The following is a 72,089-nucleotide window of genomic DNA, read 5'->3' as shown; positions in this document are numbered from 1 at the left end:
ATTTTGAAATTTCGAAATGAATTTAGTGAGTGGTTTAGTGTTTTTTTTTATTGGAAGCATTTATGTAACTTTCTAAGACCCCGTTTACACTTCTAAAAAAGATCGATCTTTCTTGAGATCGATCTAAAAAAGATCGATCCTTCGTCTAATGTTAACGGGAAAGATCGATCTTCAATCGGACTTAAAAAGTCCACCTCCAGAGGTGGTTTTAAAAAGATCGATCTTTCTTCAAGTGTAAACCCTAAGATCGATCTCGATCGATCTTTATTCAAGTGAATGATATATTTAGATATGAAAATAAATATGCGCATGTTCGGCGGCAAAAACACACGTGTTTAAAAACGATGGATGGGAAAAGATTCCGCCGTTTTTGCATCATTCTTCTGAATCGATAAATTCTAGTTCTTTGCTGTAAATCCTCATCTTCAAAGGCATTGACAGTTTGTTTTTAAGTGATAGTCTTCTCGCATTTCTTTGTTTAATGACTTGTGACGTGTGTACCAAAAAGATAATTGATAACTGCATACGAAATTCCAATGATCCAACTATTTTCTCCATAATTTTGCAGTGTGTGATAGTCCGCACGAAATGCACTCTTTATTATTCAATTCTATTTTTACGATTATTTGTTTACGAAATGTAAAGTAATCAGGTCAGACCGGTTCTGTTTATGTTGCAGTGTAAACGCACGAGATCGATCTTGCTTGTGCAAATGTAAACGTGAACTGGTCTTTTTAAGATCGATTTAAATAAAGATCAGTTCAATTTCATACAAGTGTAATATTTTAAAGAAGACGTGTTTCATGTAGTATGTGTTTCGTGACACAAATTCAATGTTGAATCAAATGCTTATTATAAATATTATACTTGTTTCCTTCAAATATAATCAATACTGAATGGTAATAACTGAGGATAATCAATAACAACTTTTATAGCCGACCATAGGGTATGGGTTTTTTTTTCTCATTGTTGAAGGCCGTACGGTTGCCTATTATTGCTTACATCCACTTCATTTGAACTTTGATGGATAGTTGTCTCTTTGGCAATCATACCACATCTCCTTATTTTTATTTTGTTTGTATCCATATTATTTTAAGATAAAACATGATGTTGTTAATTCTTTTTTGCTTGTTTTGCTTATTTTCATTTTAATTTTTCGTTAAATCATTTTGACTTTTCTTTTTCGTCTTGTTTTATGTTTGATTTGTTTTTTTTTTTGTTTTTTTTTTTTGGAAAAGTGGGGGGGGGGGGGGGGGTATAGTTTATTTTTACAAAACCTGGACCATTCTAATTTTTAAAATAGAAAATGTTTACGTCGCTTGTATTGCATATTTTGTTTAAATTCAATTATAATAATATATTATTAATCGAATATTTTTAAGGATTTGTGATTCGTTTAAACTTGATCACATGTACATTTGTATTTGCTCAGTTTGCACGCCAATACTGTTGTGTTTAGCTTTTCGTAGGTCGAAAACAGCATATTGCACAAGGCATACAGCATGTTACTAAAAATAGATTCTAGAAATCCCTAATTTTACATTGTTCATGCAATAGTTGTTGATTAATAATATAACAATTGTAGCCTTTGGTTGAGGTCAATACGAGGTTATATCGACCCAGAGAAGCATATCGACCTCGGACTTCGTCCTCAGTCAATATGCTTCTCTTAGGTCGATATAACCTCGTATCGACCTCATACAAAGGCTATAATTGTATAATATTTTTTCTTTAAAGGAAAGTATTAATTGGTTGAGTAAATAGATTATTTATACTTAACTCTTACTATTGCATTACAATTTTTATTAAGTTATGTGAATTCAAGTGTACAGAATATCCTGCACAGAAACTCAAACTCTTTTTTATAAACAAAGGGAATTAACCCTTATCAGGTATCTATAATGACAATATTTCATGAAGTTAGTTTTCGAGCGAATCTTTGTCGTATTTGTGCAAGTAAATATGTATTCGAATTTATAATCTGATTAATTGACAACAATGGATCGTGAATAACGCAACCATTACGTTCGAGTGTAATTTTTTTTAGCAGAAATTGAAAGTTTAACTGACTGCATGATGATGTGAACAGTGAATAAATCTAACGTTACGGCGCTATTTTGGTTTTTTTAATGCTGGACCTTCCCTCCTTTGACGCACTGGCGCCTCGTCAATTCGTAACACATTTACATAAACTGGACATTTTTGTAAAGATTATATGTTGTAGATTGCGGGGAGCGATGGATCCTTGAAAAATATGTGAACATGGGGTATCTTTTCGGGTGAAAACTCAAAATTTTGTTGATTTTCTTCAAAATTAGACACCTTATTGAGGAAATTGGATTAGGATACCTACAAAATTTTACTGTTCTCAACTTCAGAATGATGCATGCAAAATTTTGATGTCTGTTTACGTTTCTATAAATAGCGCTAGGTCCCGATAGGATATCAAATTGTTGCATATGATAGCGAAAAATAAACGTTGTTGATAATATTACCGATTTTCACATTGTTATGAAATATAGATACAAAAGGGTAAAGTCTATAACTTTAAGCCTAGTTTGAAGAGCTAAAATTCAAGTATCCTGTGAACTTTATTTTTAACTGACATCGAATGAAAATTTTTTTTTTTTAAATTTTTACCAACGTCGATAACACCAATTATGCATTACGGCAGATATGAGTTTATTGACGTGACGTTCCCACAGAGTCCCTACCAAATTCAGACCTGTATCAAGCTTGAATATTGTGTTCATTTTTTCCCCATCAACTTCAGGGTTGGACCTCTGCGGGCGTATCCAGCTGCGCTCAGCGAAGCAGTTTATTGGTATTGTAATTAAAATGAGGTTAAGACATGTAAGAAAAGGGCTTAAAAAATGAGGAATTGTGTTTTTATAGGCACTTAGTATCTAGATTTATAATACTAAAATATAAACGAAGTCGAATTTGTGAGCCGGCATGACATAAAAATGATGATTCAAAGAACTCCACTTTATATATTACTTATATATATAGGTCAATGGTGTTGATTAAAAATTACACCATTCCAGGCCAAATTATTTTCCACATAATTATTACTACCAATTATTAACAAGTTCTGGGTTGACGGGTTCAAAAAGAAAGATTTTGAAAGCATAGAAAACTGTGCACCTAATGATCAGCATGACATTATAAGATGACAAAATGAGTCCAAATGACTGAATATTAGCAACTATAGATCACTTTACATGTATGAACAGCTTTCAACAATGAGCAAAACCAATACAGCATCTAACAAGCTATAAAAAGTCCTGGAATGACAGATGTAAAACAATTCCAAAGAGAAAACTTAGGGCCTGATTTACATAAAAGACAATAAGCGTAAAAAACAACCATGATAAATAGCAAAAAAACAACAACCATTATTTCTCCAATCCAGTTTTTCACACGATATTTATGTATATATATGTAAGTTTGGTAAAAAATTAGTTATTAAATTGATGTTATAATTTTTTCTTGATTGGTAAGCCAATACTTGATGTATGTTTTACAAAAAATATATGGTGTTTTTTTTTAATTACAGCAACTGTATTCCAAGAGTCTGATGGCTGATAGTGTATTACAGGATTTTATCATTCAAGCAACATCTTAGAAGGATAAGTGCAAATGTATATTTAGGAAGCCTTGGGTACAGATAGCAGTTACAGCCATTACATGCAGGAGAGAACTCTTAAACATCACTAACAGACATGTAGTCATGATAGGGGAGTGATGTATTCAAGAAATCTAAAACACATTGAATTAAATATTATGTATATTTTTCAACCACAAGTACGTCATTGTACTTTCAGAATATAATACAATTCAAATTCAAATTATTGTGTAAAAATGACAATTATAGTCTAAAAATGGATAATGCATGTTTTAAACTGAATTTTATATAAATATTTGAAATTACAAGAATTTTTAGCTTGTTGTGCAGCCAACCTTTGGGATCTTCTAATGGTAAATGCTAGTTGTTTGCCAGAATTTGTTTTGAAAAAGGAAAGAAACAGTTGTAAATAATAGCAAGGCATTCAATATGGTATATCAAATATATTTCACAGAACTTTCTATTTCATTTTATTAATACAATGAGATATGAGGTATATATCAATCAGACAGCTACACAACAACAAAAACACATGAAAGATGCAAACATACAGTCCTCAACAATAAACAGGTGTCTAAACAATGTCATGATCTACTTAATTAACCAGAGTCTATACCAATCAAAGAGCTGACATCAACACCAAATTCTTTAAATAGATTTTTTTATTAGGATTAGACTTTAGACAACCACTGAAAAGGTTCCTGGCTTGAAACAGGCACATGAATACGTTGCAGGGGGAACTACTTTTTTCTTCAAAACTTTCAAAGGAAAAATTGACATCTTTTGCAAGTAAGACAATTTCCATAATGTGATTCGATTGTCCCATGACTGAAACCCACAAAATGACTTATACATACATATTAAAAATGAAATATACATCAGTGCATACATATTCTATAAATGAATCACCAATCCTTACATCAATTTAAAAAAAAATATTGCGACTTGAACATAACCAACAAAACTCTAGGAGTGAACTTAAGTTGACCTGGATATTTGCTTGCCTTTTTTGTTTTATTACATCTTATCTCTTGCATTGGAGATATTGCGAATTGGGAGTTCATAGATAAATATTTATTGTATTGTTTAGGATCAAGAAAGTAAAATACAAAGGAAGTATGAACACCTAGTCAAGACCAAGAAGAATATTTATACATATCAAAATAGAATGTGTACTAGATTAGCATTAACTTATCTAAAATATCCTCAAATACTGTGAATTTGTGTCATTGATGCTCAATTTACCTTCATTTCATTTTAGAAAAATTAATATGAAAGCTCAATTCACGTTAGTTTCACATGAAAAATTTAACATGAATTTCATGGTGGAGCTCAATTACATTAATTGCACGTGAGTTTCATGTATAAGCTTGTTTGAGGTGAATCTCACATGAAATTAACCTGAACAAAATTTGCCTGTGTGTATATATATGGAATACACATGTATAATGCATTTAATTCACATGAGAACTAAGATACATGTCAACAATCATGGTAATTGGACAAATAGGAGGACATTTTGAAAAATATTTAATACGGGCACCATGCCTTTTACATGCAGAAATCACGCATGTATCACAGGTGTATTTCCTTACACATGTAATTCACATGTGAAACGCATGATCACATGTGTGTAACATGCGTATCACATGTGTTTTTCACACATGTGTCACATGCGTGGCATGAAACGTCTCTTTCACATGCGTGTGACACACATGTGAAACGCATGTGTCACGCATGTTCACATGTGTGGCATTTTTGCCAGTGTACAATCATAAAGTACAGTTGAATGAATAATGGGAGTATAGCAAATCGATGTAGATTATTCGGATCCTTATTGTAAGCTATAGTGATTATACGTACTAGTTAGAATCTGACATAATAGGAACCTACAATCATGTAACTTGTTGCAATGATGTATTTCAATTTAAACAATATTTTATTAAAAATCTAGTGAAATGATTGGCACCATGTTAAGCCTATATAATCCCTATCAGTAAGAATGTGTTTATGTGGAGAAAGTTACAAACCTTGACATACATGTAGATAGTGATAATCTTTTAAGGTTGATTCAACTTATTCAAAGACACAAACCATGTATTATATATTGTAACTACAAAAGGAGCTGCTGCACTCATTTATCCTATTTAACAAAATATGGTAATAATTAACTCAATTATACAAAAAACATCAAGGAACACAAGGGGTGCCGAAGTCAAACTGAACACCTGCTCAGATACTATAAATATGCACCCCTGTGATATCAATTTAATCAAATTTGAGCTTTGATAACCATGATAACTGACTGCGCTTAGAAATAATAATCTTTTATGGGGATTGACAAGAGCATGGTAAAAGTTTTGTGTATATCGACAAAAATATTCAACTTCGTAAGAGTAACGTGTACTGTGACAATTTGCGTACCCTACTTTTCAGGTTTTCTTTTTTTTTTTTCACTATCGTATCAAGAAGCCATTCAATTTGCTTTTTGACAGTTTTAATTTATATGATTCAATTGAGGTGAGTTAATATTGCCGAGGCTCAAATTTATTGACAATGCGTTTAAAGCAAACTTTTTATGGACACATGTTATATCAACGTTTACCAGTGTCAGCAGTATAACACATTGGATTCATTGTCTGTCATTGTGAACAGACTTTATGAAATGGAGAACGAAAAGGTCATATTTGATATATGTCATATAACAGAAACTCATCGACACAAAACAATATCTAAAGTTCCAATATCGGTCTTTGATAATAGAGCAGTATAACTAAATCTAACTTTTCAAATATCGTTTTGTTTGCCGGGTTTTCTAAGGTGATACATGTCTTGACTATTTACAACTCAGAAGATACTTCTATTTGACACCTTATTTATTATTCATTAATAAAGAAAACTAGATTTCTTATCAGCAAATTATATTTTTAAATACTAATCAATATGAGCATAAAGACATTTCTAATAAATTATTTTGAAGTAGACTTTCTTAACTTAAAAGGGTAATCTAACTGGTGTTAAACTCATGTCGAGTTTGACAACCGTGAATGTAGTGGTAATTTCAATACAACTTATCTGTTCTAACTATCTGTACGCACAGAACGTTTTTTTGCGTTAATATTAAGATTCTACAGTTTCATGTGTTACAATATACACCTTATCGCTATTCCCGCTTGACCCGAGAATCTGTCCCGCTCGAACTTTTGACGTCATACAACAATCACTTTTCCATTGTGGCGTCAGACATTTTCTATTATGACGTCAACATTTTACGGGAACTTGTGTGATGTCCAGTAATGGCGGACAAATAGCGATAAGGTGTATTCCTGCTCTTCAATGTTTTTTAAAATTCAAATGCTGAAAATATTTTAACCTTATGAGTTGTCTATCGCGAATAGAGAAATATGGCATGTAGAAGTTTGTGATATCTGTTTATGTAATGTTTAAAAACTTCATATTTCGTTGTCCAAAGTTAAGAAAGGATTGTGTTCTTCCTATATGATTACATCAGACATTGCCATCATGTTTGTTACATTGCAATAATGGAATCACAGGAAAGCACGAATCATCCATGTCGAATTTGAATTTTTGCTAGAAAATGGCACCCTTATGTTTTAATCGTTCAACAGGTTTGGCAACGCTGCTCTAATGATTCCCTTATTTTTATTCCGAAAAAGGACCAATTATAACAAACAAATGAATGAATCGCATGCAGTCAATAAAAGAGCGAAGCCATGTGCGTTTGAAGGGTAATAACTATCTGCTATACATTCATCACCAACCGTGAATCCACACTCATTCAAATAGTCACAATCAGGAAACAATCAATATCAGGAAACAATAACAATCAGGAACCGATTACAATCAATAAAATTACACATTAAACGAATATACTGGTTTTAAAATATATCAGACTGCGAACAAATGCGTCACATCGTATCGATAACCAATGTGTTTGAAGGTTACATTTGTAGTTTCGATTTCCATCGTTCTTCCTCATAACTCTGATTCAAACTCATAAGTCGAAAATAAACTGACAACGCCATGGTTAAAAAACACAAAGACCAACAGACAAACAATATTACACAAAACACAAGATAGAAAACTGAATACTAAGCAACACGAACCTCATCAAAAACGAGTCGATCTCAGGTGTTCCGGAAAGGGAAGCAGATCATTTTTTTAAATCCTCTTTGCAAAGTCAGTGTATTGTGACAATAAAATATAAACCGAGATAGGTAAACGCCAAACGATAAAGCAGGGGCTATGATTTTGCTGGTAGGTTAAACATAACCACACTGTCCTTTCTATTGTATCAGAAATCAAAGAAAATGTAAGAGATTTACTGAAATGACAAGAAAAAAACAACTTAAAGTTAAGACAAAAACAGTGCAAACCAATACCAATACACAAGTATATTTACAATATCAAGCGAAACATTAATATTTGTATAGTATGGAAGTGAATGGTGTTCTTTCTTAAAGCATGGTAATGATCCATCGTTTTCATATAAGGTCTTTATTCCTTCAAATGAGGCTAAACATTCGTTGCTAAGTTTCGTTTTAAATGTTTTTCCTTCCTAAAATGTCGTCCAATACATGTATAGTTACAATCTACAGATGTTTGTGATACATGTAAATGAGTGAAACATCATTGTGTCGATAAGATCATGCCAATTTTAGCAATACCAATGAAAGCTATAAAAATTTGTGTGGTTCGATTTCAATGATATCAATAATGATTTAAAATGTCGTTTGTTTGTATTGTTAGTGAAGCCCATCCACAAAAAATCTAAATATTTACAAGAACATATGGGAGCGGTAGTTTTAAAGTGAATTTCTACTTATTGTATTTTTTTCAAACTTTTATCGATTTCCTTAAAAAAAAATACATTTGTATTATACAGTATTTATTCTTTTTGTCTGCAAAATTTCATCAAAATTGGTAAAAAAGTAAAAAAGTTATGAGGTGATGAAGTTGCAGATGCAGAGAATCCCGGTTATCGATCGATAAGCATCTCTTCGATTACGGTTTAATTAGAGATTAATCTATATTAATCCTAAGCGGGTGTTTACGCTTTTGTTTTAAAACAATATTTTTCATTGGCGCTGTGCGGCGAGCCTTTTGCATTTCGACCAAAGAAAACGGGTTTCACGGGAAGAATGCGGTATCCGGATTGTTTGGGATGTCGCACCAGAAAATTCGATCCTGGGGTTCAAAGCTGGTAAGTTTTTTGTGATTTGCCGACTTACAACAGACAGCACATCTTAGTGCGTTCACATATGAAAGTAATTATTATTCCCGAAGAACATGATGTATAACATTACAAGATTGGACAAAAATTGAAGTTGCACGAGTCCATTTAGTCGCAAGGGGGTCAGTGAATTTTCCGAAAATGGAAACCGGAAGTTGACAATCGCAATGAAAATTTATATTCGACATTGCATATTCCCTTTATTTTGATACAAGGTTACATAGATTAGCCACAAGTACCCTCATGAGTTACAACTTCAATCAATAAATGTTTGTTCTTTGAAATTCATAAATGTTTGAAATCATGGAGATAAAAGGGGGAGGTTCAGGTTTACTTGAAATTGACAGTGGCTGAATAAACAAACAATGTTCTATCTTAACCTAGTAAACATTTAACTATTGCAGACATCAGAAAACAGCATCCTTGTTGATACATTGAAAGGTATGTAAATCAAAATAAAAGTTCAAATATTTGTTTAATAACAGTTTTTAGCTCACCTGGCCCTTTGGGTAAACATGGTAAAAAGAGCTATCAATTTGTACAATATTATTAATGAGTGTTCCACATTATGTATGTATGTGCCTGTCCCAAGTCAGGAGCCTTTAATTCAGTGGTTGTCGTTTGTTGCTGTGTTACATATATGTTTTTCCTTCATTTATTTGTACATGTATTAATTAGGCCGTTAGTTTTCTCGTTTGAATTGTTTTACATTTGTCATTTCGGGGCCTTTTATAGCTGACTATGAGGCATAATGCGGTATGGGCTTTGCTCATTGTTAAAGGCCGTACGGTGACCTATGATTGGCAATTACACCATACAATGTATCTTCTTTTTTTATATTAAACTGGATACATATACAGTCACATAATGAATATGAATTGTACTTTTTGAATTTTTATTAAACAACCACAAAATTATTTAAATTGTCTATTACAGTGAAGGCAAAAGCTGGGAAAGATAAACTTCACGATCATGCAGTTGAACACCTACCTGGTGGAGAGTATGCACAGCCAACCCAAGATATGCTTATGGCAGCACGAACTGTTGCTGAAGCAACAAATGACCGAATCGAGAGTATGCTTGGAATGTTGGACAGGTATGGTTTTTAAATTTTGAGTTAAACATCTACAACACAATATCACACACCTATACCCCCCCTCCAAAAAAAAAATTTGACCCCCAAAAAATTACCCTCATTTCAAGTAAAAGAGCCCTAAATTTTCATAAAAAAAAAAGCAAAAAAAAACGCAAAAACACCAAAATTTTCTTACTCCCAAAAAATTTTTTTTTTACTTTGGAAAAAAACGTTATTAAAAACACCCAAAAAACAACAAAAAAATTCCAAAAAAAAAATAAATAAAAAAACCGGGAGAACAGGCGAAGAAAGAATTCTGTGGGATTTAAGAGAAAAAAAAAATTAAGTGTTTTTCCTTAAAAAATGGAAACAAACGAGCGGAGCGAGATACACTCCGAATTACCAAAATATCCACATTGTGTTATTATATGTGGACAAACAGGATGTGGAAAAACAGAGTTTGTTCTTGATTTATTAGAAGGAGAATATAGTGGAGTTTTCAAATATATAGTCATACTTTGTCCAACAATTCAATGGAACAAAGCATACAAAAATCGTGAATGGATTGGTGATGTTAGAAAACCAAAAACAAAAAATCTAATAATTGTTAATCCTATTGTCAAAGAAGAAGAGAAGCTACAAGAACTACTAAGAATGTTCTTTAAAAAATATGCTGGTCATCCAACATTATATATCATTGATGACTGCAGTGCAACAAAAGAACTAACAAAGAAAAAAGATATGCTGTCCGAGCTTGCATTTTCAGGAAGACATGCGGAACAATCAGTGTGGGTCATTTCACAGAGATACAACTCTGTTTTAAAAGATTTAAGAGAACAAACAAAATGGTTATGCATGTTCTACACAAAAGATAGAGATAGTTTTGATAATTGCCTAAGAGAAAATGATGTTATTCCTACTTTGGAAGAAAGACAAAGAATAAAGGAAGAACTTAAAAAAAAGAAACATCGTAAATTAATATTAAAGACAGATCAACCTACTGATTATTGGTTACTTGATTAATTTTTTTAGCAATTCTCAAGTAATGCTTAAGTAATGCTTAAGTAATGCTTAAGTAATTCTTAAGTAATTTAACCAAAATTTTTAACCAAAATAAGCAAAATAATGCTTAAGTAATGCTTAAGTAATTCTTAAGTAATTTAACCAAAATAAGTAATTCTTAAGTAATTTAACCAAAATAAGCAATAAAAAAAAGCAATGCTGTTGGAAATACTAACAATTGCAACAAACACTGCAGTCTTATCATTGGTTGGATATGTTGTATTTAATTTTTTTAAAGTTAAAAATAAATTATATCCGTTTTTTGAAACGTATAAAATGAATGCTGAAGAATTATTAAGCGAGCAAATTGTGGAAAACATAAATATTGATGATGAAGCGAGCGAAGTGAACGGTTCCCTTCAAGAAAAAAAACGCGAAAGATTATCATCCGTTGTTGCTGGTGGGAGTAGTAAACAATATCTGGGTAAAGAATTACAACTGTCAGATATTGATAAAATGACAACAGAGCAAATAAACAAACTATACTGTAAATATGAAGCAAGATTGGGAGCTAGTATGACCAAGACATTAGGAAACTCTTTTATAAATTTATATGTCATGGGTGTATCAAAGTTTTTCAAAGTTGTTAATCCACCAATTTTAATACAAGACTTAGAGGAAGATCCTTTTATCAATAATGCTTTAACTAATACATGTTGTGAACTGTACTATAGATATGGAATGTATCTTGCTCCTTTTACTGCAATATTAACAACAGCAAGACATATTGAACCATTCGCTTCGCTCGATTTCCGAAAAAAAGATGAAAATAATGACATAAAAAATGATGAATGAAAATCCTGAACAAAAAGAAGTATTTAAAAAACCCAAACCAAAAGACCCAAAAAGAGTAGCTGCTGGTAAGAAAGGTGCAGAAGTAAGAATAAGAAATGCAGAATTGAGAAAAAAAGAAGTGGAAAAATTAAAAAAAGAAAATTCAAAAATCAAACAAATAACAAAAGATTCTGATACAGAAACAGATTATGAATCAAACGAACATATCCCTTCTGTCAAAAAACACTCCAGTTCCCTAGTTGATTACAAATTTGTACTTTTTCCTATAAGTATTGTTGGATTGGGATTGTTTTTTTACAACCAAAGTAAGAAACCAGAAAGAATGATTAAAGAAATAACAAAACCAGAAAAACAAAAGAAAGAAATTGATCCTTTTGAATTTAATTAAATTTAGTACATTAAAATGACAACTCAAAAAGACGGAAAACAAATAGCAAATATGTTATATCATGCTGGAGTGGAAACATTGTTAACAGTTGGATATGCAGAAATAGGTAAAAAGGTATTAAGGAGGCCAGCACCAAAAGTGGATTTTAATATGAATGATGTTGTAATGTTATCCATTGATATATTACTTGCGATAGCAACAAAAGATATGTTGATTAAGCAAGGTATTATACCTGCTGATATCATGAAGTAATTTTTGTTTTTATAAAATGGCAAGTGCTTTAACAATGATGCTTGGTGGGGCAATAACAAATGCTTTTGCATTTTCGGGGAGTAATTATTTATTTTCACATATGGGTAGTAATGCAAATGAAGAGAAAATTAGACATGATAAAGCTATAGAAAAATTAGAAAAAGCACAAGCAGATTGGAATAAAAGAAGAATACAAAGATTAGATTTTATCAATGAACAATTACAAAAGGAACATCATGCGGTTCAGACTTTTGATGATGTTGACCAGGCAATGAAACTATACTATCGTGTCACGAATAAAAAATTAACTTCATTATCACCTAAACCTACATTAAGTGATTTTTATACTCCATCAGAAGACCAGAAAAATAGAGAGATTGCATTTGTTGTTGGTGGTATGACATTAACTGGTTTTATTGTTTGGAAATTAAAATAAAAAATATATACAATTTACGTTTGTATGAAAAATTGGAAAAATAAGAAAAAATTGATAAAAATTAGAGTCCCTAATTTCTGTACTTTTCCTGGTAAAAACAGCAAAATTGCAGAAAAAAGTATGTACTATTCCTGTACTTTTTCTGTTTTTAGGGGTATAGAGAAATAAAATAAAATAAAAAATTAAATTTCAGGACATGGTTTTTCAAAAACATATTCATAAACTTTATCTGGTCTAATAAAAGCATCCCAACCAGGAGGAAACTTAGATAACTTTTTACCATCAAACTTTTCCATTACTTCCATTTGTTTTGGAGTCAAAGGACATTCTCCATCATCTCTTAAACAACATATCTGATAATCTGATAACATTATTCTTCCTAATATAACTTTAGCGTCAGGATCATCTTTCTCAGTATAAGCTTCAATCATTTTTTAGTCTTTTATTTTTTAAAATAAAAATTTAAATTATATATTTTTTAATATCCATAAGGAAAACTTCTAATTAAATTTTCATTTTCACAATATACCATTCTTTTATCAAACATATAATTATAAGCTTTAACTTGTTTAACTGTTTTAAGTTGATGATCTTTTCCTATTTTTATATTATTATATTGAACAGTTTCATATTTTTCATTTTCATCAGTAACTATTTTTATTTTTTTATCTAATGTAATCTTTTTTTCTACTTCAGCATTTAATCTTAAACCTTTACAACAGCTAACTAGTTTTTCTGTATCTAGTTTCATAGAATAATCTTTTGGACCAGCAGATATAAATTGTTTTATATGATTAGCGTTATGTTTTGAAACAATTTCATCTGTTAAATCTCCTAATTTATTTCCCATCATACTTTCTATTTTTTTACAAGCTTCAGAACCATCATCATTATAAATACAAGAATCTGTATCCATGTATAAAACTCTTTCTTGAAGAATATCCAATAGTTCGTATAATTTTAATCTAGCATGTGCTGTTGTAAACAAAGCTATGTAAACATTTACACTTGGATTAGGTTTAGAGTATTCTTCTTTATTTTTATATTCTGTTAAAACAATATCTTCATCTAATATCATAGTACTTATATCTTTATATTTTTCATTAAATACTATTTTAGTTATATGTTCTAAAGTAAAACAATATTCTTTTTGTGTAAAATTATCTCTCATACCAAAATGTCCCCATAAATTATTTAAACATATTTTAGCTATAAATCTTAATCCTGAATTGTACTTAACTTTGTCAATATCTAGATCATAAGCAGTATTATCTATAATGTATTGTATTTTTGTTTTACATTCTTTATCGTTTTTACAATCATTTTTACAATATTTAGGATCACATTTACATCCTGAAGCTTCTTGTTTATATTTCATAAACGTATCTACATAAAGTTTAAATATATCTGTAGATGTTTTTTCAAAATGTTCTAGTTCATATATTTTTTGTAATTCATAACCTTTTTCTATTGCTTTATCTATTTCTATTGTAGACCATGTACCTACTATAACTCTTTCCTCATCAGAATGTATACATTTTTCATTTTTAATATTTTTACATTCTTTACATCTTTTTATTTCATGTATTTTATCATGTTTATTTAAAGTAGGATCATCTATGTGTTTACATTTAAAAGATATTTTATTCATACATGTTCTACATAATCCAAAAAGTAATTTATGTGTATTATCACTAGTTAATTGTTTATAAGGTAAAACAGGGTGATACAATCCTTTAGGTGGTAATATTTTACATTTCATTATTCCGAAATAATTATTTTTTATATAATCATCTACAGATATTTCTGTAGATGTAATAGGATGCCCTATAGGATATTTACAATATTTATTTACTGATGGATACAGAGAACAAAAATCTACATATCTACCTTTTAAATCAGAAAGATTATTGTATAATTGAATAGTTTCTGTTCTTCCTCCATAAAATGCATCTCTTTTATCAATAGGTTTTAAATGTGGATCAACTTCAGGATATTTTTGTTGATCAAACTCACATTCCCATATTGTATGAATTTTTACATTTGGTTTTAGATAATTTTCAATAGTTTTAAGTCTTTCTTTAGTTTGGTTATATAACTCTTTCATAGTTTTTTTATTTCTATCTTTTTTACATATTTCTTCAGGACTATAACATTTTGTACATCCATGCCAATAACATCCAAAAAATTCATAAACATTACGCATTTTATTTTCTCTATCATAATAATAACCATCGACTTTATAACATTTATTATTAATGAATAATTTCTTTTCACCTCCCCTTTTAGCATGTTGAATCATTATATTATATTCTAAAGAAATATACTCTAACCATTGTATTGATTTTTGTGAATGTACTTCTTTAATTGTCATCTTTTTGTGAATTCCAATTGTTTCATTTGTCAACATTAATGTTTTAAATATTTTTGTACAACATTGAGCAATTGTAATATATTGAAATGGATCGATACAATTATTGGTTATATTTAAAAATAATTTTCTATATAAGGTACAACCTTTGGCAAGAATTAAAACATCCAATAGACAATAATAAAATATTTCTTTATAGAATTTAAATTCTTTTTCTTTAACTTTATTATACCATTCATCAAATAATTCTTTATTTTTAATTGTCATAGTATTATAACCAAAATATTCTTTATTAGGATAAATTCCCTCATATTTTTGATTCTCTGTTGTATTAAAATAATGTGGAAAATAACCTTTGTTACCCACAAATCCAAATGTTTTTGGGAAAGCAGCTAATCCACATAATGTAAAATTTATAGAATCTATGAATCTTAAATTTATTCCTTTAATAAATATAGCTGTTAATTTTAGTCCAGAAGAAATTATGTTATGTTCAATTTTATTTTTTACAATGTATCCTAAAATCGGTTGCATATCATAACCTTTTCCATAATGTGAAATAAAAGTGTAGTCTTTAAATTTATCTCTTATGAAATATTTACAAAAGTTGTCTATTACAGAATTTGTTTCATATTTAATTTTTTCTACATCACTAAAACAATCATCTATGTCTAATTCTAACAAGTTTAAATTATCAATATTGAAATCACATTTAAATACTTTTACATAGTTATTTTTAAAACAATAAATATTTTCTAAATCGTAAGCTATACAAAAATTCATTATATGTATTCCTGTTTCTTGATTTGCTTCAAAATCAAAATATATATATTTATTATTTTTTACTTGTTTTGGTACTGATGGTTTCATATAACATAAGTGTTCTTCATTACATTCCGTGTATTTTTCATAACATATTAAACATATTTTTCACCACATTTGTGATTTTTACCTGTATATGTTTTGTTACATTTATCACAAATATGTTGTTTTCTGATAGTTGTTACTGTATTATCTTTGCATGTATGTTGTTCAGTATAACCAATTAAACATACTTTACAAAACCTACGTTTAGCTAAAAATCCTGTTATATTTGTTATAGTGTCAAAGTGTTCATCATGATAATATAAATATATTTGTTCATTATATTTTTCATTACCACCATATACAATATATTCTGTACTATTTGATGTAAAAACAATTATCCTAATATTAAAATAATTTTCAAAAGCTTTTAAATCTTCCAAATCATTTCCTTCTTCTTTTATTTCTACTCCTGATTGTTCATGAAAATCTTCAGCAACTCTTTTTTGTAATGGTCTACCCTCTTTAATGTGTTTTAATTGTGAATCTGTAAAATCTTTTAATAACTTATTTGAAGCCAAAAAAGTTACAATTGCCCTTGATAAACATATTGTATCATCATTTTTTATTTTGATAATACTTCTTTTATTTATGACATCTAATATTTTTAAAGCTTTACCTTTTCCTCTTTTATTGGGTATAATAGTAACTTCAAAAATAACTTCTTCTAAATTTAATTCTTCAGCACTATTTAATAATCTTTCCATTTGATCCACGAATAACTTTTTAACTGTATTATATGTTCTTATAGGCCAGCTTTTATGTTTAGTAATTATGATTTCATGAATAGGTACTATTTTAATTCTTCCATTAGGGTAATCTTTTATGGAATAGTCTACCATGTGGTCAAAAGCATTTGTAAATGTTTCTTGTTTTTCATCCTTTAGACTAATTTTATAATTAAATACATAAATACTTGCTTTATGTTTATATTCTTTTGTCAAAACAAGTTTATATGAATCTTCTCGCTTGGATAAAATTTTATCCTTTTTTGCCTCCATTTTTTAAGAAAACATTTTAGTTACTTAAAAATGTCTAAAACAAATCTAACAAATAAATTAGCAGATGAATTACATCATAGAGTTATAAAATCTTTTCCTAAAAGACGTGTTTATGTTAATTCAATAGATCAAACATGGGCAGTTGATTTGATAGATATACAACAATATTCAAAACAAAATAAACACTATAAATATTTATTAGCAGTTATAGATGTTTTTAGTAAATATGGTTGGTTGATTCCATTGAAAAATAAAACAGGAGTAGCAGTGAGTGAAGCATTTAAAACATTATTTAAAGAAAGAAAACCAATGTATATTTGGTCGGATAAAGGATCTGAATTTTATAATCGACAAGTAAAAGAATTGTTAAAAGATAATAACATAAAGTTATATTCAACTGAGAATGAGGAAAAGAGCAGCGTGGTGGAACGCTGGATAGGTACAATGAAACAACATATGTTTAAATACTTTACTGCTAATGAAACTTTTAAATATTATGATATATTGAATAAATTAGTTAAAAATTATAATAATACAGTACATTCTTCAATTAAAATGACACCTGTTAAAGCAAGTAAATTAGAAAATGAATTAACCGTGTATAAAAATTTATATCCAGAAAAGAAAGAGAAAATTAAAAAACCTAAATTCAAAGTAGGTGTTAGAGTAAGAATAACAAAAAAGAAAGGTAAATTTGAAAAGGGTTATACTACTCGTTGGACCAAAGAAATATTTGTAATTGAAAAAGTTTTAAATACAAACCCTGTTACTTATAGAATAATTGATTTAAAAGGCGAAGATATTAAAGGTGGATTTTATGAACAAGAATTACAGATGACTAAGTTTTAAATCTCTAGGTACCTGTACGATTTAGTTTATTTAAAAGTCATATCCTATTGAATTAAACACTTACTTTAGAAACACTTTTATAAAACCTATATAACAAAAGAAATTTAAATGCCTCAATTGCTTAATATGTTATCAAGGCTATAAAATATCAAGTTTCTTTCAATTTTAATGAGTTATCCATTTTAAATAATAATGATCCCAAGGATCAAATGATACAGCAATGATTATTTCAATAAAATACAACACTTCACATCAATACTTTAATATTTACTAACTTATTATCACAAAGAATAACAATACACCCCATTGAGCATTTTATCACATTAATAAGAGAAGATGAGAACTAGTATTGAATTAAATGATAATTGATAATTCTCTCCATTTTATTATCTTTACTCAAATAATCAATACTATGACTGAATTTTTAAATTGTAAGTGATACAATGATAGATGGAATGTAAAAATATCAACAGTTCTGTAATTGGATTATTGATTTAACTCCTTAGTTGCAGTAAACACTTACTTAGTTACACTTTTACAAAAGTAAACAACTCCTTAGTTGCAGTAAACACTTACTTAGTTTCAATAAATACTTACTTAGATACAGTAAACAACTCCTTAGTTGCAGTAAACATTTACTTAGTTGCAGTAAACACTTACTTAGTTTCAATAAACAACTCCTTAGTTGCAGTAAACACTTACTTAGTTGCAGTAAACACTATCTTAACTACCTAATTGTGACATGTTCATATTCAAAATGGAATCTGAATTGAGAAGATGTAATTTAGTTAAAGTGTCGGATGAATTAGAAAAATTAGAAACGTTGTTAGCAAAACATAATAATACGATAAATTTACAAGATACAGAAATAAACAGTACAAAAAAGGAAATTGAATTGTTGACCGATAGAATAAACAAAGCTAAAGAAGATTTTGGTGATAAAAACAAAAGACGGATTTGGTTGAGATTAACAAGACAAAAAGTTAGTGCAAAGACTAAACTCAAAAAATTGACAACGAAAAGAACATACGAGAATGAAGAAAAAACTACATTGGAAATAAAAATAAGTGAATTGATTACCGAAAGGAATAAGATTGCAGAACTTGTTCGTCAAGACAGCAATTACTAGTAATTAACTTCTTTAAATCTTCCATCTTCAAAATTAATTTGTGCATCTTGTATAACAAACAGATAAACATTTATTAATTTATTTGCTCCTGCTGTTTTAGTTATTTGGATAGTAATACCTTCAGAAGCATTTTCAATTCTTCTACCTGAACCGTGTAATGAGTTGTCATCTGTTGAACGTAAATCTAACCATAATGCATAATTAGTTGTAAGATATTTTTCTAATGTTGTATAGGATAAATTTAAATCCTTTAAAACTTCTTCTGTTGTTTTATTTCTTTTTGAATTTAAAGCAAAGAATTTATTTATTTCATCCCATTGTTGATATGCTTTCATTCCTTGACTGTATAGTTGATTTGGAACACCTTCTATTGTCATTTCTACTTTTGTTATGTTAGGATTATAATAAGTTTCGGTACTTGTTCTTTCAGGATCTTCGAACAACATTAGAATTCCTTTCATACTTCTAGCTGGAACATTTAAATTTATATTCCACAATGTATCAGATTTGTTTTTGGTTATTTTTCTATGTCTTAGTATTCTATCGTACAAAATAACCATCTTACCATTAACTTGTTGTCTTATCTGTCTTGCTAATTCTGCATCAGTAACCATATCAAATTCTAAACAAATGTTTTTGATTGTATAACTTGCAGATGTATCTGTTGATTTAATAACATTGCTATAATTATTAAATGTAAGTTCATATTCAAGTCTATCACCAAGACCTGCTTGATAAAAAGGCATATGAGTTTCTAATAGTTCAAAATCAAGTGGGATACAAAATCTTGCACCATATGCAGTTGCAATTGCTTCATCACCTATGTCTGATGCTTTATTATCTGCACCAACTCTGTGTTTTAACATGTTTGTTTCACCAATTCCTTGGTATGCCATATTTAAACGTTCAGATGTAGATTTCCATAAATCAACATAACAATGATAAATATCACTATCATCAATTGACATAATTTCATTTCCACTTATACGAATTGTTGTTTTTTTAACTATTGTTCTTCCTATGTTTTGATATATAGTTGCATTGTCGTCTGTAGATGTGAGTTCTATTTCAAATGCCAATCTGGTTGTTCCAGGAACAATAACATCATTATTGCTTAGATTGGGGAATCTCACTAATAGCTGTTGATTTTGATCAATAGTTGAAGGATTATTTGTTATTGATACACTTTGACGAATACCTTTCACACCACGGGGTTCTCTTATTTTTCTGTAAGGATTTAATTTGTTTCCGTATGCCGACATTTTTAAGGATTAAATTTGTTATAAAAATAATTCAATTATCACTGATACTAAAGTATTGATACATGTATAATTATTAGTCATACTAATAAAACTTATTAAATCTCCAGCCTTAACTTCAAAAGGTGTATAAAAGTTATTAAAACCGTGTGTGACACCATTATCCAAACTCATTTTGTAAATAGTTGACTTATCATTAACAATCATCTTAATGGCTATAATATCTTCGCTTGTTCTTAAACTTACTAAACTAATACCCAATATTTGTCCTGGAAAGTTCATTACATAATAACCACCACCAACACCAAAATTAAACTTTTTATTTCCATGTATTGGACCATCAATTCCAGCATATATACTTATTATTTTTCTGTCTGGTTTATTTTTAATATTATCAACTATATTTTCAACATTTAAAACTCTGATGCTTAGGGCAGCGACACTCCGATGTAAATTTTTATCCTTAGTATCCATTGTTTGAAGCTCACTCTTCATATTTAATATTTCTTTTTCTACGTTTTTTTTTTTGACACCAAGTATGCTCATTTTATTAAATAAATTATATAACTTCTAAAACACAATTAATTGGTAAATGATTAATTATCTTGTTATTATTTTCATCTCTTATTTCTAATTTCAATTCTGTTATAACATCATTTACTAAACACTTATATTCCGGATGCTCAAATCTCGCTGTTATAACTTCACCAAACTCTTTATTTTCAACTGGAATAACAGCTAATAATTTACTTGGCTTACCATCAAGATAATTATGAGAAGTGCTAACTTGTTCCAAATGGATATATAATGATTAATGGATAGCAAAATCCACAAATTTGTTTCCATAATGTAATTCATTAGGTTCGAATTTACGTTTATTATTAAACCCTAACATATTTCCCAAACCCTTACTTATCCTTAACTCAGTAGAAGTGTTTAATGAAGCGATACCATTTGCTTCATTTACGGATAATACAATATTTTCTTTTTGAAATTCATCCACTATTTGTTGAAAACTATAATAACCATTCATAATCCTTTGCTGTTCTTCTCCGGTTTTTGTTATAAACCCATGATAAACATTATACCAACCTATGCTGTATCTTATAAATTTCAAACCAATACGTTTATTTCCATTTCTGTTATTTATGTATTGTTCTAAGTTTATTGTATTATCAATATTTGAAATAGTATGAAACATTTTTAATATAAAAAAATGATAACAAAAGAATTTAAATATAATCCTAATGTTTCATATAATCCAGGTATTAAATATTCTGAAAAAGATCATCAATTAAAAACAAATCTTGTAAATCAAACGATATTTGTAAATCAAAAAGAGAACTTTAAAACAGCTTTTCCTGATTTATTTCAAAACTATCAAAACCCATCAATACACACTAACGAACCATGGAATGCCTGGATTCATTCTTCATTTGATTGGTGGCAATGTCAGTTAAATTTTGCAGTTTGGTGTGCAAGTACAGGATGTGGTGTTTCTTATAATGATCATATACAAAATACTTCAAATCTTACAAAGTCTTTTTATATGTTTCATTTATATTATTGTATTGTCAGAATTTTAAAAGAACTTAAATCACCTTTACCAACAGATTCTTCTTTCTGTTATTACAAGAACCCATATGACAAAGCTGCATATCAGAAATTATGTGATGAATTTAATATTTCTCCAAATACAAATTGGAGACAAAAACTAGAATCATCATGTCAAGGATTAGGAAGTTTTGAGCAATATTATAAACCAAGTGGAGAATATAGACAAAGAAATAAAATTAAAGGACCTTTCTTTAGTACTCATGATACTATTAAGCATGAAAAAGATATAAGTATGGCTTGGACAACATTTATTTTAGATAACTCTAATGGGTTTACACAAGCAGGTATTGAACGTATTAATGAAAGTATTAAAATTTATGTATGGGCTTTGTTAGGTGCACAATCTCAAACAAAAACAAAAATTTTAAAAGTAGGAACAGGATTTGATGCACAAAAACAATTCTTAGCAAATGTACAAGATGTAATAAATAGTCCTATCGATTTACCCACCCAGATATCGAATTATGAAAATGTTTTAAAATATGCAAGAAGTAAAGTTGATTATGCTTATGGACTTGGTTTATATATGTCTCCCAGTGATATGGTTTTACAAATTGGAAGTATTGTTGGTTATAATAATAAAATTATAATTGCAACAGAAAATCAAACACTTGGGTTAAATGATGATTTAAATAATAAAAATTTTGATCATGTTGATTTTAAACCAAAAGAACCTGTAAAACCACAAGAACCTATAAAACCTGAAAAGCCTAAAGAACCAAAAATAGATCCAATAAAAAAAATTGAACATGAAGATCATGAAGATAATAAACAAGCAATAATATTTGTAAGTATTGTAATAGGATTTACAGCACTTTATTTTTTCAAATAATCTCTAGCAGCAGTAAACAATAAACTAACAACTAAAATAAGCAATGCCCATAAGTTGTTTGCAAACCAATTTACTACGTCTTTTGTTGCAGACAATAACCAAGAAACAATAGAACCTATAATACCTGGTAATGCAGCTGCTAATTTTCCTGCAAGAAAAGATAATAATTTTCCAAGATTTTTTAATTGTTTTTTTATCCAGTCTTGTACACCACCACCTTTTGATGGAGGAGAAGGAGAAGGAGAAGGAGAAGTAGTTCCACCAGTAAATGCTTCAACAATAACACCAATAATAATTCCAAAAGCAGTTAAAACACTTACTATTGTTATTCCTTGTTCTCTGAATAATGTTCTTATTCTTTCACCTAATGTTTTGTCTTCGTTTAACATTTTATGTATTGTTTGTTTAAATCTGTTTACTTGACTACGTAGTTTTTCTTTATTAATATTAATTACTTCTAGTCTTGCACTTCTCTCAGATTCCAATTCTCTTATTCGACTACTTATTCTATCTATTTGAAATTTATTATTGTCTTCTTTAGCTTGTTCTAATTTGGCATTTTCTTTTGCTAAGTCTTTATTTGTTTCATTCAGTTTTGCTAAATTATTTGCAATCTCATCTTCCGCTGTTGTAAATGCTTTTATTATACCATCCATCTCTCTTTTTGTCATTTTTGTTTGTGTTTCTTCATTTATTAAAGATGTTCCTTGTTCAATAAATGAAGTTTCTATTTCTTTCACATATGTTTCTGCATTACTTGCTGTTTCTAATAATTCTTGTCCTTCTTCTTGTGTAGATATTTCTTGTAATGGAATTTCTATATTATCGAGTTCATTTAACATTCTCTGAAACCCTGCTCTACCTTCTCTTAAATTATCAGATATTTTATAATCATCTACACCTAAAACATCCCTGACAAAATTAACACCGTATTCTCTTTGAAGAGTGCTAAATTTATAAAACTTTAATACTCCTTTTTGGTAATATGTTAATGCAATATCATTACCTTTTTCATCTTTTACATATAAGATTTGTCTTCCCTTATGATTTTCCCCAACAAAAAAAACCTCTTCATTACGTATAGTTTCACCATTTTTTTTATAAAATTGTTTAATCATTTTTTTTGTAGTTTCTTTTTTACGAATTTTAACATCATTTTCTGATAAATCTCTTGATATTTCAAATTCCTTATTTATATTATTTTGAAACTCTTCATCATCTTGAAAAGACGTTTCTTCTTCTTCATAATCATCATCATAATCATTATTTTTAAACTCAGGATTATCAAACTCATAACCTCCTTCAGCCATTTTATTCATCTAAAATATTAGATAATAAACAATAAAAAGAACCTGTTAAAAACAACTTAAGATAAAAATAATTAAATTTTTTATTTAACATTATTTTTACATTTTTTACTAATTTTTCTTTTGTTTCTTCATCCATTTATTTAATTAAAAATTGATTCATAGTTTGGTGGATTTCCGTTATCAACTAAAATTATTTTATTAAAGAAAATCAAAGATTTTCAATTTTTTTTTTAATTCGTTTTTTACTCTATTTTCTGTTTCCTCAATTAGTTTTTTTCTTTCATCATCTGGTAAACTTTTTAAAATTACTTTTTTTTAATTTTTTTTCATCTCATTAAATTTTTCTAATTCATCTAAAATAAGTTTAAATTCATCTACACTTATCTGTCCGTCAGTTAAAGATTTTGATATTAAATCTTTTATGCTGTTTAACTTGCATTCTGCCATTGTTTTAATTTCATAATGTTTTTTTGATTTTGTTGTCAACTTTCTTCTAATTAATTTAACTAGACCTCCTAAACTTCCACATACAACAGCTGCAATTTGTATGGGAAGTAAGATAGGAAAAGCTATTCCTATACCAGCTAAAACAACAGATGTCGAAATTAAACTTGTATCAACACCATCAGTAACATTAACTCCGCGTTTATATTTTTTGTATAGTGATTTACGTTTATCTCTCTCATTTATTAATGTTTTTTCTATTTCTGTTATTTTTTGTAGTCTATAATTTTGTCCATCTTCTATAGGTAATTCTGGATATAAATCAGGAGCTGTAGGTTGTTTCATTTTTTAAAGTAAAAATTGATTTTTTTTTTTTTTTCTCTTAAATCCCACAGAATTCTTTCTTCGCCTGTTCTCCCGGTTTTTTTATTTATTTTTTTTTTGGAATTTTTTTGTTGTTTTTTGGGTGTTTTTAATAACGTTTTTTTCCAAAGTAAAAAAAAAATTTTTTGGGAGTAAGAAAATTTTGGTGTTTTTGCGTTTTTTTTTGCTTTTTTTTTTATGAAAATTTAGGGCTCTTTTACTTGAAATGAGGGTAATTTTTTGGGGGTCAAATTTTTTTTTTTTTGGAGGGGGGGTATAGGTGTGTGATATTGTGTTCTACATGACATAAATATTTGAAAAGTGAAAAAAAAAATAGAAAAAAACCAAGTCCTTCCACTTGAAACAATTTTTTTTCATATATTTTTTTCTCAACTACATATGTTAGCCTCTATATATTTGGTATTCACATGAGATTCTTATGCTAGACAAAATCGAAAGTCCAGGGACATACAGACACCTACAACACGAAACAACAAAATTATAACACACAAAAAACTAAACTAAAATAATAAATGAGCGACCCGGACTCCATTTAAACCGGGAGTATGGAACGATGAGCTGGTAGGGTAAGCTTTCTCTGCTTTTCATAAAACATCCGCTGAGTCATGTGATTTCGTGTCAAGTAGTAAACAAAATTCAGCCATTTCTATCTTAACTGATTTTATACGATAATATGTGAAATTTGATTGTCAAGAACACACTGTTCAGAAATGTTTATTTTTCAAAGGCAAATGAAACTAGCTACATCTTCAAACCCAGCAAATGTTAACAGTCTTATATCTGCAAAGCAAGATAAACCTGTACAGTGATTAAAGACTTCAAAGCTCTCTATTCAGAATGTTTGCGAAATAGCAATGACAAAAGCATCACAAAAACGTAAAAAAGAAGGAACACGAACAGAACAAATCAAAAAGCGATTTCTTGAAAATAAAGAAGAGAGAGAACAAAAAATAGCTATACGAAGGAAGATAAGACCAGAACACAAGCGTAGAATTGATGAAAGTCTGAAAGAAGATAAGCTTCACCTGTGCTGTAGAAAAAAATCTGTTAACAACATGAACAAGACACAACTGTTAAAGCAGGTTAAATTATGGAGAGCTTTAGCCGAGGTTCAGCATGTGAATTCTAATGATGGTTTGAAAAATTTCAATAAACTAAGTCCAACGGAACAGGTTCTTCATCTCAAAACAATTATTATAGCTAACAAACAATTGATAATACAGGAATGGGAATCCTCTGATGAAGAAACTTTGTCAAATGTAAAAGGAGCTCAAAAACGACTCTTTCACGAAAATGATGAGTGAAGTTCTTCAGATGAAGAAACATTGGATATGGCATGTGCTCTAGTTCATTTGTAACTGTTTTATTGTAATAGCTTAACTTTTTCGTTCTCCCACTTAAAGTTTGTTATATTTATGTGTGCCAAAGAACCAATTGCAAATAATTGGGTTTTTTTTTGTTTATTTATTCCAGTGCCAATCTATTTTATGCGTAAATCAGTCTGTTAAGTATGCTCCGTCCAAGCACTTTTATTTTTACATAAATGCAGATGTATTGAAATTTATTTTTTTGTATTCATGAAATTGAACAAATGAATGCTGAATATTAGATTTTAATGAATAACTTTGCAATGTTTATTTTTTAGCAAAGTTATTGTTATCAGTGGTTATCATTTTATCATTGATTTTTTAAATGTAAAATCTAGTCTATAGTACATGTACGTGTAGTGGTAGTTATGTTTTGATGTCAATGACATTGTGCATTTTACATTTTGATATTTATATTCATGATGTTTGTTATTTGTGCTTTTATTATACCCCGCCACACATAGTGGCGTTATATTTTGTGATACCCTCCGAACGAAAATTGCAGTTTTGTGTCCGTCTGTCTGTCCGTGCATCCGTCCCCCAGTGGTTTTCAGAAAATAACTTTAGAAAGGATGAATGATTTATTTTGAAACTTTGTACATATGTTAAGTACAATAAATAGCAAATAAAGTTCAATTTTAAGCTAGATCCAAAAAATATTTTTCAAGTTGTGCCATATTTTTACTTTTTACCACCCCCCTTTTTTCAACCAAAACATGGCAGGGTATCACTAAATGTTTCATTTATGCCATATTTTTTAAAGTTAAATTAGTAATAATTGTTTATATGTAACTCAGGTTTAAAAGAAATATATATTTACATAATTTGTATTGTGAAAAGAAAACTTTAACAAATATTTTTTAATTTGATGAATATTGATGGAATGAATTATCTCCCCTTTTTAAGAAGTTTTCATTTATTTATTTATTTATTGAAAAGGAATTTATGAGATATAAAATAATACAAACTATCATATCAATGCTTTCATTTAAAAAAATGATTAATAGAATTGCAATCGAATCAATATATAAATATTTTTCGAAATGTTTTGTTCAGTCTGTAATTAATTCAAGGTAAAGATATTTCAAACTCTTTGCAATTTTTTTCTTAACTTTATGTTAAATTGTAGCTTTTACTTCAAATAATAAGTAGAAATAATTATCGTTAATATTTAATTTTGTTTCCCTTAATTTAGAGTTGTAGAATTTCAGAAAAAAATAAAATGCAAAAGTTGCTATTGTTTCTATACAAATTTTGTAATTTTTATTACCACCCTTTGCTATTATAAAAAAATTTATTTTGCTAATTTAGATAAGATACAATTATCGAAATGATTTTTATTGTAAGATTCTGTTATTTTGGTGATAAATATGACATAATTTTAACAATAATGTCTTAGATTTTATTGAAAAAAAAAATTGATATGGACACATGAACTTAGTTTTTTTTTAATACTTTGATATTTGTTTTTCTCACATATTTAGAATCATGTATCTTCCTTCTTTTAATTCACACAAGCATAATTTATTTTGTTTCATCACTTTGCTTATATTTGTATAGAAAACTGTAACTTGGTGTATGATTGCTGTTTTACTTTCTTGTTGAATAAAGTTTTAAAATGGACATTTATCACTTTTTGTCTAATTGAAAATAGACGAAAATCGCCTCCGGAGCTAATTTCAAACATTCATATCTTTAAAGTATAAAAGATATCACCATGAAACTTTGCAGAGTTGTTCTGTGCATGCTTGCAAAATTTGAGCTGTTAGTTATAATAAATAAAAATGTGGTAAGGTTATGAAGTATGTCATCAAGCTGTTCTCAACAAAAGCGCTTGGGCCTCACTAGTATTGTGCACATGTGTGGCCTAAAAGATGTAACAATTAGAAGACGTTTTATAGTCAGGAATATGGCAGTTGTTATCTACTAAGTCGTTTCTATGAATTGCATTATTGTTTGTTTTTAGTTGCACTTGTGTGTTCTGTTATTTTGTTGTTTTCCTCTTATAGTTGATGGTTTTAGTTTGTAACCCGGATTTATTTTCTCTCATTCGATTTATGACTTTTGAACAGAGGTATACTACTTTTGCCTTTATATATCAAGGTTGTCTAGTTTGTATGTTTTAACGAACTTTTATTCTATTTGATTACAATAAAATGACAGTAATTTTAACATGACGTCCTTCAAACGCTTTGAGTACACACCCATGGTAAAATATGAATATATTGTTTGGGCTGTTCCGATCGTACTCCCACGTCATATGCTTTTTTATGAATGAACTACCCGACGTCATAGAACTATGACGTCAGAATATAAGCATTTTACGGGAAAATACACGCTTGTGAAACCGAAAATCATCAGAAACAAGAAAACGTAAACAAACGATGCTAAAATGTGTTATATGAGCCAATTTTTGTATACTTATAAGACATAGAAGTACAATTGTCATTAATATTCATCCAAACCTATCTAAATATTTTATTGTAAATAGTTTAACTATGTCACTTATTCAGTTTGCTCCGTTCTTTTACGTCAATTTAATAGTGCGTTTATTTATGGGAACGGCAAATAATGCCCTCACCTAGAGCGCTTCGATCCAAAGCAATTGCCGTATTTGTCCTATTAGAATCGAACTAATTCATGGGGCTTGAGTATATCGAGATTTTACCAAGGGTTACCGCGCTATCGCTCAGGGTAAAATATTTGTCATAAAGGGCCAACCCGTGGTAAAATCACGATACATTCAGGCCCCCATGAATAATTTCTTAATTAAACTACACCTTTTAGAAGTTGGTATTGTCAAGATTTACAGAAAAGATTCGTTCATTTATAAATGTGATACTAGATTATCAGTTTATAGATTATTCAGTGTGTGCAAAATTACTCTTTACGATTTCTTTAGGTTGTTTTACATATTATTGCTCTTAGACATATTATTTTATTATATTTATTCTGCTAATATATATATATAGACACCTATTGATGTTTCATTTATACATAATAGTATGCAATACATGTAACAGTCGCATTTTTATCTGATTGTTATCTTTTTACCTAATGTTCCGCTATTCCAATACACTGCATAAAGATTTAGATCGGAAAACGTAATTAGGAAAATGACAGTCCAAAGCAAAAGTGGTACTTGCCATACATTCTCCGTACTATATTGTTATAACATTTATAACGAGACATCATGTAAAGAATACACATACAGAGCATTACTGATTTAATCAGACCATATTATTTAAGGATTGAAATTTTTGGGTGTAACTTTGAGGCACTTAGGAGTAAGAGCGAAGACTTGTCAGAATATTGTGTTCGGGTAAGGTCTTTCTGTGGATCGTTACTTTGAAATCTAGCTGGTTGAAGATCTTGATCAGTTTGTCTGTCAAGTAAAAAGCCAGGTTACATTCACCAATTGTCGTCTTTATTGTGCATTTAACTTGCCACTGGACGTTAAGAAGCCTACTATCATCATCATATATTATCAACATAATTGCATTCCACGTTGAATGTAACTAAAATTCTGTTGACGATGGATTCTTGAAAAAATTTTGAAATTCGACAGTTAAAAGAAGAGATTGACGTCAAATAAATTGGTAAAAAGTTGTCATTTGTAGATACTTTTCTTTCTACTAAAGCTCAAAGTTCCACAATTGTATCTGCATAAAAAAATAAGAAGATGTGGTTATATTTGCAAATGAGACAACATTTCACAAGAATCCGAATGACGGATCGGATGTGATTTTGAAAAACTCATCAGAGATAATGGGATAAATGATATCAGTTAATTAAATTCAAACTAAATATTATTTTATATACATATGCATATTCCTGGCTCTTTCGATAACAGTATCATGATGTGCACAAGGTCGTGTATTTCTCTGACTCGTAATGACGCCTTTACACTAAATCCATTGGATCTTGGTGTGTACTGATTGATATTTCGGTCTTAGATATATGATTGTTTTTCATTTGTTGTTATTGGATTTAAACTACATGTAATTGTCAAAAAAATAGTTATTGAATTACCAGGCTTATAATTTGATACACCAGACGAGCGTTTCGTCTACATCAGACTCATCAGTGACGCTCAGATCAAAATAGTAAGAAAGCTATACCAGTATATATAAATTTGTAGAGCATTGAGGACCCAAAATTCCAAAAGGTAAGTGCAATTACTCTCAGATCTGTTCACGGTATGTTGACGGGATGAATTCGCATCTGCAGTTCATAAACAAAAATAATTCACATCAAGACAGATGGTCGTTTAACAATTTATGAAATCGGCTTGCACATTTATTTTCTTCACCTCAAATTATCGTTTTATCGTTATATGTTTCTTTTATAAATATCAAATGACATATAGATTCCTACACTGCAACAAGTGAATTACGATATTTCTCCACTCGAGACAGTTAAATTGTATTATTTAAAGCGCGAGGCTTGCCGAGCTTTTTAAATGATTAAAATTTAACTGTCGAGATTTCCATTATTATGATTTCCATAGGGTTTTATGAATTTACCTTCACTAGAAATGGACCAAACTTAAATAAAATCATTACTGACTAAAAAAATAAAGATATTAAGTAATACTTACACTTCTGCAGAAATATCAAACAATGATTGAGTGTATTTGTCAAAATTGTTATCATTCAAACATGTTTGAAATACCGAAAATCTAATTTTTTTAATTGTTTTTTGATGCTACTCCATCCCTGTTCTCCTAATGTTAAATATTGCAACAAGGACAAATGACCGGTCCATTAAAACTTAATAAAATTTAATATAAAGTTATTTTTGTTAAACAAACATTTGTTAGTTATTAAATTAAACGTCACCCGTCGTGTTATCTTTCTACGTAGGTACTTCCTTCCATGATGCATTATCATAATCAATATTTTAACTAATTCCTCTAATAATTTGTTCGTTGAAGTTTACCATCATTCGTTTTTGAATACCGACAAGTACCTGATAAGTCGATTAATAAGTAGGTGTTTTTCAATAGAGTACCAACTCCGATCCGAAGTTCATTCACCAGAATCGTCAGATTTATACTGTTTTATTTTTAACTTTTGATTTAAAATTTGTCCTCAATACTGGGTGTGGTTTAGGTTTTTGACATAGTTTGAAAGTAATTATAAGTCTTGCTTTTAATCATATACTTTATATAAATATGACCAACATACAATGTTGTATTTATACCAGTTATTAGAATATTATAAAAGGTAAACTATACACATCTTGAATCGTAAATCATATTACGTAAGGGAACATGCACAACTGTTTACTAATCCATGATCGAATAAGATCTAATTACTTCAGATCTCACCAGAGACATAATTATTTGTATCAATTTGATCTTCTCTCAGATCAATTGAATTGTCAAAAAGGTTGTATAAACTATACACAAGGAAATAAGGATTTTATGTATATTTTCTCGATTGCGTTTATGTAAATATAACTTAAATGTGAAAACCCCTTTGGTTATTTATAGAATTATTGGAATTTCCACTATTACTAAAGGTTACAATGTACTAGATAAAATTAAATGTATAAGATCGTATTTTTCTAATTTAATTCAAAATTGTATTTCTCACATAGCTAAAAGGTTAAGTTCTAACTATTTAAAAATAACTTTAATGATTTTATGAGTTCAATAAAAAATAATCAACATTATCGTATAAAAACATTTTTTTGTGGTTTTCCAATAAAACATAAGACACTGTGTACATATTGTAATATTTACAAGTTGAAGACTCCAATAATACAGCCTTCCGGATTAATCATGGAATTTATTTGGACCACTCACTATTCCTATAAAAAAATAAGGCATGTACTATTATATTATTCATTTATGCATTTCTCTGTCCTGCGTGTTTTTGCATTTATTTGTCTGTACTCCTGTCACGTAATGTTGTATTTTTTGCTGTATTTCTAACATAGCCATATAAGAGGGAGGTTGGGCAAGCCATAAAACCAGGTTCAACCCACCATTGTTTTCTTAAAATGTGCTGTACCAGGTCAGGAATATGGCCGTTGTGATCACATATTCAGTTTATATGTATGTTGGCGTTTGGTTTTGTGTTTCCCTCGGCTTAGTTTGTAACCTTGATTTATTTCTACTTGATCGATTCATGACTATATTTTTTTTGCAGACAGTATATGGTCTGATGCCCAGTTTTTGCACTTTTCAATGAAAACTTGCATGTAGTTTTAGTCTCAACACGTATGTGTCTGAACCACTTACTATCCTTATGAAAAAAATGAAGGTTGTATATGAAATGAATAAGGTGCACTTATTATTGAGAAGTGCTTCTATTATAGATTTAGTGAGATATTATGATGAACTTCATTTTTAATGTACAAAGCACTTTCATTTCACGTGCATCAAACTTTGCCATTCGACCAGGACCATCAATACAACACATTTTGCATATGTGTTTTGTTTTTATGATCTACTTTTTATGACCCCGCTGTATCGGAGGGGTATTAAGTTTTACCCTTGTCCGTCTGTACGTATGTATGTACATTACCCTTTAACCTGGTTATTTTTATACTTGTGGTTTATGTATATCACGTTTTTTTTTAATCGAGAAGCCATCAAGATGTCTACATGTAGAGAATTATTAATCTTAATTAAAAATCTATGCTGATTTCTTATCTAGGGAAATAAAACGTTAATATTTATGAATTTGTGCTTTTTATACCTAATGCATATGATATAATTCTTTCATTTTATTTGCAAAGTATCCTTTGAATGGGCTATATCAAAGTACAACAAATTCCAAACATTCCAGGAAGAAATTTCTATTAAGTCTTATCGTACCTCTTCGGTCCTTTTTTAAGTTACAAAATGTTGTAATTAATAACATGAATAACTCATTTTGTTGATATCTAAAACTATATCTGAGGGGCATAAGTAGCAAGGAAAATTTATAAAAAATATGAGAACCTGACCTAGACCTGTGACTATCATCTTGACCTTATTCTCTTTTCAGTGACCAATGAAATGTAATCAAGAGACCCTAGAATTCTATCAAATACCTTTACATATAACTTATTTCGATTTATTAGAGAGAAGTGAATGATCATATTAATAATATTCAGAAGGTTATTTTAAAAGATTACAGTGACCATGTAAAAGAGTCAAAAAGACGAGTTTGGTGGAAAAATCATGTCAGGAACATCCGCTAGGAGCTCCAGCAATGGTTCATTGATGACAAACAATGCGAGAATTGGACATGCAGCACAACAAACGTTTCCAAACATTTTACAGGATATAATCTAAATAAAAGAACCACAACATAGACTATATAGTGACGTGACAAGCAATCTGTATCTTAACCGTAATTTGCGAGCAGATGAATGGTCTATGATCAACAATGTACGGACAAATGGTTACGTAAATTTTGATATTCCATTGATTTATAAACTTGTTAGAAACTTAAATTTAGTTTTTTCCGACTAAATGATGGGATTTTCACATTCCTCCAGCAGTCAACGAATTATAACCTGGAGATGATATTGAGCGCATTAGACGGATCCGAAATGATATACTTCATAGAGGAAATGCGCAAGTGTCAGATACGGATTATTTTAAGACGTTCAAAGACATTGCAATTCGATTTGAAGTTTTCCTATGTAAACCAAAAGGAGAATATTTACAACGCTTCAGAACCTAGAGAACTGTTGCATGGACGAAAAAACTAAAAATATTTATTTAGAACGCCTTGACACTCTTTTGAATAAAGGTAGGCATGCATGTTTTCACTTACTAGTAGATATAACACTTTAAACGATAAATCACATTGCAGTCGCGCTGTCTATTAAAGCAAGTAATCGCAAAATAACCAGAGGCATACTTCGACAATTTTCCTCAATTCTCACGTAAAAGTCCTTAAATGTTAATGTTTATACAAGCATTTGTACTGTCGATCTAGACATTTAATAAGGGTCGTTTTAGCGCATACATTATATCACAACTCATGTTTAAAAAAAGTCTGCTTAATTAATTAATTATTTTCTGAACACTTTATTTTATGTCTATCAACCTGAATTCATTGGTAAAAGTTATTCTTGTGTTGTTGTGTGTTTTCTTGTACAATTTTTTTATCAGTTGGTTATTTAACAGAAATTTGTTTTGTTGCGTTCTTTTTAGAACAAGAATACATCGGACAGTCTAAAATAAAAATAACCACTTAATAAATTGCGTGCGTCCGTAGCGTTTTTCTTGAATAAACTTCATCCGGAACTCTCAAACCTAAACAATTAAGACCCATGACTGTATGAAACAGCCAAAGAAAGTTTAATAGACCTTAATAACCAACTCATCTCAAATGACAATTAAAACTTTTTACCTTGAGAATATTAATTTGGTCATCTGTACGTATTTCGTTCTAGGAGTAAAACATTGGTAACATAGACGTCCGTTTGGATGTGTATAAATACGCAGCAACATTCGGTCAAAATGAAGGTGAGATCCATGCTCTCTGCATCATTAAAGGACCTCGCGTATTGTAATGAAAAATGGGTGTTCCCATTCAAATACACAAATATTTTCTATATACATTCAACTATATATATTTATGGTATTTTGAATTATTGATTCTTTATCCCTCTGGATCCCTACCGTGCAGAACCTACTAACTTTATTTATTGTTTAACTTGTTTTCGTCCTGAACATGCATGGAATAATTGCCACTAGACGTTAAGCAATCAACAATAAATTATTCAACAATATATATCATGTATATAAAAAAACTTTATTATATATTTGCATTATGTGTATTTTTTTTAATTTCATATAAGATGAATGATATTTCTGTAAGCGATACCTTGACATAAGAAAGTATCGTTATTTTTTATATATTATAATCATTGTTTACTTGTAGAAAGTCATCAAATTGAAATAGAGGAATGGAAGGAACAAAATAAATTGTTCTTCAAAACAGATGCCGTTGATTTCGTTTTGGAATCCTTGGCTGACAATAACTGCTGCACGGTCATAGGAACATCAGGAATTGAAAAATCTGCAACTATTCATCATGTTGCATTGTTTCGCGATACTGAAGGTTATCGTATTATTCATATACACAGTACTTCCGATATCGAAAAATACTTTCAGAGAAATCGAAAGCAAATATTTGTAATCGATGATATATGTGGCAAATATACCGTCATCCAAACAGAAGTGAAATGAATCAATACAACGTGTGTTAAAACAAAATAATACTAAAATAATTGCTTCATGTCGCATTCAAGTGTTCAATGAAAATCAATTTAAAAGATTAAAGCTTTTTACTGAGCACGTTTGCGATTTATCTTCAGATACCTTGTATCTATCAACGCAGGTAAAACTACAAATTGCACGTCAGTATTTGCCTCAAGCGGCCGTGGAACAGATAGAACATGATTTGGACAATTACGAGTTTCTGCCTTTAATGTTTGCCTTGTACAAATCATTATGCAATGGAAGTAAACACTTAGACATCGTTAAGTTTTTCAAAAACCCGTTTAATATATACACTGAAAAAATAGATGCGCTGTATGATCTTCTCGACAAAACGAAATTTTGCGCATTGTTTTGTCTCGTTATAAATAATGGTTATTTAGATGTATCTGTCCTTACAAATGACAAAAGTGAACAAGAACGACAAATGAGGGAAGATTTCTTTGAAGATTGTTAAATTCCGAGAAACACTCTTCGCCAGCGTATACTGGGTCAACTTAAATCTCTTGTTCCTCTATTTGTTAGATCAAATAACGATCTTTCCGGACAAGTAATATCATTCTCTGCAATACATAATAAAACATTTGACTTCCTCAGTTTTTATTGTGGCAATAAGTTTCAGCAATCATTTTTACGATTTGCCTACATTGAAATGTTGAACGAACGTACAACTCTAAACTCGTTAGTTTCAACGGATGAAGATGTTGAGGAATTCACCATCTTGATAGATGATTTAAACGAGGACATGTACTTTAAAAGAATAGTAGATCAGTGACCAGTGAAAACTTGCTAGCTTACTCTACAGCAGGCAGATGAATTATGAAACATACAGAAACAAACTGATTAACTTTCTAAATAGATTACCCAAAGACAAATGCATGGAAATGATGACTATTGAAATCGATAAGGCAGTTGTTCAGTTTAATTTTATTGATGATAGCTGCTCTGGATCACTTTTCGTCTCACCGTTGAGTTTAGCTTTTAAAAGAATTTTTTCTGATTTTGTCAGATATATATTAGATTTCATGAATGACACTAAAGGAGCATCATTTTCTTTTTTACTTATGAAAGCCTGCTGTTCAGGGCCTACAGATATTGTCAGGATATTGATAGACAAGGGTTCGAATATTGATTTCAGAGATACAAATGGATGGACTCCTTCAATGGCAGCATGTGAACATGGTCATAAAAGCATAGTAGAATTGTTACTTAAATCTGAGTCAAATGTAAGACAACCTGATAACTATGGATGGACGCCATTTATGAGAGCATGTGGAAAGTGTCATGCAGAGGTTATAAAAGTCCTAATAGAAAATGGAATACAAACTAATCAAAAAGATAAATATGGACAAACACCTTTCATGTTGGCAATGGAAAATGGTCATCTTAATACCATCCAGCTTCTGCTAAAAAAATATTCAATGCACGATATTGACAATAAGGTAAAATCGCCGTTGATATTCGCTTGTGATAATGGATGGAAAAATGTTATTGAACTGATGATAAATCATGGAGCAGATGTTAATATCGTTGATATTTATGGGATGACTCCTTTATTAGCTGCAGCTAAACATGTCTACAAACAGATTGTAATGGTACTATTAGCAGCCGGTTCAATTGTTTACGGTATTGTGAAAATATATCTATCTTGATTAAATGGGCATTCTATGAAGAAAATGAAGATGTCATTAAAATTTTAACAAATTATCCGGATGAATCTCAAGGAAGTAAATGTGGATGGATTCCATTGATAGCTGTCACCATAGACAAACGAGAAAATTTTGTTAAATTGTTAATAAGTCAAGGAGGAAACGTCAATGTATCAGATATAAATGGAATGACTCCGCGTTCTTGGGCCTGTAAATTTGACCATTTTGAAATAACCAAAGTACTTATATCTAAAAAAGCAAATCCGAATTCTTCTAATGTATTTAGAAAAACACCTCTTATTTATGCATGCGAAAACGACAATAATGATATAATTCAATTACTACTTGAAAAAGAAGCAGAAGTTAATTCGTTCGATGAGAAAGGAGACTCCCCTCTCCATTTCGCTTGTAAAAATGACAACAGTGATATTGTCCGATTATTAACAGAAAAAGGAGCTGATGTTAATGCATCCAATAAACTTGAAGAAACTCCTTTATTGTGGTCAATAGAAAATAACAACATTGACGTTTTCCGATTAGTGATAGAAAAGGGAGCAGCCGTTAATTTATCTAATAAAAGTGGACAAACCACTCTAATGTGGTCATTAGAAAACGGCAACAATCATTTTTTGATAGAAAAGGGAGCAGACGTTAATTTATCTAATATGTTTGGAGAAACAACTCTAATGTGGTCATGTCAAAAAGACAACAATGATACTATCCGATTATTGATAGAAAAAGGAGCAGAAGTTAATGTATCTGATAAAAAAGGAGAAACCCCTCTTATATTGTCATGTCATAATGACAACAGTGATCTTGTCCGATTATTGATAGAAAAAGGAGCAGAAGTTAATGTATCTAATATAGAAGAAGAAATCCCTCTTATATTGTCATGTCAAAAAGACAACAGTGATCTTGTCCGATTATTAATAGAAAAAGGAACAGAAGTTAATGTATCTGATAAAAAAGGAAAAACCCCTCTGATATTGTCATGTTACAATGACAACAGTGATCTTGTCCGATTATTTATAGAAAAAGGAGCAGAAGTTAATGTATCTGATAAAGAAGAAGAAACCCCTCTTATATGGTCATGTTACAATGACAACAGTGATCGTGTCCGATTATTGATAGAAAAAGGAGCAGAAGTTAATTTATCTAATAAAGAAGAAGAAACCCCTCTTATATGGTCATGTTACAATGACAACAGTGATCTTGACCGATTATTGATAGAAAAAGGAGCAGAAGTTAATGTATCTGATAAAAAAGGATAAACCCCTCTTATATTGTCATGTTACAATGACAACAGTGATCTTGTCCGATTATTGATAGAAAAAGGAGCAGAAGTTAATTTATCTAATAAAAAAAGAAGAAATCCCTCTTCTATGGGCATGTTGCAATGACAACTGTGACCTTGTCCGATTATTAATAGAAAAAGGAGCAAAAGTTAATGTATATGATGAAAAAGGAGAAACCCCTCTTATATTGTCATGTGACAACGACAATAGTGAAATTGTCCGATTATTGATCGAAAATAGAGCAGACGTTAATGTATATAGTATGAATGGAGTTAACCCTCTAATAGTGTCATGTGTACATAACAACAGTGATATTAGCCGACTCTTGATAGAAGAAGGAGCAGAAGTTAATGTTTCTAATATAAATGGAGTGACCCCTCTTATAGTGTCATGTAAACATGACAATAGTTATATTATCCGATTATTAATAGAAAAAGGAGCAAACGTAAACGTTTCTGATGAAAGGGGACTAACCCCTCTTATATGTTCATGTAAGTATGACAACAGTGACATTGTCCGATTATTGATAGAAAAAGGAGCAAACCTTAATGTATCTAATAGTTTTGGAAAAGATCCTCTAAGTTTGTCATGTAAAAATGGCAACAGTGATCTTGTGCGACTATTGATAGAAAAAGGAGCAGAAATTAATGTAGTCAACGAAGATTGCCTATCCCCTCTCATTTGGTTATGTGAAAATAACAACAGTGATATTGTCAGATTATTGATAGAAAAGGGAGCAGAAGTTAATGTTTCTGATGTGGATGGACAGACTCCTCTAATATGGTCATGTAGAAATAACAACAATGTTATTGTCCGATTATTAATAGAAAACGAAGCAGACGTTAATGTTTCTAACGAAAGGAGACAAACCCCTCTTATGTGGTCATGTAAAAATAACAACAGTGATATTATCCGATTATTGATAGAAAAAAGAGTACAACTTAATGTATCTAATAGAAGTGGAGAAACCCCTCTTACATTGTCATGTAAACATAACAACAGTGATACTATCCGATTATTGATAGAAAAAAAGCAGAAGTTAAAGTAGTTAATAAAGATGGCGAAACCCCTCTTTCATTGTCATGTAAAAAAGACAACAGTGATACGATCCGATTATTGATAGACAAAGAAGCAAAAGTTAATGTATCTAATAAAAGTGGAGAAACCCCTCTTATGTGGTCATGTTATAGGGACAACCGTGACATTATCCGATTATTAATAGAAAAAGGAGCAAAAGTTAATGTATCTAATGAAAGTGGAGAAACCCCTCTTACATTGTCATGTTACAAGGACAACAATGATATTGTCCGATTATTAATAAAAAATGGAGCAGACGTCAATGTGTCCAATAAAAGTAAACATAACAACAGTGATATGATCCGATTATTGATAGAAAAAATAAGCAGAAATTAATGTAGTTAATAAAGATGGCGAAACCCCTCTTATATTATCATGTCAAAAAGACAACAGTGATACTATCCGATTATTGATAGAAAAAGAATCAGAAGTTAATGTGTCTAATAAAAGTGGAGAAACCCCTCTTAGATGGTCATGTTACAGGGACAACAATGATATTATCTGATTTTTTATAGAAAAAGGAGCGAAAGTTAATTTATTCAATAAAAGAGGAGTAACCCCTCTTATATTGTCATGTCAAAAATACAACAGTGATACTATCCGATTATTGATAGCAAAAGGAGCAGAAGTTAATGTAGCTAATGTAGATGGAGAAACCCCTCTTACATTGTCATGTTACAGAGACAACAATGATATTATTCGATTTTTAATATAAAAAGGTGCAGAGGTTAATGTATCAAATATGAAAGGAGAAACCCCTATCATAATGTCAAGTGAAAATTACAACAGTGAAATTGTTCGATTATTGATAGAAAAGGGAGCAGATGTTAATGCATTTAAAAGCTTTGGAAAAACCTTTCTTATGTGGTCTTATACATAGCAACAGTGACATTGTCCGATTATTGATTGAAAAAAGGAGCAGATGTTAATGAAACTAATGCAGATGGACAAACACCCTTAATATTGTCATTGAAAAACAACAACATTGATACTGTCCGACTTTTCATACAAAAAGGGGCAGACGTTAATTTATTCAATACATATAATGGAACCCCCCTAATGTGGTCATTAAAAAGTGGCAACAGCGATGTTTCACGATTATTGATAGAAAAAGGAGCAGACGTTAATTTATCTAATATATTTCAAGAAACCCCTGTTATATTGTCATGTAAAAATAGCAACAGTGAGATTGTCCGATTATTGATAAAAAAAAAAGTAGAAGTTAATATAACTAATATGACGGGAGAAACCCCTCTTACATGGTCATGTTACAAGGACAACAATGATATTGTCCGATTATTAATAGAAAATGGAGCAGACGTCAATGTGTCCAATGAAAGTGAAGAAACCCCTCTTTCATTGTCATGTAAACATAACAATAGTGATATTATCCGATTATTGATAGGAAAAGGAGCAAAAGTTAATTTATATAATAAAAGTGGAGAAATCCCTCTTATATTGTCATGTTATAGGAATAACAGTGATATTATCCGATTATTAATGGAAAAAGGAGCAGACTTTAATGTAACTGATAAGAAGGGAGAAACCCCTCTAATATGGCCATGTAAACATAATAACAGTGATATTATCCGATTATGAATAGAAAAGGGTGCAGACGTTAATGTATCTGCTATGGATGGAAGATCCCCTTTAATATTGTCATGTGAAAATAACAACAGTGAAATTGTCCGACTATTGATTGAAAAAGGAGCAGACGTTAATTTATCTGATGTGGATGGGCAAACCCCTCTTATAGAATCATGTGACACGGAAAACAGTGATATTATCCGATTATTAATAGAAAAGGGTGCAGACGTTTATGTTTCTAATATGGATGGAGAAACCCCTCTTATATTGTCATGTTACAGGGACAACAGTGATATTATCCGATTATTAATAGAAAAAGGAGCAGACGTTAATGTTTCTAATATAGATGGAGAAACCCCTCTTATATTGTCATGTCAAAACGACAACAATGATATCATCCGATTATTAATAGAAAAAGGAGCAGACATTAATGTAAGTGATATGAACGGAGAAATCCCTCTTATATTGTCATGTCAAAACAACAACAGTGATACTGTCCGATTATTATTAGAAAATGAAGCAGATATTGATGTATCTAATGGTAATGAAGAAACACCTCTATTGTTGTCATGTAGAAACGGCAATTATAGTAATGTTCAATTGCTTATAGTAAAAGGAGCAGCCGTTAACTTATGTGACTATGACGGGATGACTGCACTGTCTTATGCTTTTAGAAGCTGTTTTTTTTTTTAATTGTTTAAGAACTAATTCTGAACGGGGCTGATTTGTTCTTAGCAGATAAAAACGGGAAAATACCTTCGATGTATGCAAATGAAACCGAAGATCGTAAAATTGAAAACTTTTTTATTAAACACCTATATAAATTTCACTCATTCAATAGAAAGCGTAAACTATCTGAATTCGAAACTGATACTGAACATGCTGAAGTCATTTATGAACAAGTAGCGAAGTATTTGAAAATTGAGAATGATCAACTTTAAAAGCAAGTGTTAGTTACAAACCGTAGAATGTGCAAGCAATATCATAACTCTGAATTATCTGATTTTTTTTATAGCATGAACACTTCCAGGGAATCAAATAACAACAATTAGATTTAAAATACAATATGCAAGATTCTAATTTAAGTGTGAAAAATGTTCTACACTAAAAGTTGTAACTTATGAGAAGACGAAGTCAACTTTAAGATTGGTTGCATCACGGTATTTCATATTATATTACTGTTATTATCAAAATAAAGAAACTGTTTATATAATAAAACAAAACATAAAAAGTATCAATCATATACCTGATGAAAATGATAAAAATGATATAGAACAAAACTCTTGACCAAAAGATCTTAAGGTATTTCTTAACATTATTTGACCTTTTTGATTTTTTTATTCGAGCGTCACTGATGAATGGTTTGTCGACAAAACGTGCATTTGGCGTACACAATTTTAATTCTGGTATCAATGATGAGTTTATTTAAGACAACCATTGACCAATTTGGGGAATGCATATGAGCAGGTAACGGTATTTAATCAATGTTTTATATTTTAATTAGTTGATTACAAACGACAAACAGAAAAATTTGTTTCGATGAGATTGATTATTGAGATTGTATTTATTACAAGTATGACTTATGTTTGTCTTAATCTAATATTTATGTAGAGTGGTATACTTTGAATGTTGTCATATTTAATTTATATCGCGCCTTAACTAAATTCAACATGTTTAAAACAATTAAACAATACAAATCAATCCCTACAATAATCAGTGCAAGATTTAGGTTAATGATGAATATAAAATTGTGAGTAATGACAATGTTCAGACAAGGAAATTAGCCAATACAGCATTTAATTTGATAGGATAAGGCCGTGTTCACACCAAACACTGTGTACTGTTAACCTGTTTACAATTAGTATCATGTAGTGAACATTGGTTTCACATTAAATTTCTATTCATCTGTACATCGATTTTAATTACCTGTACATGAGAATTGTTCATATCGGTAAACAACATGTACACGTAATTTACATGTACACTAAATAGAATTGAATTAAACATATCTCTGTTAACTTTTGTATCAGTTAGGCATAGACCAATTTATATTTTTTATTATAGTTTTCTAAAAAAAAACAATTTTTGGGGAAAGGGGGAGATAACTTGTTTAAATTTTTTTTTAAGAAAAAAGGATTTGTTCCAGAAGGGAAGTGAGAAAAATTGTTTGAATTCTTGAAAATGAAGTACATTGGATTCAACATGGAGTTTTAAAAATGTTCCTGTACGTTATTGAACACGCAATGTTTTTTTTTTATTACAGTAATAAAAAGAATGGTTTGTACCAAGAAAATCGTTCTATTGATTTGGAGAACTTCAAGAATTCTAAAGATTTCATGATTACGTTGCTAAAACAGCGTAACAATAGGCGAAAAAATAGGAATTTGCAATATAACATTGATTGATCAATTGGTGGTTGATAAACGTCCAGTAGCAATTATTTCATACGTGTTTAGGATGTGAACAAATTCACAATAAAAAAAATGGTAGGTCTTTTAATAGAGGCCGTTCGAGACGGAGCCAACCATACGCTCTACTTTAGAAGGGTTTTACGGCCGATCGGAAGAAGATCTGAGTAACCGTTTACTATTCCCCAGTCAATATATGGTAAATATGGGAATGCAAAGTATAGACTAGCACTAACTGTAAAAATAACCTTGTCAACGTCCCATTCAAAAGTCCGTGGATATTTTCAATTTAGACGACGATAAACTTCTTGAAGTACTATTAGGAGCTGTAAATGATACAGTATACGATCTCGATCCTAAAGTTTGGTCTAGAATGATGTATTACGTAGCAAAACATGTTTACCCCATTTTTAAAATATTCAGACATGTATTTTTTTAAAACAGGTTTAATTTTGAATTTTAAAATAGACATTGATTAAAAAACATTGCATGTTTGTTGTGTATATATACCAGTATCTGTGTATTGTGTGTTTTTATAAGTATATAAATTTTTTTTGCATTGTGTATTTATCTCAAAATGTATGATACTTTGTTTATTGTGTAAATAATTACTTGTTTAGTTTGTATGTAAAATCTTCATATACATGGAGGAAATAAAGATTCATTCATTCATTCATTCATTCATTCATTCATTCATTCATTCATTCATTCATTCATTCATTATAAGGCTAATAAATTTAATAATGTTTTTAAAGAACCATGTTTTGAGGTGTTGTCATAAAAATAGGAAAATAACTTAATTCATAGAATTATTATAATAATATTTATTCAATATACGTAACTTCCTTAAATTTTCACAATAAAATATACGCTCTTGATATCTTGTTTTATGAACACTTAACCCACACAAGGCCTACATTCACTATCGACTGTATGTAGTCAAAACCTGTTTTAAACTACATGTTAACATAGATTTTTATCAATGAGAACGTAATTGAGTTTAATTTAAATGTTGAGTACACTTACACCACACCGAGTTTAGCTCAATGAGAACACAGCCTTGGATGATTATGAAAACAATTGAACTAATGACATGAGAAGTAGAGTCCACTGACACAGGCACTTGTCTCAGAATTTTTTCCCCTATATACCCTAATATAACACAAGGTACTTAACTCGCATTTTTTTTTAAAATGTCGACCGGTCTCAAAATTCCGTTATATGCCAATTTCTCGGTCGTCAACCCACTGAAACTTGTTATGCCGTAATTCAAAATTGATTTTTCTACACAATGGTGTAAAACACGTCTACTTTTGTTGTCGGAATCATCCGTAGCAGGTCTACCCAAGTATGTCAATCGTAATTATGTCGTCTACCGGCAATAATTTCGCGACCGGCTGACATTTTTCAAAATTGCAAGTTAAGTACCTTGTGTTATATTAGGGTAAATAGGGGGGAAATTCTTAGACAAGTGCATGTGTCCACTGAAACAAATCAGATAGTTCTTTTTTTATATAGAGCATTTTAGGTTTATAAAATGATACTTTTCTGGTCTACTCTCAATTTTAGTGTTAAATTTTGCAATTACCCTGCTCCGATTTTAGTATAGTCATTTCACATTTTTTATCATAATGGTGTTTGTCTCTGATGCTTTTGTATTTTATTTTGTTTCAGCAGCCAACCCGCTATTTATTATATACTATACAGATATTGAACAAAACATTGCATTTTGTCAAAAGTAAGACAAAAATTTAAATACCAAAACTTCCTCACAACTGTGTTTGTAAAAATCGCTAAACTATCCAAATTTACGTTATACACCCACATTATTGTTTTGTCGACTGCTTCTTACAGACACAGACCATCAGCTTAACGACACATGTCACCTCATCAAAATTGTGTGATATTGTTCTTTGGTGGGTTTCATGGTTCTAAGTCTTTGGTTTTCTATGTTGTGTTTTGTGTACTTTTGTTTCTTTGTTGTTGTTTTTTTAATTTTTAGCCATGACGTTGTTAATAGAAATAAAAAGATATGGTATGAGTGCTGGTATGACAAGTCACAATGTGTAAAAATAAACAATAATAGTTCAAAGTACGGCCTTTAACACGGAGCCTTGGCTAACACAGAAAATGGCACCAAAATGACTAGTGTAAAAAAATTCAAACAGAACAACAGTTTTAAGTTCTTAATGCTCTTCAACTATGTAGTTGTTTGGCTTTAAAACTTTTTGATCTGAGCGTCTCTGATGAGTCTTATATAGACGAAACGCGCGTCTGGCGTATTACATTAAAAGCCGGGTACCTTTGATAACTATTCACACCACTGGGTCAATGCCACTGCTGGTAGACGTTTTCTCCCCGAGGGTATCACCAGCCCAGTATTCAGCACTTTGGTGTTAACATTCAAATCAATTATATTGTCATTTTTTTTATAAATTTTCTGTTTACAAACGTATGAATTTTTCAAAATATTACGGATTTTTTTATCCCAGGCATATATAGCCTTAGTAATATTTGGCAATTTTTTGGAATTTTGGGTCCTCAATGCTTTCAACTGTGTACTTGTTTGGCTTTATAACTTTTTTGATCTGAGCGTCACTGATGAGTCTTATGTAGACGAAACGCACGTAAGGCGTATTAAATTATAAGCCTGGTACCTTTGGTAACTATTATTTATATAATAAAAACGAGAAACGAAAAAAAGTAAAATAACAAAAATACCGAACCACATCATCAAACGACAACCGCTGAGCAACAGGCTTCGTTTATTTTCGACTAATGAGTTTGAATGTCCCTTTGGCATCCTTCGCCTCTCTTTTACTGTGAAGTTGTCCAACGTAAGGCTTGAAGTTTTACAATCATAAAGTACAGTTGAATGAATAATGGGAGTATAGCAAATCGATGTAGATCATTTGGATCCTTATTGTAAGCTAAAGTGATTATACGTACTAGTTAGGATCTGACACCATTAGGAACCTACAATCATGTAACTTGTTGCAAGGATGTATTTCAATTTAAACAATATTTTATTAAAAATGTTATGAAATGCATTGGTACCATACCAAGCCTATATAACCCCTATCAGTAAGAATGTGTTCATATGGAGAATGACACAACAAAATATTATTTTTGAGAACCTGATATTTCCTATGGAAGATTTTAATAAAACATTACCTGTAAATAGTTTCTTGTAGATATTAAGTGAAAATATTGTATGGTATATAACACCATCATGTAGCTTCTTAATTAGAACCTAAAATCAGTTGAATAATAAAATACCGTTCTTTTAACAACTGAGTTACATGTTCATAACAATTGCATCTAAAATTTTCTTTGTTATTATTTACAAATAAACAGCATATATGATACAATGTTAGTCTTGCTTTGTTTTACATTAACATACAATTCAATAATATTGCATTTTTAAATAAATTTGTAGAAACTAGAACAATAATCATCACACATTTCTAAGTTTCAATAGTATATAATATACTTTTTAAAATTTTGAGGCTTTTTTCTTTTCATATAAACAAAGTACAAACAAATCTTACAACTAACTTACCTATTTTAAAATACTGATTCTGAATAAATGGTAAGCATATGTTTTGTTATTACTACTAATGTGTACGTCAGGATTACAAACATTGACATACATGTAGATAGTGATAATCTTTTAAGGAAAAATGATAAATAAACTTATTCAAAGACACAAACCATTGATCATATTTTGTAACTACAAAGGAACTGCTACACTCATTTATCAAATATAACTGAATATGGTAATTAGCAACTCAACACAAAGGGTGCCGAAGTCAAACTGAAAACCTTCTCAGATACTATAAATATGCAGCCCCGTAATATCAATTTAATCAAATTCGAGCTTTGATAACCATGATAACTAGCCGCGCTTAGTTATAATCATCTTTTATGGGGATTGACAAGAGCATGGTTACATGTTTTTTGTAGTTACAGTTTTGTATATATCGACAAACTTTTTCAACTTCGTAAGAGTAACGTGTACTGTGACAATTTGCGTATCCGATTTGTCAGGTATTCATATTTCTTTTTTTTTTTCACTATCGTATCAATCAATTCATAGTTACATATTTTCCATGAATGAATCTTCAAAAAGACATAATAGGAAAATTTCAAAGTTAAATAAATTTACAAAAGAAAACCAGGAGGTTAGAAAAGAAGGGAAACAGAAAGTACCATAACTGTTTTGTTTTTTTACCTAGGCCTTACATATAATAAAATAAAGTATAAAAAGTCAAAAGTCTAAGGGAGCTACCATTTGATTTTAGGGGGGGGGGGGGGGGGGGGGGGGGGGGGCTAGGATTAAACATTTTGTCCTTCAGTTTTTTTTAGTTGTAATCATTGTCCTGCATTTATATTTTTCACTCTTGCCGCTTTTTTATTAGTTTATCCTGACATTTTTTACATAAATTGTCATCCTGTTTTTTTTTTGGCCAAGTTGCTGATCCTGACTCAAACTCCTGTCCTGCCTTTTTTCAAATTTTATCCAAGCCCCCCTCCTCAAATGGTAGCTCCCTCCGACTATAAAATTTTAACCAAATAAATAAATAAAAAATGGACAATTATATAATGCTTCTGTTCCTAGATCTTCGTATCAAATCGATTAAATCAAAACTGAATTGACTCCACGATACTTTGTAACCCGCATCTGTCCACTGTACATATTTACATTTTTTTTCCTAACAGATGCATTATTTTAAAGTCTGAATTTTTTTTACCCCACTTCTGGCCGCTTGAAGGGTTCGATCACCTTCAACCACTTTCCGTGTTTTCAAATAATGTGACTTTATTAAAATTGCACCCATTTTTTCGCCCCAAAAAAAGCGACGGAAATCATATACGTTTCATCGTTTGTCATTATGCAGGTTTTGCAACATAGATAAATACACTTATGTTCCTCTTGCTGCCGCTAATTTAATATGGGTTATATAATTCGTGACCCACGGTAACTGGACGTCATTCGATATATGACGTCAAGTAATAGTTACGTCACATTGAAGACTTATTTTAAAAGCAAACGTCATATGTCACTATAGTAACAACCTCACATTAACTTCACTTTGCGTTCACATTTAGAAGTGAGGTAGTTAAACCGGGTTCGCCCCACATTAACTCCACCTCAAATGAGGGGTAATTTTAATCCGGGTTCGCCCCGGGTTAAGGCGTTCACACTACCTAAATTTAACCCGGATTAACTAATTCGGGTCGAACATGGTTTAAAAAGGCATAGTGTGAATAAGAAAAAAACCATATCTTTCTAGTCTCTGTGTTCAATCTTTATCATGACAGGTGTTGAATATAAACGGGCGTCTTCTATTCCGTCCGCAATTTTTTGGGAAAGTAAAGTCTAAATTTAGAATCATAGTTGAAACTGAAACTACACATGAATGATATAAATAGAACATGTTAATTTTGCTCTATCAAATTTTAATTTCGAAGGGATTGCGAAATTTGTTTTTTCTTTTGTTGTGCTTTTGTCATGTTTGTGTATCTTTCCGAATTCCGAATTTGTGAATGCAATTTTAAAGTAAATATAAAAAAGAAAATGTGGTGTGATTGCCAATTAGACAAGTGAAAAATTTTCTTCTGAAGTCTCAATTCAAGATTATGACTGAATAGAATAATAAGTTACTGTATAATAATAAGGGGCCTAACAAATAATGTGACACTTGTAACTGCAGTTTGATATTTGGTGGAATGAGAGGTGAAATGAGTTAAGACTCTATTTTGATGGCATTTTTAACTAAAAACCAATTGTATCATATGTTCATAACATCTGCAGGAATACTAACAAATTCTATGTTTAACAAACTTGATTATACATAAGGATATTGCACAGTCAGCTCTATTTCATCACTCAGGAGCCGTGGTTCTTTATCATTCAGTTTTGAATTGTATATTTTTGAATTTGTAGACCATTAAATTGAAAATCTTGATCATGTAAAATATCTGCCGATTTTTAAGCTTTTCCTCTGTATCCTATGTATTTTGGCTTCTCATGCTATTGATTTCAACAGCTCTTATCTCAAGAACAAAAATCAGTTACACCCTTTTTTATTTTAATATCTCATGTTCTTTCACAAGCAGAATCCATGAATGAAATTAAAGAAAAACATTCTGTTGAGTAGTTAAGTACGTACCCTGCGCTTCAGTAGAAACTATACATTTTCAAAACAATTTTATGAGACTACATGTCCATTATGTATTCAGTGTGCATGAAATGTGTTGATATGTCATGATGTGTGTCTATATTATTGTATGGTCGATCAAAGCTTGTTTAATATGTATTTTTTAACTAAATATTAATTCATAACTACATAAAAGTCATGGCCTGCACAAGTGTTTCTTACCAAAAATACATTTATCGTCCTCTAGGTCAAAGTTCAAAGTCACATGAAGATCAAAATTTTATAGAGGCACACAACCTCATGATGATACATCCACATGCCAAAGATGTAAGGTCTAGGTCAAAAGAGGAAGAAGTTAGGGCCTGGTTGTGTTTCTTACGAAAAAAAAACAAAACATTAAGTTGACATTGAGGTCAAATTTGAAGGTCACATGAAGGTCATCATGATGCAAGACACTTAACCCCATGATTATACATCCACATGCCAAATATCTAAGGCCTAGTTCAAAAGACAAAAAAGTTATGGCCATTATGTACTATCAGAATGGATTTTGCTCTCATTTAAAGAACCAATTTGAGGGTGGGGGCGAATTTTAAACTTTGATACAAAAAAATCTGGTTGTTAATTTTTTTTTAAATTTGCTAGAACAACCGACTAGTATAGCACTCCAAAATGTTTAGTTTTAAAACAAAAATAAACAACACATTCACTTTTCGGGGCTGACTCTGATACCCTTTTTTTTTTAGTTCGGACAAAAATTTAAATCCAGAATAAAAAAACTTACAAGTAAAAGGTATCAGTAAACTAATATTTGCCTCAGTTATCATTATTAACTATGCTATTGTCAATTTAGGATTAAATTTTAAAAATATTAACATATATACCCCTATACCCATATTTCTGAAACTTCCAAATTTGGCCAATACTAGCATGTAACAGTTTCCATATTTGAGTTGCCAAATCTTTTAAACCTCTGGTTCAAATTTTTTAAAATTTTTACAAGATGTTTAGCTTGGCCTAGTTTATCAATGAGAGAAAAACAAGAAAAATTAAAACGACAGGCTTTTTTTTGGTATAGTGTTGGGTACCCCCTTAAGTCATATGATTTAATTGAGGTGAGTTGATATTGCCGAGGCTCAAATTTATTGACAATGCGTTTAAAGCAAACTTTTTTTTATGGATACATGTTATATTAACGTGTACTAATGTCAGCAGTATAACACGTTGGATTCATATTTGATATATGTCATAAAACAGCAACTTTTCGACACAAAAAAAGATCTAAAGTTCCAATTTTGGTTTTAAATAATAGAGCAGTATAACTAAATCTTAATTTTCAAATAATGTTTTGTTTGCTGGGTTTTCTAGGCTGATACAAGCAAAGTAATTTAATTTATGCTCTGTCATTCTTTGGCTGTTTAAAACACGAACAGTATATAATTATATCTTTTGGCTAAACTGCAATATCTTATCAAAATACATAAACTCAATATACCTGTTTGATTTATAAGTGATTAAAGGGCAAATTTGGCCACAAATTAATAACCTACTCCTTATGTCTATTCTGTAATACTGTGTTATATAAAGCATTTTTTTAGCAAAACATCAATATAAAAAAATATGTACAATAGTAAAAATTTTAAACAAAAATTAAAGACGAAGCATGTATAAGAAGGAGTTGGAAAGCAGGAGTTGTGTAAAAAAAACAAAAAAACACTACACATATAAATTTATGTTGATATTTATTGTCGATATAGAATAACCAGTCCATGTCCTATAATAAAAAAAATCCAGCACATAAAAAGGAAAACTGAAATCGTAAAAAAAAATTGACAGTACAACAGACCACAAAACCATCAACACGCTTAAAGAAAAAGGTGAACAACCTGATCTAAAAGGAAAGAACAATGCATCGTTTACCTGATTGCCTATTTGGCTATTTACAACTCAGATGATACTTCTATTTGTCACCATATTCATTAATAAAAAAAACATGATTTCTAATCAGGACATTTGACATTCATAGATGACTTGGTAATTCCACAATTGGACAAATCTGTACTTATTAACTGTACACACGGATCGTTATTCGACGTAAACATGAAGATTGTACCGGCGCATTAATTTTATAACAACATTCCACGATTGATACATTTTAATTTTCAAATGTTTAGAGTTTTTAATCCAACAAAATTATCAATCGAGAATGGAGAAATATAAAACAATTCAAACGAGAAATTTAACGGTCTAATGAATGGCATAAAATTTTACGAAAAACCAATATGTTACACAGTAACAAAGGACAAACACTGAAATACAGGCCCCTGACTTGGGACAAGCCTATACAGTTATATAACATCGATATTGATGTACCGTGGTTGTATTAATGCTTAAATGGTTTCATTTTAATTTGGGTATTTAATGAAAGTGTTTGTAAGAGTTATTTCCCAATTTATGATTTAAATTAGTTAAAGGAATTGTGATCGACATCTAGCAGATTGGTCAGATTCTTTGAAAAGTCTCTTTTGAACTTTCTATAATATGAGAGATGATATCAGAGTTACAAGTGTTTTTGACGGTGTGATTATCCAAAAAGCATAGCGATTATTTGTTTGTTCAGTTTAAAATGTCTAATATAGCAGTCAGCCGATCTGCTGATGACGACAAGTGTTGTAAGTTTACACATACTAACATGTTCGGTATTTTATCTTTGGACACTAATATAGTCGTAAAGTCTGTGTAATTGAACCGATTGTAGTCTACTTAGATCTATGTACAATAAAATCGAAGAATGTCTTTATCTGAATTTGCATTTACTACAGTGTGGAACCTGATATGTTTCAATACGAAAATCTTTTAACTTACAAGGCCTATTCACTTCTAGTCATCTGTTGTGGAAAAATAAATTTTATACAAATGAAAACTATAATTACATAAATTATTCACAACCTTTGCTCCTTTTATACATTTGTGGCTTTGATGAGTTAAGAATATCATACTTTTTATTATAATTTTGTCTTAAATATTTTCAAATATTTTTGATAGCTATCTCGTTTCTGTGATCGAAAAATTCTTTTGTAAATTTTTTAAAATAATGTTATTAAATTGTTAGTTCATCTCGGTTTCCACTATTAGATCAGTCTTCGTAAGAGTAATACAAACACTACGTGTAAGCAACACTGTTATCATGACAGCTGTTTATCAAACAATCAAGGATAAGCAAGTGAATAAATTTACTTAAGGAGTTAACCCCCGACTGTTCGTTGGATTCGTTAACATCAGTCTTTATCTGTTTATGTTTTCTTTGTTTTGTATACCATGATGTTTATGGCTTATGCTTTCTATATCAGCTTGATATCTCATTTTTTTTTTATATTAATTTGAAAAACATGTTTAGAGTCGAATATAATGTATTTCACGATAACGCGGAAGTAAACGCGAAAGTAAACGCCCGTTTACTCTTTACAAAATTAGAAGACGCGCCATTTTCGCCTGAAAGCGGAGGTAAACGCGAAAGTAAACGCTCGTTTACTTTTTATGTCTGGTGAAATTTCGGAGTTCACGCACAGTTAACGCGGCGTTTACATGAAGTGCACGGGAGTAAACGCCGCGTTAATTTTTTCCGCCCGTCTACATGTAATGCTTGGTCTGCACTTAAACATGTGCACTTAAACTGATAAGTTAAGAAAAATCCATGTAGTTTACCGATACTCAAATCTCATTAATCGATTATAAAGATGAATCAGAGAAACAAACATACCTGAGGGAATAGCTTAAGCTCCAAGATGTGTCAGACCGGTAAGCGCAATAAATTTTTCTTCCGCTATGTCACAATTTGGATAAGGACACAATCAGTAACATTAAAAATAAGACGACTATTCGGTAATATTAAGGATGTTCGCTACTCTGTTTCAAAATAACAAGCTTTTTTAAAGACTCTTCTAAAATGAAAGTATATAAATAAAGAAACTAAAAAAGCAGAAAAAAAATGAAGGGTCCTTGTGCTTGTTTTTGAGATATAAGTCGTTCAAAATTTGGCGGGTAATGATTTTCTCTAGATTTTTCATAGTTTTAACATTGGCTACTTTTTAGTTTCAAAAACTATAGAAAAAAATAACAAGGATTCAATAAGATTTTTAAATATGGCTTGTTAAACTATATGTAATAAAATTATGAAAATAAAAGTAGGGGTTAGCGGGCAAAATTTTTTTAATGGCAATACATGGATAAAACCAGAGGATTCCGAAAATCTGGCAAACATTATAGAATATGAGTAGCAAACATCCTTAAAGACCATACGACTTTCTTGGTATTAACATGCAACTTCTGTGAGAACTTGTTGCAAGAAAGTTGAGACACATACATATCGTTTCGGACAACCCGATTCATGATGGTAACAGTAACACTTTTGAGAGTGTCAATTTCCCATAGTGTAGTTAACACAAGTCGCCTGCTAGTGTCTTTTATGTCAATTATTCCTGGAATAAATAAGATACAACTCTACTAGTAACTGAAATAGGGTACGCCAGACGCGCAGTTCATGTAAAACTCATCAACATATAATTTGGTACACACACGTGAATTACATATAAACCGAGATAGGTAAACGCCAAACGATAAAGCGTTGTAATGATCCATCATTTTCATATAAGGTCTTTATTCCTTCAAATGAGGCTAAACATCCGTTGATAAGTTTCATTTTATATGTTTTTTCTTCCTAAAATGTCGTTCAACACATGTATAGTTACAATCTACAGACGTTTGTGATACATGTAAATGAGTTCCGTTCTAATTTAAAACATCAGCAGTACCAATATAAGCTAAAAAAAACTCACGCCAATTTGTGTGGTTCGATTTCAATGATATCAATTTTGATTTACAATGTCGATTGTTTGTATTGTGCACATTTGTTGCCTTAGAGATGTAACAATAAGAAGAAGTTTTATGATTGTTAATGAGACACATATCAACCAGAGTATGCAGCTCGTTATAAATCAAAGTGGTTATAGTCAGGAATATGGCAGTTGTTATCTAATAAGTCGTTTCTATGAATGTTGCATTGTTGTTTGTTTTTTGTTGCACTTGTGTATTCTGTTATTTCGTTGTTTCCTCTTATAGTTGATGGTTTTAGTTCGTAACCCGGATTTGTTTTCTCTCAATCGATTTATGACTTTTGAACAGCGGTTTACTACTGTTGCTTTTATGTAGCAAGGTTTTCTTGTTTATACGTTCAAACGAACTTTTATTCTATTTGATTACAATAAAATGATAGTTATTATGCTACACCTGTTCGAAGTTGGTATTGACATGATTTACTGAATAGATTCGTTCATTTATAAATGTTATACTAGTTTATAGATAATCAAGTGTGTGCAAAATTACTCTTAACGATTTCTTTAGGGGTTTTTTTTTACATTTTATTGCCCTTAAACATAATTGTATTATATTCATTCGGCCAACATATATATAGAAGTCTATTGATGTTTCATTTATAAATAATATTATGCAATAAATGTAACAGTCGCATTTTTATCTGATTGTTATCTTTTTACTAAATGTTCCACTATTCCAATACATTGCATATAGATTAATATCGAAATATGTCATTGGGGAAACGACAGACCATTGCAGAAGTGGTACTTGCCATGAATTCTACGTACTATATCGTTATAACATGTATAATGAGACATCATGTAAATAATACACATAAAGAGCATTCCGGATTTAATCTGACCATGTTATTCAAGGAGTGAAATTTTTGGGTGTAACTTTGAGGCACTTAAGAGTAAGAGAAAAGAATGGTCAGAATATTGTGTTCGGATAAGGTGACATGTCTCTCTGTGGACCGTTACGTTACTTGAAATCTAGCTGGTTGAAGATCTTGATCAGTTTGTCTGTCATGTACATAGCCAGGTTCAAAATTCATATCACATTCACCTGTTGTCGTCTTGATTGTGCATTTTACTTTCCAAGGGACGTTAAGCAGCCTACTATCATCATCATATATTATCAACCTTACAACATAACTGCATTCAACGTTGAATGTAACTAAAATTCTGTTGACGATGGATTCTTGAAAAAAATCGAAATTGGTAAAAAGTTGTCATTTGTAGATACTTTTCTTTGTGCTAAAGCTCAAAGTGCCACAATTTTATCTACATATAAAAATAAGAAGATGCGGTATATTTGCAAATGAGACAACATTTCGCAAGAACCCAAATGAAGGATCGGATGTGATTTTGATAAACTCATCATAGATACTGGGATAAATGATGTATTACAGACGAGCGTTTCGGCTTCAAAAGACTTCAAAGTTACGCTAAAAAAAATAAAAAGGCCAAATAAAGTACGAAGTTGAGCAACATTGAGGACACAAAATTCCAAAAGGCTTTGTCAAATTCATCTAAGGTAATCAGTTACTGGGGTAGATAGTCCTGAGTATTTCAAACAATTCAAAGTTTTGCTAACAGTTAATTTATAGTTATGATCAGATCAATGATACTTCATTTCAACACATAAGTGCTGACTAGTGTGTTGGGGATCTGAAGTTGAACATAAATGCAATAGTAGTCTAGAGATGGAATCTCACCATACATGTAACTCTCTTCAATTTGCTATTTAGTGTAAGTTTATCGTTATGGTTGCGGTCAAAATCATATATAGCGTGATACAATAAAACTCAATAAATAGTTACTTTTTTAAAACTGTATTGATTTTGCTATCAGTACATTAAAATCGAACTAAATATTATTTTATATATGTATCACTCAGAAACGTGTCCATATGACGTCGATGAATTCAAAACATAAATATAGGAAGATGTGGTATGAGTGCCAATGTCCAGTTACAAAAGGGCACCGAAACGTGTCAGTTTTATGAACGCACAAACGTGTCCATTCCCTCAAACGTGTTCATATCAAGTCTAAACGTTTCCTTTTATGAACGCTCAATCTTGTCCATATTTTCAAATGCCCATTTAATTAATTTAATTTTTCACCTTCAAGTAACAATTACATGTCCACAAATATTAAAATCTATAATTTTGTTTAATAACAAATTTTGGTTATTGTTATTCTATTGACGTATACTCCGTTTAATTTACTCTTTCATCTATTGTCATACCTCCAAGTGTGAATGGAGAATAGAAACATGGTTAATTAGGTCTTCTTCCAACCGACAGTTAAATCCTTGCCAAAGTTGGGCGTCCATGGCCATATGGCCGTGTGGGATGTAAAAGTAGGCAGTCATGTCCTCGTGTAGGAAGAGATAGATCTACCTTATGTATTTATTTATGTTGTCGTTCTGAATATGCATAAAATATTTGTAACTGGACTATAAGCAATCAACAATGAAGAGTAAATTCATATGTTGCAAATCAAACTTGCAATTATACTAATATAAACAGCCAGCATTGAACAAACTAATGCTAACAAATTTAGGATTTTCTTCTTTAAACTCTGTTCCTTTTTTAATTTCCAGTAATTGTGCCAAAATACTTCAGCATTTGTCTTTTGAATACGGCTTTAATCTTTTTATAGAATTTAATCGAAACCCGACATCTGAAGTCGTGTCCCTGAGAAATTAATTGCCGTAGACGTTATTAACGTCACTGAGAACATAATATCGCTAAAAGTTTTGAGACGTTCAGGCGTCTTAAAGTGGACACGTTTTGGCGAATAACAATTATCGGACACGTTTGGGGATGTGAAATTGGACACGTATGGGCGATTTGGGATTTTAGGGACACGTCTGGGCGAAATAGACATGTTTGGGGGAATCGGACACGTTTGGGGGATAGACACGTTTGGGAGTGTTACATATACATATGCACATTCATGGCTCTACAATTTTTCGATACCTGTATCATGACATTGCACAAGGTCGTGTATTTCTCTGACTGTTAATTACGTCTTTACACTAAATTCATTGGATTTTGATGTGTACTGATTGAGATACCAGTCTTAGATAAATGATTTTTTTCATTAGTTGTTATTGGCTTTGAACTACATGTAACTTTCAGTTAGTGCGATTACTCTCAGATCTGTTCTTAGTATCTTTCTGTTTTAGGGATTGATTCGCAACTGCAGTTCATAAACAAAAGTAATTCACATCAAGACAGAAGGTGGTTTAATAATTTATGAAATCGGCTTGCACATTTATTTTCTTCGACTCAAATTATCGTTTTATCATTATATGTTTCTTTTATAAATATCAATTATTTTATCGTTATATGTTTCTTTTATAAATATCAATTATTTTATCGTTATATGTTTCTTTTAATTTGATTTTTGATTTTTGATTTTTGGTGTTTTAACACCACTTCTAAGCACCGCTTTTGGGCTATTTCGTGGCGGCCAGTTTGTATTGGTGGAGGAAGCCGGAGTACCCTGTTTCTTTTATAACTATCAATTATTTTATCGTTATATGTTTCTTTTATAAATATCAATTATTTTATCGTTATATGTTTCTTTTATAAATATCAATTATTTTCTATATAAACTGCCGAGGTTTACACAAAAGGGTATTATTTCTCATTAATCAAATATAAACAGCAATAACTGACCTTACTAAGATTGAAATGTTTGACATGGGATCCTCTATAGAAAAAGAAAACGTTACATCGAAAAGGACGATTTACTTTCTCTATAGTTAATTTTTCTATTTTTTTAAAGTGTTGTTCCTTTGGTCCTAACTTACGGTGTTTAAATATTTCAATTCGTTTGTTATGCTCATGTCTGTAGCTACGCTGAACACTTCAAGGAATGTAATCTATGTATCACTGGTAAATAAAGAGTTATGAAATACATTAACACAATATACGTAAACCGTTTGGTAAATTCTTCCAAAAATGAAAAGATTTGGTTTGCAAGTTTGACTGTATCGGAATAGCACATAGTATTTTTACGGTGTTGTAAATTACCTAGCGCAGCAATTGAGATATGATTCGGGTAAACTTATCAATCCTTTAAATAAACTTATTCTAAAAGAGTTAAAATTGAACACTGTAATTAGAACTTTGAATATTGTTGTTACTGTTATAAATATTGATATTAGTGAACTAGAATCATACTACATAGTATTGCTTTACACATATACATATTATCTGTCGACATCTATCTTTTCAGAATGCATAAGGTCATGTTTTTTTTACTGTTGTTGAAGTCTTTACACTAAATCCATCGGAAGTTTGATGTGTACTTATTTATATGTTAGTTTTGAATATAACCTTTTTTTATTAGTTGTGTTTGAGTTTTAGCAAAATGTCAATAACTTCGAATACTCTCTGATCTGTACCTTGTGTTTTATTTTGTTGTTGTGAGGGATGTATAAATTCCCTGCCACATCCGGCCTGTGTTTGTCTGCTTTGTATCAATCTGATGAGTAAAACCCCTTTTAACTAGTTTTTATGTTGTACTGTACATGTTACATCACTGTTCCAGGTAAGTGGAAGGTTGTTGCCTTCAGATATATTTAAAGTGTTCTTTGTGTGCCTGTCCCTGTCACATATTTGATTTTCTAATAAATAAAGCCAATAGTTTTCCTCAATTGAATTGATTCATATATTTCATTTCTGAGCCTTATATAGCCGAAAATACATACGTTTTGAGTTTTTTCTCATTGTTTAAAGACTGCACGGTTGCCGATAATTGATTACGTCCACTTCTTTTAACCAAATGTACCTTTGTTGAATTATTGTCTCATTGGCAACCATACAAAATCTCCTTACTTTTATATCATTCAAAGCATCATAAATCCAAAACTGTAACAAGAATGTTGTTTTCATCGGCACAGACGTTGATTTGGTTATCAATAAGTAAAGAATATAACTAAAGCCTAATAAAATATTTAATAAAAAATCTTGATGTTAGGCACTAGCTTGATGTTCGGTGTGATGTACAGTTATTCATTCTCTCAATATATACGTTTTGAAGTTGCCCAAATCATGTATTGTTCTGACTGTTTTTGACGTCTATACACTAAATCCATCAGTCTTAGATACATGATTTTTATAAGTTGTTATTAGCTTTAAACATGTTGAAAAAAATAATAACTATATGAGTACTCTTAGATCTGATCCGTGTGCCCTTAAGTATGTTGAACCCCGCCACAGTCCATGTGTATTAAAATAATGGGATTGCCTGTCCGAAATCAGAAGCCTGTAATGGTGGTCGTGTGGTGTTGTATATCACATTTGTTTTTAGTTTATTTTTTTCTTAAAAATCAAGCAATTAGGGTTTTTTTTGTATTAATAATTGTTCATTTGTTATGGCAGGGTTTTTGAAAACTTGCTATGTGGCACGTTTTTGCTCGTTGGTGAATGTGATTATTTAGCAGTTATCGATTTCCGAAAGGTTTTATGGATTTACTTTTATCAGAAAAGGACCAACCCTGAAATTAAAACAGTACTGACTCAAAAAAATAAAGATATTAAGTAGTACATACACTTCTGTAGAAATATCAAATAATGATTGAGTGTATTTGTCAAATGTGTTATCATTTTTAGTGCATGTTTGATATATCAGTTTGAAATACAGAAAACAATCATTTTTTTTTTTGTAATTTTTTTTTATGTCAATCCATTTCGCTTCCATAATGTTAAATATTGAAACAAGGACAAATGACCGGTTCAATAAAACTTAACAAAATTTAATATAAAGTTATTTTTGTTTAGCATTCACTTGTTGTTTATCACTGTTCCTATCAAATTATACGTCACCCGTCGTGTTATCTTTCTACTTAGGTACTTCTTCCCATGATGCATTATCATTATCAATATTTTAACTACTTCCACTAATAATTTGTTCGTTGAAGTTTACCATCATTCGTTTTTGATACTGACAAGTACCTGGTAAGTCGATTAATAAGTAGGTGTTTTGCAAACAAGTATTGATTCTGATCAGAAGGTCATTCACCAGATTCGTTATGTCTATATCTTTTGAATTTAACTTTTGAATTTTTTGGGTGGAGTTTAGGTTTTTCGACATTGTTTGAAAGTAATAATAAGTAATGCATCTAATCATATACTAAATTTAAATAAATGTATGACAAAAATATAATGTTGTATGTATACCTGTTATTAGAATAGTATAAAAGGTTAAATATACACATATTGATCCGTCAGTCATATTATGTTGGGGAGCATGGACAACTGCGTACTAATTCATGATGGTTAATAAATTTGATGCTTTCTAAAACCAATTGAATAGTTAATAAGACTAAATAATAATTTTGTGTATACATCTCTCGATTGCTTTTATTTAAATATAACTTAAATGTGAAAATCCCTGTGGTTATTTATAGAATTATTGGAATTTCCACTATTGATAAAAAAGCGTCAGTCCTGTATAAACATAGCTTAAACGATGGATAAAATAAAAAGTAATTCATCAACACCTGTACGTTATAAATAATGGTAATATCAAGCTAGGTGTGTGCTATTCTCATATGACGTCCTGTTTTCGTTTTGTAAATCACAGCGTGATAACATTCTCGTGTAAATCTATATTTAGCGAAGGCTCACAGGTGTACATATGTAATGAAAAATTACAAAATTTGGAATTGAGATGATTATATTCATATTTATATATAATTTATTCAACATTATTGTGTCAATTATCAAAATCATTGTAATAAATTACTTTGCTCTTCATGGACCCTTTAATTGGAATATAAATATCTTATCTTATCTTATCTGTGTATCGTTTTTAAATTTTACTTCCCACGTAAATCTATAATATATCAACATCATATGTGCACACACTATGTCGATTTCTTTATGTGAAAATTGAAATAAAAAAACAACCATTAATCCTATTATAATGGATAACAAAAATAATAAATGCATAAGAACTTATATAAAAAAACGTAAAAGACCACCTTTAAATAAATTCAAAGTTTGATTTCCCATATAGGCTTATGGTTAAGTTCAAATAATTCAAAAAAGAGTTCAATCAAGAAATAGTTTACTATTAGTGTATGTAATACTTTTTTGTGTTTTTCTATTGAAACATAAGACACTACCTTGTATTTGCATATTGTTAAATTGTGGACTACATTTAGTGCTTCTTTGGTACATATTTGTTTGTTTTATAGTGATTAAGATTATAACACAATGCTGACTGCTGTACCCCTATTTTTGACATTTTACCTTTTATGTCTGTCTGTTTTGTTCACACATCGTTGTCAATATAATGGAATTTGATGCGACTGTCATACAAGTGAGAGGTTTAGCTAGCTATTAAACCAGGTTTAATTCACCATTTTCTACGTAAGAAAATGCCCGTATCAACTCAGGAATATGACAGTTATTATCAATTCGTTTGATGTGATTGAGCTTTTGATTTTGCCATTTGATTAAGGACTTTCCGTTTTGAGTTTTCCTCGGAGTTCAGTATTTTTGTGATTTTAATTTTTTATACAGCCTTCCGGATTTATCATGGGACATCGTTTGACCTACTAAGTGAGTGTCCGTACGAGATATTGGACTACATATAAGGTTAATTTTCCAATGTATTTATAGATTGAAAGAGGTGTGAGGTTAACGTCATTAAGATTACAGCACGAGAACAAAATATAGCCAAAAGACATTTTGTCGACAAAAAACAGTCTTCACAGATCACTGTACAATATATCAAGCTCTCCAGCGTTCAGAGCCAATAAATGATAAATTTGATATAATTGATAGCTGTGTGTGAGTGTTATTTTATCTCCCACTGTAATTAATTTTGTCATATTAAAGTTTTGGTCACGTAGTAAATACTTTTATATAATTTATTAACCGGATTTTCGAAGAAAATATCGGTTATTAAAATGGTGATGTACGGCGGGCGGCTTGGCGGTTCTACAGGCTGCTGCCAAACAGTGTCAGCACAATAACATGAAAACGCTTCAACAATTTTTTTTCAAATTTAAATATGTTGACTGGGACTTAATGAAGGTCTAGTTCAATTTTCAAGATTTTAGTATATCTCCTTTGGGAGTTATCGCCATTTTTGATATCCAAAAGTGGAATTTTTAAATATTTTACTCTTGTTATCTTTTTTATGACTAAGCATAATGTCTTATCTCACAATAGAAATTGGAGTGACAGATTTATTTGAAAATTATCTATTTCCTAAGTGGTAATGATTGTAAGCTATATTAATAGACATTTTGAAGTTAATTACATTATTAATTATTAATTAGATCTGGGTTATATTTTAGCATATAATATCATTGGAGTGACAGATTTATTTGAAAATTTTCTGTTTCCTGATAAGATCTGTAGGAAATTTGAAATTTACTAGTAGGACTGTATAAATGAAATTTGAAATTTACTGTTCATTATTAGACATTTTGTAGATAATTAAGTCTCCCTAAACAATATATATTCTTACCCCCCCCCCCCCCCCCCCCTTCAATTTGAGAATGTGCTTTTAAATGGTCAAGATCCCCACCCCGAAACCATATATCTTCTTGTATGTGATAATAAAACAAATCAAATAAAATATAAGGCGAGTCCGCTGGGGTCATCCCCACCCGCCTCCTGTTTATGAACTTGTAAACGGTTGAGATCCCCACCTCTAAACCATATATATTCTTGTATGGGACAATAACACAAATCTAATGAAATATAGGGGAAGTCCATGGGGGTCACCCCCACCCCCTTCTTTTTGAAAACTTGTAAACGGTCAAGATCCCCATCCTGAAACCATATATATTCTTGTATGGGACAACAAAACAAATCAAATGAAATAAAAGGCGAGTCCCCTGGGGTCAACCCCATCCCCTCCTGTTTGAGAACTTGTAAACGGTCGAGATCCCCACCCCTTAACCATATATATTCTTGTACGGGACAATAACACAAATCAAATGAAATATAGGGAAAGTCAATGGGGGTCAGCCCTATCCCCCTTCTTTTTGAAAACTTGTAAACGGTCAAGATTCCAATCCCAAAACCATATATATTGTTGTATGGGACATTAAACGGTTGAGATCCCCACCCCAAAACCATATATATTCTAGAATGGGACAATAAAACAAATCAAATGAAATATAGGGGAAGTCCATGGGGGTCACCCCCCTCCTTCTTTTTGATAACTTGTAAACAGTCGAGATCCCCACCACTAAACCATATATATTCTTGAATGGGACAATAAAACAAATCAAATGATATATTTGGGGAGTCCCCTTAGGTCACCCCCACCCCCCCCTTTTTTTTTGAAAACTTGTAAACGGTCAAGATCCCCGCCCCGAACCATATATATTCTTTTATGGGACAATAAAACAAATCAAATGAAATAAAAGGTGAGTGCCCTGGGGGTCACCCCCACCCCCTCCTGTTTAAGAACTTGTAAACGGTCAAGATCCCCACCTCTAAACCATATATTCTTGTATTGGACAATAACACAAATCAAATGAAATATAGGGGAAATCCATGGGGGTCACCCACCCCCTTTCTTTTTGAAAACTTGTAAACGGTCAAGTTCCACACCCTGAAACTATATATATTCTTGTATGGGACAATAAAAAAAATCAAATGAAATGAAAGGCGAGTCCCCTGGGGTCATCTCCACCCCCTCCTGTTGAGAACTTGTAAACGGTCGAGATCCCCACCCCTAAACCATATATATTCTTGTATGAGACAATAAAACAAACCAAATGAAATACAGGGGACGTCCATGGGGGTCACCCCCGTCCCCTTCTTTTTGATAACTTGTAAACCGTCTAGATCCCCATCCCTAAACCATATATATTCTTGAATGGGACAATTAAACAAATCAAATCAAATTAAGAGGAAATCCCCTGGGGTAACCCCCACCTCCTTCTTTTTGAAAACTTGTAAACGGTCAAGTTCCACACGCTGAAACCATATATATTCTTGTATGGGACCATACAACAAACCAAATGAAATATAAGGCGAGAGACCTGGGGTCACCCCCACCCCTCCTCCTGTTTAAGAACTCGTAAACGGTCGAGATCCCAACCCCTAAACCATATATATTCTTGTACGGGACAAAAAAACAAATCATATGAAATAAAGGGAGAGTCCCCTGGGGATCACCCCCTTTTGAGAACTTGTAAACGGTTGAGATCTCTACCCCTACACATATAAATTCCTGTTCGTAATTTCAAGAAGATTTGAATGACATACAGGGTCAATCCATAGGCGTCACTGATGCATATCATAAACCAATTTGTACTGGACATTGCTCAATGTCAAGCGACAATGGGAATAACGAATTATTGGAGCTTTGTTTGGGAGACTTCGTAAAAGCATTCTGTTACAATTATTTCTTGTTACTGATAAGTTTTATAGATTTTGAAATGATATTGTTTTAATGATAAATCAAAATTTTTGATTTTTTTCTTCTTTTCTTTGGTAAATTGTTTGTAGAATTTTGTGGCAAGCTTGTTTGTTATTCTGTAAAAACTAATTTTCTGAATGCTATATATATTTTTTTTTATGAAGTAAACTCCTTTAAAAACTAAGCTTATATTGTCTATTAATAAACATATATTTAGATTTCTGATTTTGGGCTCAGTTTTCAAGTTGGTCCAAATTGGGGTCCAAAATTAAACTGTGTTTGATTTCAACATAAATTGAATATATATAAGGTTCTTTGAAATGCTTAATCTAAACCTGTATTTCTTTTCATTATTAATAAGATACTACCACATTGATGTCCAAAGGGTCCTAAATTACACTTTTGATTAATTTCATCAAAAATTGAATTCTTTGGTTCTTTGATATGCTGATTCTAACAATGTTTGCGTGTTAAATCATATCTAATTTTAAAGAACTTAGACATCACTGGTTGTTGTTATTATATTATTGATTATAATTTGAAAAATTTGTTTGATTCAACAAAAAAATAATTTATGGGGTTCTTTGAAATGCTGAATCTAACCATGTATTGAGAGATTTGGATTGTGTGCTCCTTTGTCAAATTGGTCCAAATTGAGGTCCAAAGGGTCTTAAATTAAACTTTTGTCTGATTTCATCAAAAATTGAATTCTTGGGGTTCTTTGATATGCTGATTCTAATATGTACTTAGATTTTTGATATTCGACCATAATAGGTATTCAAATGTCCAATTTCAAGTATTTCAGTTCTTAAACCACATTCATTTTGTTTCACAAACCTATGCTTTGTCAAATATTCAATCACAATCCAAATTCAGAGCTGTTTTAAGCTTAAATGTAGTGTCCATACTTGCTCAACTACTCAGGGTTCGAGCTCTGAAGGAAAATCCGGTTTGCTCTCACTCTGACAGCTTCTTGTATGTTTTATTTTCGTAAACAAAGAGTTGGAGAATATTTAGAGACTATTTAGGTCAGTTGGAGAATATTTGGAGATTATTTAGGTCAGTTGGAGAATATTTAGAGATCATGGGCATATAAGAGCCCTCTGTTTTAGTGTTTAGAAGAATTGAAGGCGAGAAAAGAACAACACAATATGAAACGTTAAAAAGGATTTTGTTATTTCTAGCAGATTTTGGCAGATAGATTAATAGAAAGTTGTGCTACATTACTATTCATTTGTATTTACTTTTGATATTTTGTCCGCACAGTATTGGACACTGTTGCATGGTTTATTGTCCGCTCAGTATTGGACACTGATGCGTGGTTTTTGTCCACTCAGTATTGGACACTGATGCATGATTTTTGTCCGCACAGTATTGGACACTATTGCGTGTTTTTATTTTTTTATTTTTTTATACGAAATGTAATGAAATCCGTTTGTGATAACGTGTAAAAGTGATGTACCGATGTATCTTTGAATCATACATTTGTAAACTGTATATAATGTAAATATTCGCCTGAAATGGAATTTTGATAAATCATAGATTAGTGGATTTACTTGTATATTTTCTTAACAACAAGACTACACATCATTGGATTATTTTTCGTTAATTGTCCGTTATTGCAATGTACCCGGCCTGACCTGAAGGTTTTACTATATTCGACCGCCATGGCAGCTGCTGTATTTAAACTATATGACATTACATATAATTAAATGTAAATTGATACTGACATTATTTATAACATACCCCTTCTAAATTTTCTGTTTAGAAATTTACAAAAAACTAATGTTCCAACTCCTTAGTCAAAGTTCACTAAAGATAGATTAGGCATTGTTTGTAGGTCCTTGGTAACGTATTTCTGTACAAGCACATTCTTGGCTTTCAAATATTTGACTGTGAGCGTTAGAAGATTACTCAAGAAAATCTCATTGGACGCATACAAAGTAAACGCATTAAGTATTAGTTTTTTTGTGAATTGGTCAAATTTGAAAAAAACAAACGCATGCAATAGCATCAGTAATACCTTATTTTCGATCATTGCATTATATGGTTCCTAACTACATTAATTAACTATGTCTGAGAAGTGAAAGGCTGAAAATCTAAATGATAATGCATGTGTTGCTGATGAACAACTCCTCAAACTTCCAACACCGAAATCATTTTTAGAAGACATTTATGCATACTGAATCTGAAATATGGAACACTGAACCAAATGAGATAAAGATATGTATCTTTTAAAAAAAAAAATCATTAAAAATTCAGAATGATAAATGAACGTTTTTCATATTAAGTGTATCTATAACATTGTTTTGTGTGTAAGTGAGATTATTCTCTTTGAACAAAGATATTGAATTTTAATTAATCAATTAATTAATTAATTCATTCATTTACTAATTACTCTTTTAATTTAAATATGTTTCATTTATTCATTCATTCATTCATTTATTTGTTTTGATAAGTTAAGGGCATACGATACAGTTTTGATCCCATGATGACATTTTGATGAAAATATAGGCTATTTCTTACCTGATTAAATCAAATATGTAATAAAAAATATACCTTCATGTGCTACTATTTGAGTAAAACGAGGTCGAAATTTCAGATATTTGCTCAAAATTCGGATTTGTGGACGTATTTTTCGTTTCGACAGAAATACATAACTTTTTTTGTTTTAAAAGTTAAATATAAGCTGTTTTTTGTTAAGTTATTTGTAATATCTGTTTATATAAGAATCCTTTAAATTAATGCATTTTTATTTTTAGAAAAAGCTTATATTTATCAAATGGTCATGAATATAAAAAAATCCGTTCTTGTTTGCTGTATATTTATAGAATTTAAAAAAATTGTATTGTTGACTTTTTCAAAAAAAATCGGTACAACTAATCTTCATACGTAATCAAACCAAATGTCATTTTAAAAAAGAATGGTCCTTGACTTTGTTTTCAAGTTAAATCAATTTGAATGATAAAAAATCAGTCAAAAAATGCGTCTTTTCCCGATATGTCACATTTCGACGTTGCGAAAATAATATTTTACGTTAGCAACGTCATAACCTCCCCGGTAACTGTATCGTATGCCCTTAACCTATTTCTATTTATTCATTTATCATTATATACATTTATGTATACATATTCATTCAAATTTATTTTTATCTATTTTTAATCAACTTATCAATTATTTGATTAATTGATTAATTAATTAATATATATTATTCATTCATTATTAATTTATTAATAAGTTTATTTATTTATTTTTTTAATTATATATCTAATTATCTCATTATTGTTTTATTTATCTATTTTTGTATTAGGTATTCCCACCTGTCAGTAAATAGATTTTACAATGATTATTATATTTTTTTTTCATCCCTTTTCCTTGTTTCGCAAGATGTCGCTAAGATATTTTGTAAATGATATCGAACGGGTAATGTGCTTTTGATACTGGAATCTTCTAGCCTAACATTTGTCTGTCTCCCCAAACACTGTTTTTGTGTTTGTTTGTTTAGGAACCGAAAAGGATTATGACCAACTTATTTCCCAAAATCGATCGCATTATTTTAAAGATGTCGAGAATAGATTTGACCGAAGCGGTTTGGTCACTCCGTGTGAGTTTATCCCCCTTAAATATTTCATAAAAACTGAAATGTATTTGTAACAGATATACCATAAGTAATATAAACCTCGGGTTGTTCGATTTGAGGTCCTTGGTCCCAAAAAATAAATGATGTAGTGACAAATGTCAAGGTCATGTTCTGACTGTCTATTTTAGGTAATTTTCATTTCTACTAAGAAATCGTATTAGATATTGACAAATTATTTTACTTTATTGTTAGTTGCGGCATGTCGTATCAAATATACCTAACTAAATACTTTTCAAATGTGGTACATATAAATAATTGCGACACGAGATATAACACAAAATAAATTAAAGCTGAATAACAAAAAATGCATTACAAATTTCTTCAACAGGTCAAATTAATACGAAAGAACGATTTGAGAGTACTCGCAGCTACTGAAGTCTAGTTTATATCTGTTGATGTAAGCTCCCTTTAGAATTTTATAGATTTTAGATTTTACATTTCTGAGTTATGGGGTTTTATCCATTAAAACAATTGAAAACAACACGTTATAAATTTCATAAAAAAGGAGGATTTTCCAGTTTTTGGACAATAACTCAAAAATGCTTTCAGCGGTTCTCATGAAACTTTGGTGAATTATTTATAGCTATTGATGTAATCTCCCTATTGATTTTCATAAATTTCAAATATGACATTGAGAAAAAATTGAACTTTAATTGTTATGGTAAGTATTGCGCAACAGCACAGTGTAATGCACAACAGCAAGAAATCTTTAATTGAATATAAATTCATTTCATATAACCTATTTCAAGTTCTTTGACTACATGTATTCAAAAACCTATAATATGTCAAATATTTAATTACAATCCAAATTCAGACCTGTATCAAGCTTGAATAGTGTGTCCATTTTTGCCCCAACTGTTCGGGTTGGACATCTGCGGGCGTATCCAGCTGCGCTCAGCGAAGCAGTTTATTATTCATGCTTCAAGATATTGATTAGATATCTGTTGTATAGTTTTAGCATGACAAGTAACAGATCAAGTTGTGATTTTGTTCTGGTCTGATGAATTTGTGCAGAGTTATGGTCCTTTGACTTAGAAAATTCACTAAAATAATCAGTTTTCAGCACTTTTTTTGTCATTCTTGAAGATATTGATATACTAATTGGTATATAGTTTTATGATTACAAGTTACAGTTCAAGTTTGAATTTTGTTCAGGTCTGATTTTTTTATTCAGAGTTATGGTCCTTGGATTTAGAAAAATTCACTCAAATACTCAGTTTTTAACACTTTTTTCCGTCATGCTTGACGATATTGACTTGATATTTGTTATAAAGTTTACACGATGACAAGGTAAAGATCATGTTAGAATTTTGTTCCAATACAATGATTTAAGTAGTAGGGGACTATGTATTACCATGCAATACTCACAGAATGCTTTTTTATTATGACTTTAAACTATGAGAGAATCCATAAAAGTAACTGCTCAAAAGTAATTCCAAAATTGATCTCTTTGTTTCATAAACTTAGTGAAAATTAAACAGTTTAAAAAGGACAGATCATAGTTATCTCATAAAAATTAGATGTCAAATCGACAGACAGGTTTACCTTTTTAAACATTGTTTCGTATCAAGTTATTTGTAAAAGTTTGCCGATTGGTAGTCGTTTTAAGGATCCATAAAACTGTCATTTTTAATCGGGAAGCCTTCAAGATGGCTACATGTAGAGAACTGATGATCACAATTTGAAAAACGATGCTGATCTCTCATCTAGGGGAATAAAACGTTAATACTTATGTATTTGTGTTTTTTTATACCAAATTAACATAATATAAATTTTTCATTGTTTGCCAATTTTCCCTTGAACATGTTGAATGAGTTATATCAAAGTACATCAAGTTACAAACATTCCAGAAAGAAACTGTTATTAAATCTTATCGTAACCCTTCGGTCAATTTTGTCAGTTACAAAATGTCGTGACTAATAACCAAGATAAATCCGTCTATTGATATCTAAAACGATATCTGAAGGGCATCAGTTACAAGCAAAATTTATATAAAAATTATGAGAACCTGACCTAGACCTGTAACCTGTGATCGTGACCTGGTTTTATTTTGAGTAACCAATGAAATCAAATCAAGAGATCCTAGAATTATATCAATTACCATTACATTTATTTCGAGTTATTATAGAGGAATAATCCTCATAAGGAGTCTTTTGATTGCTTCAATCAAATTCAATTTCGACATGATGATGATGTACCAAGCAATTTGAAAAAAAAGAGTTTGTCTATATCTAGTACGGTTGTAAACGTGTAATAACACAAAAAATAGTGAATAATTATATTGATAATATTCAATATTTGTTTTGACAGTGTCAAAAGACGAACTCGGTGACATAATCATGTCAGGAGCATCTGCTATGACCTCCAGCAGTGGTACATTGATGACAAACTATGCAAGAATTGGGCATGCTGCACAACAAGTTTTTCCAGACATTTTACAGGATATTATCGCAATAAAAGAACCACAACATAGACTATATGGCGACGTTACAAGCAATAGGTTTCTTAACCGTAATTTGCGAGCAGATGAATGGACAATGATCAACAATGTTTCTGCAAATGGTTACGTGAACTTTGATATACCTTTGATTTATAAGCTTGTCAGAAATCTTAATTTAGTCCCTCCCCCAAGTAAAGGATGGGATTTTCACATTCCTCCAGCAGCCACTGAAATATTACCTGGGGATGATATTGAACGTATCAGAAGGACCAGAAATGAGATTCTTCATAGAGGGAATGCGCAAGTATCGGATACTATTCTTACTGATTATTTTACCTCTTTCAAAGACATTGCTACTCGATTGGAGGCTTATCTTGGTAAGCCTAAAGGAGAATTTGTACAGAAGTTTCAAAACTTGGAGAACTGTTGCATGGATGAAGATACTGAAAAGACATATTTGGAACGTCTGACTATACTAAGAGAACGGGACATTAATTTGTCTAAAGCTGTGGAAAATATACAAAAGAATCTTGACTCACTTATATATAAAGGTAAGAGCGCATACATTAATTTGTCTTTTCCACTATTAAAAGCGTGTAATTAAATTAAAGAGGTATTACTTGAAAAAAGAAGGTGTGTTGGTTCAGAGCTCAGTATAGCTGATATTATGATAATGTTTTGTAAACCTTGTTTATTAAAAACAAAGCGTATTTCTTATTTATATCATATATATTAATTCATATGAATGCAGAAAAAGTGAATGAACGGAAATTAACATTTTCTTAGTACATTTTCTCAGAATATACTGTTCATATAAACTCTGCTCCCAAATTAAAACTAGAAAATACATAAGATTTACAATACAAATTTAAAATGTCCATGCATGAGGTGTCGTATTATAAACATATTTAGTATATACTTATAGAAAATAACGGTATAATTGTAGCCCTTGATAAAACTAATTCATACATATATCCATTCATTAAATTTGAA

At 30.5% G+C, this 72,089-nt stretch overlaps 3 protein-coding genes across 3 annotated transcripts in view; all 3 read left to right on the top strand.

The window, feature by feature from the left end:
- Nucleotides 1-37,386: 37,386 nt before the first annotated feature.
- Nucleotides 37,387-38,469, top strand: LOC127722317 (ankyrin repeat, PH and SEC7 domain containing protein secG-like). The gene has a single exon (XM_052229205.1). It carries the CDS (start codon nt 37,387-37,389, stop codon nt 38,467-38,469), a length of 1,083 nt encoding a protein of 360 aa, XP_052085165.1.
- A 286-nt stretch (nt 38,470-38,755) lies between these two features.
- On the top strand, nt 38,756-42,177 carry LOC127722316 (putative ankyrin repeat protein RF_0381). Its single transcript, XM_052229204.1, has 5 exons — nt 38,756-39,372; nt 39,519-39,847; nt 40,586-40,753; nt 41,174-41,698; nt 42,173-42,177. The coding sequence occupies exons 1-5, from the start codon at nt 38,756-38,758 to the stop codon at nt 42,175-42,177; spliced, it is 1,644 nt and encodes a 547-aa protein (XP_052085164.1).
- A 28,805-nt stretch (nt 42,178-70,982) lies between these two features.
- Nucleotides 70,983-72,089, top strand: part of LOC127721477 (uncharacterized) — an 8,266-nt gene continuing 7,159 nt past the window's right edge. The window contains exon 1 of the mRNA XM_052228222.1: nt 70,983-71,647. Coding sequence (XP_052084182.1) covers nt 70,996-71,647 — 652 coding nt within the window. The 5' untranslated portion in view covers nt 70,983-70,995. The remainder of the gene's footprint in view (nt 71,648-72,089) is intronic.

The sequence above is a fragment of the Mytilus californianus genome, unplaced genomic scaffold, assembly GCF_021869535.1.
Source record: "Mytilus californianus isolate M0D057914Y unplaced genomic scaffold, xbMytCali1.0.p SCAF_12, whole genome shotgun sequence".
NCBI lineage: Eukaryota > Metazoa > Mollusca > Bivalvia > Mytilida > Mytilidae > Mytilus > Mytilus californianus.
Note: the sequence above shows the minus strand (reverse complement) of the source record. Positions and strands in the feature narration are given on the sequence as shown.

What these genes read in the sequence shown, in the direction of transcription:
- LOC127722317 (XM_052229205.1), top strand. Translation starts at nt 37,387, where the DNA reads ATGACTCCGCGTTCTTGGGCCTGTAAATTTGACCATTTTGAAATAACC.
- LOC127722316 (XM_052229204.1), top strand. Translation starts at nt 38,756, where the DNA reads ATGAATGGAGTTAACCCTCTAATAGTGTCATGTGTACATAACAACAGT. An exon ending in AGGAGACAAACCCCTCTTAT is followed by an intron (nt 39,373 to 39,518) that starts GTGGTCATGTAA and finishes GATTATTGATAG; the next exon opens with AAAAAAAGCAGAAGTTAAAG. An exon ending in GTCATGTAAAAATAGCAACA is followed by an intron (nt 40,754 to 41,173) that starts GTGAGATTGTCC and finishes GATTATGAATAG; the next exon opens with AAAAGGGTGCAGACGTTAAT.